Here is a 72,089-nt window from a genome sequence, read left to right as displayed (position 1 = left end):
AGTAGAGTAGCATAAAGTAAAGCGGTAGTAGTGTTATCAACCTCGGCCAGAGATCCTTTCTCGACTCCCTGCGAGAAAGCAATCCCAGAGCCATACTATCCAGTTATCATCACAATCAAATCCTCATCACCATCCAGTTCTCATCACAAGTATCCAGTTCTAGTTGTATCGATCGGGATACAACTCCAAGTGTCCGTTACCGTAGGACAGGGTATCCATAGATTAGTTCTTCCCTGCAGGGGTGCACCAACTTACCCACCACGCTCGATTGACTCCGGCCGGACACACTTTCCAGGGTCATGCCCGGCCTCGGCCAAACAATACGCCGCAACCCGACCTAGGCTTAAATAGAGAGGTCAAGCACGCCGGACTAAACCTATGCCCCCAGGGGTCATGGGACATCGCCCCGGGAACTCCTGCACGTTGCGAACGCGGCCGGTGAGCAGACCTAGCTACCTCCCTAAAAAGGCAGGAGCTTACCAGTCCAACCCGGCGCGCGCCGCTCCGTCGCTGACGTCTATTAAGCTTCGGCTGATGCATACGACGCAGAACGCCCATACTATGCCCACGTGATGGTTAGTGCTATCAGGCCAGAGGCCCCTCGGATCAAATATCCAAATCGTAGTGGATTAGGAACGCGCGGTAACAAGCAGAGACTCACGAAAGAGGTGACCCCGTTGCCCCCGTCTCGAGGACTTGCGGCAAGGGCTAAGAATGCCCGGCCACGCCTCGTAATTATCTCACGGGCACCTTCCAGGTCAACCCGTCTCCACATCACTTTCCAAGTAACAGTTGTAAAGTCCAAGTATCCGTGTGTCCAAACATCAAGAGGAAAACCCAAGGAATCACCCTCGGTGGGTTCCACTCAATGTAATCATCAAGGTGAACGTAGAGGAATCACCCTCGAGGTTCACACTTGAGGGGTTGCACGACAGAGTCGTATCGGAAGTGGTTAAAGAGGAAATCACCCTCGATGACCACGACCGAATAGCTACACTACAGGGTTAACATCAGAAGTGTTGTAGAGGTCTCACCCTCGGCACTCGATAGTATCCCAGTAGTGTCGAGCAACTAAGGGGAAAGTGATGTGCGGTGCAGGGGCCTGGTCTTCGATCCCGTTGATCGGGTCTTCAATGATGAAGCAGGGGCAACAAGGACAAGGTGGGGGTCACTGATGGATCACTAACCAACCTATACTAAGCAGATTAGGATAAGCAGGTAAGGTACAATAACAGGTACAAAAGCAGGCTATGCATCAGAATAGGAGCATACAATAACAGTAGCAAAATCTAATGCAAGCATGAGAGAATGGAATGGGCGATATCGGGATGATCAAAGGGGGGGCTTGCCTGGTTGATCTGGCAAGAAGGGGTCGTTGTCGACGACGTAGTCAGTCACCGGGGCATCAGCGGCCTCGGGGTCTACCGGAGAGAAGAGGGGGAAGAAACAGTAAATACATAGCAAACAGAGGTAACACTAAGCATGACATGACGATACGTAGCGCTAAGCGTGCTCTAACGCGGTCCTAGACGTTAAAGGTGAAGGGGGAAATCAACCGGGAAGGTGTTCCCGGTTCCGGACCTGTGTCAGACAAATGACTGGAGGGGGAAAGTTCCATGTTCAGCATGCTAGGGGCATGTGACAGATGAACGGACCGCGTATTCGGATTCGTTGGATTTTTCTGAGCAACTTTCATATAGAAAACATTTTCATCCGAGTTACGGTTTATTTTCTATGAATTTTTAAAGTTTAAACAATATTCTGGAATTATTTATATTTAACAGAAAAGAAATATGACGTCAGCATGACGTAAGCATAACGTCAGCGGTCGGCTGACCAGTTGACCAGTCAACTGGGGCCCACCAGTCAGTGACTGGAGCTGCCCAGTCAGTCGTTGACCTGGTCAACTGGGACCGCCGGGCCCAGCTGCCAGTGACCCAGGGGGTTGCCACATAGGTGCCACATCAGCGCCGGCCGCCGGAGTTACTCTGGCGAGCCCGTAACGCAGCGGTGAGCTCCGGCGAGCTCGGAAACGCGCTGTGGTGGCTCGTTTTGCGCGCGGTTGGGTGCATTGGAACGGGCGTTCAACTCCGCATCGTTTGGTGGCGGTGGCACGACTTGAAGTGGCCCGTGGAGACGGTAGCGACGAGCAAAGGCGGCGGCCGGAAAACAGGCGATGTCGAGGACGTGGCTAAGGAGCAACGGGAGGGGAGCGAGTGGCACATTCGAATCCTACGGTTACGGCGGGCACGACTGCGAGCTCAGCCGAGCTCGACAACGCCTGTGGCGATAGCAGCAGCCACGGTGGCGGAGCTCCGTTCGGGCAAAAATGGCGCGGAGGCTACGGTGATGGATCCGTGCGGGGGAGCGAGGGGAGAGACGTGGTGGCTCACCGGGAGCTGTAGGGGGGTGGCAGGGGGCTCGAGGGAGGTCGGGCCGGTGCTGGGGGCGACGAATCACCGACGAGTGGTGGCGGGGACCGTTGGGGAAGACAGGACGATGGCGACGCTGATGGGGCTTCCCCGCCTCGTTCCGGTGAGGTAGTCGAAGGAGGCGTCGACGGCGAGTCTCCTGGACCTTCTGGCGAGGCGCGGGGTAGGCGGTGGCCGCGACTACGGCACAGCCATGGCGACGGCGGCGCTCGGTTGAGGTGGGGAGGGGATCTGGAGAGTGAGGGAGAGAGCGGAGAGGGCGAGTAGGGGAGTGGGTGGAGGTAGGTGGGGAGGAGGTCGAGGCGTCGAGGGGAGGGGCCCTTATCCACCCGCGGCGTTGCCGGCGAGGTGGTCGGGCGGCGACGCGCCCCTGTAGCGGTGCGCACCGGGGGAACAGGAGGGAGGGGAGAGCGATGCGGGGAGCTGGGCCGGCTGGTTGAGGTGGGCCGAGGCCCATAGGGGGGCGCGGTGGCCAGCTGGCCAGTCGGCCCAGTTGAGGGGGGGGGGCTTTTCCTTTTCTTTGTTTTTTTTGTTTTTTCTTTTCCAGCAGCTTTTGCATTTTCTTTTTGCCACAATTGACTTTGCAAAATTATGCCACTGGCCAAAACAATCTCAAAGAATTATTAGGCGCTGCCAAAAAAAAGATTGTGAGGCTTTAGAAATAGTTTGCCATTTTCATAAATTAAAAAGGCATTTAATTTATTTCTTAGGTCACTGCTTTAAGTAGCTTAGGCCACTTAAACCTTTTGCAAAAATGTTGGTTCACCACCAATATTAGTTGTGGATTATTTGGCACATGATGAACATTTTTGTGTTCATGTCTGAGCATTTTGAATTTCAGACAAAATTTGAATTTGAATTCAACCGGAATGTGAAAGAACATGAGACAATAATGATCAGGCACATGTTTAGCAAAAAGATTAACTTAACCCCAGGGGTTACTGTAGCATCATTACACCGGGGTGTTACAGTAGGGCTATGGCGTGTTGACCTTCCGAGGCCGGGCATTACCCAAAAAAGTGTGTCCGGCCAGAGTAATCAAGTGTGTTGGAAAACGTGGTGCACCCCTGCAGGGAAGTTATCTAGTCGAATACCGTGTCCACGGTAACGGACATTTAGACTTGTATCCTGATCTATTATAACTAGAACTGGTTACTTGAGACATGTGATGGATATGTGGCTCCGGGATTGCTTTCTCGCAGGGAATCGAGGAAGTATCTCTAGGCGTTAATGCTACAACATGTTTGTTAAATATAAACTGCTATTCTTTACTCTTCTACATGCTACAAGATGCTTGGAGCTGCTTGAAGATGCTAGTCTTCGATAGGCTAGGCCTTCCACTCTATTCTGGCATTCTGCAGTTCAGTCCACAGATACATGATACGTCCATTTTGCATCATGCTTTTATATCGATATTTATTGCATTATGGGCTGTTATTTCATATTATGTCACAATACTTATGGCTATTCTCTCTTATTTTACAAGGTTTACTTAAGGAGGGAGAATGCCGGCGGCTGGAATTCTGGGCTGGAAAAGGAGCAAATATTAGAGACCTATTCCGCACAACTCCAAAAGTCCTGAAACTCCACAGAATACCTTATAATAAATAATGAAAAATTCTCGCCAAAGATGAAGACCAGGGGGCCCACACCCTTTCCACGAGGGTGGGGGCGGCCCCCCATAGGGTGTGCCCCCTACCTCGTGGGCCCCCTAGTGGCTCTCCGATGACCATCTTCTCCTATATGAAGTCTTTCATCGAGAAAAAAAATAATAAGCAACCTTTCGGGACGAAACTCCGCCGCCACGAGGCGGAACCTTGGCGGGACCAATCTAGGGCTCCGACAGAGCTGTTCTACCGGGGAAACTTCCCTCCCGGAGGGGGAAATCATCGCCATCGTCATCACCAACGCTCCTCTCATCGGGAGAGGGCAATATCCATCAACATATTCATCAGCACCATCTCATCTCAAAACCCTAGTTCATCTCTTGTATCCAATTATTGTCTCCAAGTCCGGGATTGGTGCTAGTAGGTTGCTAGTAGTGTTAATTACTCCTTGTAGTTGATGCTAGTTGGTTTAATTGGTGGAAGATCATATGTTTAGATCCTTTATGCATATTATTACCCCTCTGATTATGAATATGAATATGCTTTGCGAGTAGTTACGTTTGTTCCTGAGGACAAGGGAGAAGTCTTGCTATTAGTAGTCATGTGAATTTGGTATTCGTTCGATATTTTGATGAGATGTATGTTGTCTAGCCTCTAGTGGTGTTATGTGAACGTCGACTACATAACACTTCACCATTATATGGGCCTAGAGGAAGGTATTGGGAAGTAATAAGTAGATGATGGGTTGCTAGAGTGACAGAAGCTTAAACCCTAGTTTATGCGTTGCTTCGTAAGGGGCTCATTTGGATCCATATGTTTCATGCTATGGTTAGGTTTACCTTAATACTTTTGTTGTAGTTGCGGATGCTTGCAATAGAGGTTAATCATAAGTGGGATGCTTGTTCAAGTAAGAACAGCACCCAAGCACCAGTCCACTCACATGTCAAATTATCGAAGTACCGAACGCGAATCATATGAACGTGATGAAAACTAGCTTGACGATATTCCCATGTGTCCTCGGGGGTGCTTTTCCTTATATAAGAGTTTGTCCAGGCTTGCCCTTTGCTCCAAAAAGGATTGGGCCACCTTGCTGCACTTTATTTACTGTTATTACTTGTTGCTCCTTACAAATTATTTTATCACAAAACTATCTGTTACCACTTATTTCAGTACTTGCAGAGAATACCTTGCTGAAAACCGCTTATCATTTCCTTCTACTCCTCGTTGGGTTCGACACTCTTACTTATCGAAAGGACTACGATAGATCCCCTATACTTGTGGGTCATCAAGACTCTTTTCTGGCGCCGTTGCCGGGGAGTGAAGCGCCTTTGGTAGGTGGAATTTGGTAAGGAAAAATTTATATAGTGTGCTGAAATTTACTGTCACTTGTTACTATGGAAAGTAATCCTCTGAGGGACTTGTTCGGGGTATCTTCACCCCAACCAGTATAGCAAAGAGTTGCTCCTCAACCTACTGAACCTATTGAAAATGAAATTCCTTATGAGTATCCTTCGGGTATAATAGAAAAACTGCTAGCTAATCCTTTTACAGGAGATGGAACAAAGCATCCTGATGAACACCTAATATATGTGGATGAAGTTTGTGGATTATTTAAGCTTGTAGGTATACCCGATGATGTTGCTAAGAAGAAGGTCTTCCCTTTATCTTTGAAGGGAGACGCATTGGTATGGTATAGCCTATGTGATGATACGAGATCATGAAACTATAGAAGATTGAAATTGGAATTTCATCAAAAGTATTACCCTATGCATCTTGTTCATCGTGATCGCAATTATATATATAATTTTTGGCCTCACGAAGGATAAAGCATCACTCAAGCTTCGGGGAGGCTTAAATCAATGTTATATTCATGCCCCAATCATGAGCTTCCAAGATAAACAATTCTTCAAAAAATTTATGCTCGGCTTTCTCAAAATAATCGCACCATGCTCGATACTTCTTGTGCTGGCTCTTTTATGATGAAGACTATTGGATTTAGATGGGATTTATTGGATAGAATTAAATGCAACTCTGAAGATTGGGACCTCGACAATGGTAAGGAGTCAGGTATGACACCTAAGTTTGATTGTGTTAAATCTTTTATGTATACCAATATTTTCCGTAAGTTTAGCACCAAATATGGACTTGATTCTGAGATAGTAGCTTCTTTATGTGAATCTTTTGCTACTTATGTTGATCTCCCTAAGGAGAAGTGTTTAAATATCATCCTCCCATAGAAGTAAAAGTAGCTGCACCTATTAAAGTTGAAGAAAAGACTATTACTTATAATGATCCTATTGTTCCTACTTCTTATGTTGAGAAACCACCTTTCCCTGTTAGAATAAAGGATCATGCTAAAGCTTCAACTGTGGTTCGTAAAAGCAATATTAGAACTTATACACCTCCTGAACAAGTTAAAGTTGAACCTAATGTTGCTATTGTTAAAGAGCTCTTGTCTGATAATATTGATGGGCATGTTATTCAGTTCTGCGGTGAAACTACTAGAATTGCTAAACCTTGTGCTAAAGATAAACATAGACCTGTGGTAGGCATGCCTGTTATTTCTGTTAAAATAGGAGAACATTGTTATCATGGCTTATGTGATATGGGTACTAGTGCTAGTGTTATACCTTATGACTTGTATAAAGAAATCAAGCATGAAATTGCACCTACTGAGTTAGAAGATATTGATGTTAGAATTAAACTTGCTAATAGAGATACTATTTCAGCAGTGGGAATTGTTAGAGATGTTGAAGTCTTGTGCGGGAAAACTAAATATCCTGCTGATTTTCTTGTTCTTAGTTCCCCACAATATAGCTTTTGTCGCATTATATTTGGTAGACCCTTCTTGAACATTGTTAATGCTAAGATAGACTGCGAAAAGAATGTTGTTACTATTGGCTTGGATGATATGACACATGAATTTAATTTCTCTAAATTTAGTAAACAACACCGTGAAGAAGAATTGCCTAGTAAGGATGAAATTATTGGTCTTGCTTCTATTTCCGTACCTCCTAGTGATCCTTTAGAACAATATTTGCTAGACTATGACAATGATATGTTTATGAATGAAAGAAGAGAAATAGATGAAGTATTCTTTAAACAGGAACCTATTCTGAAACACAATTTGCCTGTTGAAATCCTAGGGGATCCCCTCCACCTAAGGGTGATCCCGTGTTTGAGCTTAAACCGTTGCCTGATAATCTTAAATATGCTTATCTTGATGAAAAGAAGATATATCCTATTATTATTAGTGCTAACCTTTTAGAGCATGAAGAAGAAAGATTATTGAAAACTCTGAAGAAGCACCGTGCTGCTATTGGATATACTCTTGATGATCTTAAGGGCATTAGCCCCACTCTATGTCAACATAAAATAAATTTGGAAGAAGATGCCAAACCAGTTCGTGATCCTCAATGACGTCTGAATCCTAAAATGAAAGAAGTGGTAAGAAAAGAAATACTAAAGCTTCTGGATGCAGGTATAATTTATCCCGTTGCTGATAGTCAGTGGGTAAGTCCTGTTCATTGTGTCCTTAAGAAGGGAGGTATTACTGTTGTTCCTAATGATAAAGATGAATTGATTCCACAAAGAATTATTATAGGTTATAGGATGGTAATTGATTTCCGCAAATTAAATAAGGCTACTAAGAAAGATCATTACCCATTACCTTTTATCGATCAAATGCTAGAAAGATTATGCAAACATACACATTACTGCTTTCTAGATGGTTATTCTGGTTTCTCTCAAATACCTGTGTTGGCTAAAGATCAATCAAAGACTACTTTTACATGCCCTTTTGGTACTTTTGCTTATAGACGTACGCCTTTTGGTTTATGTAATGCACCTGCTACCTTTCAAAGATGCATGATGGCTATATTCTCTGACTTTTATGAAAAGATTTGTGAGGTTTTCATGGACGACTTTTCCGTCTATGGATCTTCTTTTGATGATTGCTTGAGCAATCTTGATCGAGTTTTGCAGAGATGTGAAGACTTGTCTTGAATTGGGAAAAGTGCCACTTTATGGTTAATGAGGGTATTGTCTTGGGGCATAAAGTTTCTGAAAGAGGTATTGAAGTTGATAAAGCCAAGGTTGATGATATTGAAAAGATGCCATGTCCCAAGGACATCAAAGGTATAAGAAGTTTCCTTGGTCACGTCGGATTTTATAGGAGGTTCATTAAGGACTTCTCAAAAATTTCTCGGCCTCTGACTAATTTATTACAAAAAGATATACCATTTGTCTTTGATGATGATTATGTAGAAGCATTTGAAATACTTAAGAAAGCATTAGTCTCTGCACCTATTGTTCAGCCACCTGATTGGAATTTACCCTTTGAAATTATGTGTGATGCTAGCGATTATGCTGTAGGTGCTGTTCTAGGGCAAAGAGTTGATAAGAAATTAAATGTTACCCATTATGCTAGTAAGACTCTAGACAATGCTCAAAGAAATTATGCTACTACTGAAAAGAACTTTTAGCAGTTGTATTTGCTTGTGATAAGTTCAGACCTTATATTGTTGATTCTAAAGTAACTATCCACACTGATCATGCTGCTATTAAATATCTTATGGATAAGAAAGCTGCTAAACCTAGACTTATTAGATGGGTTCTCTTGCTACAAGAATTTGATTTGCATATTGTTGATAGAAAAGGAGCCGAGAACCCCGTTGCAGACAACTTATCTAGGTTAGAGAATGTTCTTGATGACCCACTACCTATTGATGATAGCTTTCCTGATGAACAATTAAATGTCATAAGTACTTCTCGTAGTACCCCTTGCTATGCTGATTATGCTAATTACATAGTTGCTAAATTTATACCACCTAGCTTCACATACCAACCAAACAAAAAGTTCTTCTAAGATTTGAGACATTACTTTTGGGATGACCCACATCTTTATAAGAAGGAGTAGACAGTGTTATTAGACGTTGTGTACCTGAGCATGAACAGGAACAGATGCTACGCAAGTGCCACTCCGAAACTTATGGAGGACACCACACGGGAGATAGAACTGCACATAAGGTATTGCAATCCGGTTTTTATTGGCCTACTCTCTTCAAGGATGCCCGTAAGTTTGTCCTATCTTGTGACGAATGTCAAAGAATTGGCAATATTAGTAGACGTCAAGAAATGCCTATGAATTATTCACTTGTTATTGAACCATTTGATGTTTGGGGCTTTGATTATATGGGACCTTTTCCTGCCTCTAATGGATATACACATATTTTAGTTGTTGTTGATTACGTTACTAAGTGGGTAGAAGCTATTCCAACTAGTAGTGCTGATCATAACACTTCTATTAAAATGCTTAAAGAAGTTATTTTTCCGAGGTTTGGAGTCCCTAGATATTTAACGACTGATGGTGGTTCACATTTTATTCATGGTGCTTTCCGTAAAATGCTTGCTAAATATGACGTCAATCATAGAATTGCATCTCCGTATCACCCACAGTCTAGTGGTCAAGTAGAATTGAGTAATAGAGAACTCAAATTAATTTTGCAAAAGACTGTCGATAGGTCTAGAAAGAATTGGTCCAAGAAACTTGATGATGCATTATGGGCCTATAGAACTGCATATAAAAATCCTATGGGTATGTCTCCGTATAAAATGGTATATGGAAAAGCATGTCACTTACCTCTCGAACTAGAACATAAGGCATATTGGGCTATTAAAGAGCTCAACTATGATTTTAAACTTGCCGGTGAAAAGGGGTTATTTGATATTAGCTCACCTGATGAATGGAGAACCCAAGCTTATGAAAATGCCAAGTTCTTTAAAGAAAAGGTTAAAAGATGGCATGACAAAAGGATACAAAAGCGTGAGTTTAATGTAGGTTATTATGTATTGCTATACAACTCTCGTTTAAGATTTTTTGCAGGAAAACTTCTCTCTAAATGGGAAGGCCCCTATGTTATCGAGGAGGTCTATCGTTCCGGTGCCATAAAAATCAACAACTTTGAAGGCACAAATCCCAAGGTGGTAAACGGTCAGAGAATTAAACATTATATCTCAGGTAATCCCATAAACATTGAAACAAATATTATTGAAACTGTAACACCGGAGGAATACATAAGGGACACTTTCCAGAATGTTTCAGACTCCGAAAAGGAATAGGTATGTGGTACGGTAAGTAAACCAACTCCAAAACAATTTTTAAGGCAATATTTATCCGTTTTGGAATATTTAGAAAAATAGAAAATTAAGTAGCAGTCTGGGAAGGACACGAGGGCCCCACGAGGGTGGAGGGCGCGCCCTACCCCCCTGGGTGCGCCCCCTACCTCGTGAGCACCTCATGTGCCTTCCGGGCTCCGTTTTCTTGCACGATATGTATTTTGGTTGGTAAAAATTCACTATATATTCTCCCTAAGGTTTTGACTCATGTATCACGCAAATATTCTCTATTTTTGTTTCGAGCTGTTTTTTTGACAGATCTAGATTATCATGACGTCCCCAAGTGCTTCCAAGGACAAGTTCTTCGAGAAGGTCATCAGCCTTTACCTCGCGGACGTGCTGCGACACCCTCAAACCATTGAGATGTGTGATGGGTTGTTGCACATCCGCGATGCTGAGGGACCAAAGGGAAGCGGAAGCGTGGAGACGAGGCTCGAAGCAATGGAGCAACAAATTTTCAAGTGCCAGGGGATGGTGGAGCATGGAATCAACGCTAGCCACACGATGCTCGCGGAGTTCACTGACAACTACAAGCCGGATGCCAAGAACACGGAGGAGGCCATCTTCAAGCTACATGAGAAGATCGAGCATCTCCAAGCCCAAATCTATGACCTGCAAAACCAAAACTGTGAGTATGAATATAGATTCAAAAGAATGAGTTTGGCTACAGATTCGAGGATTCTGGAGACTCGACCATCCTTCTATGATGGTGAACCTATCCCTTAGAAGATGGATGACAAGCCCACATCATCAAGAACACCTCCACCTTCTTCACCAACCAAGGAGATATAATCACATGGGTATGGGCACTCCCCTTGGAAACTGCGAAGCTTGGGGGAGGTGCCCCGGTATCGTATCACAATCACAACTCCTATCTTTACCATTTTCCTTAGTTCGATCCTATTAGTAGTATTTTGATCTAGTAGAATAAAGTTTATGGCATGATCTAGTTTTGAGTTTTGCCTTATGATCTCTCTATGTAATCGAGTCTGTGAGCTATATAATAAAGATTAGTGTTGAGTCAAGGGCTTGATTTTCTTGCTATGATCTTGGGTGAATAAAAGAAAAGAGAAAAAGAATAAGAAGAAACAAAAGTTCATATTGATCTTATTGATAGTAATGACTTCACATAGAAAGAGTGTGATGATTAAAAGTTGTCGGGAGTTGGCAGACACAGCTTTGGTCATCGTTGCAATTAATAGGAAGTAATAAGGAAAGAGAGGTTTCACGTATAAATATACTATTATTGACATCTTTTATGGTTGGGAGCACTCATCAAAATATGACATGATAAAGAGTTGATGTTGGACAAGGAAGACAACATAATGGGTTATGTTTTCTTATATCTGAGATAAAGTATGTTGTCATGGATAATCCAACATGTTGAGCTTGCCTTTCCCCCTCATGCTAGCCAAATTCTCAGCACCAAGTAGAGATACTACTTGTGCTTCCAAATACCCTTGAACCAGTTTTTCCATGAGAGTCCACCATATCTACCTATGGATTGAGTAAGATCCTTCAAGTAAGTTGTCATCGGTGCAAGCAATAAAAATTGCTCTAAATATGTATGATTAGTGTGGGAGAAATAAGCTTTATACGATCTTGTGATGTGGAAGTAATAAAAGCGACGAACTGCATAATAAAGGTTCATATCACAAGGGGCAATATAAAGTGACGTTCTTTTGCATTAAGATTTTGTGCAGCCTCTGCTTCCCTCTGCGAAGGGCCTATCTTTTATTATTATCTTCTACCTTATGCAAGTGTCATGGTGATCTTCACCTCTCCCTTTTTCATTTTATCCTTTGGCAAGCCCAGCATGTTGGAAAGAACTTGATATATATATCTAATTGGATGTAGCGGGGCATGAGTTATTATTGTTGACATTACCCTTGAGGTAAAAGGTTGTGGGGCAAAACTATAAGCCCCTATCTTTCTCTGTGTCCGATTAAAACTCCGTAACCACAAGTATTGCGCGAGTGTTAGCAATTATGAAGGATTAGATGATAGTTGAGTATGTGGACTTGCTTTTTAGCTCTGACATGGACTCTTTCTGATGTTATGATAAATTGCAATTGCTTCAATGACTGAGGTTATAGTTTGTTGGTTCTCAATAAGGTTTCTGATTCATACTTTTGCATTGTGAATAGATCATCACTTGAACATAAGTAATCATATGACAATATCTATGTACGTTGCTGTTATGAGAATAATCATGATGCCTTCATGACCGTATTTTATTTTTATCGACGCCTCTACCTCTAAACATGGGGACATATTTATTGTTATTGGCTTTCGCTTGAGGACAAGCGAGGTCTAAGCTTGGAGGAGTTGATACGTCCATTTTGCATCATGCTTTTATATCGATATTTATTGCATTATGGGCTATTATTTCACATTATGTCACAATACTTATGGCTATTCTCTCTTATTTTACAAGGTTTACATAAGGAGGGAGAATGCCGGCAGCTGGAATTCTGGGCTGGAAAAGGAGCAAATATTAGAGACCTATTCTGCACAACTCCAAAAGTCCTGAAACTCCACGGAATACCTTATAATAAATAATGAAAAATCCTCGCCAAAGATGAGGACCAGGGGGCCCACACCCTTTCCACAAGGGTGGGGGGTGCGCCCCCTAGGGCGCGCCCCCTACCTCGTGGGCCCCCTGGTGGCTCTCCGATGACTATCTTCTCCTATATGAAGTCCTTCATTGAGAAAAAAATAATAGGCAACCTTTCCGGACGAAACTCTGCCGCCACGAGGCAGAACCTTGGCGGAACCAATCTAAGGCTCCGGCAGAGCTGTTATGCCGGGGAAACATCCCTCCCGAAGGGGGAAATCATCGCCATCGCATCAACAATGCTCCTCTCATCGGGAGAGGGCAATATCCATCAACATCTTGATCAGCACCATCTCATCTCAAAACCCTAGTTCATCTCTTGTATCCAATTCTTGTCTCCAAGTCCGGGATTGGTGCTAGTAGGTTGCTAGTAGTGTTAATTACTCCTTGTAGTTGATGCTAGTTGGTTTAATTGGTGGAAGATCATATGTTTAGTTCCTTTATGCATATTATTACCCCTCTGATTATGAATATGAATATGCTTTGTGAGTAGTTACGTTTGTTCCTGAGGACAAGGGAGAAGTCTTGCTATTAGTAGTCATGTGAATTTGGTATTCTTTCGATATTTTGATGAGATGTATGTTGTCTAGCCTCTAGTGGTGTTATGTGAACGTCGACTACATAACACTTCACCATTATATGGGCCTAGAGGAAGGCATTGGGAAGTAATAAGTAGATGATGGGTTGCTAGAGTGACAGAAGCTTAAACCCTAGTTTATGCGTTGCTTCGTAAGGGGCTGATTTGGATCCATATGTTTCATGCCATGGTTAGGTTTACCTTAATACTTTTGTTGTAGTTGCGGATGCTTGCAATAGAGGTTAGTCATAAGTGGGATGCTTGTTCAAGTAAGGACAGCACCCAAGCACCGGTCCACCCACATGTCAAATTATCAAAGTACCGAACGTGAATCATATGAACGCGATGAAAACTAGCTTGACGATATTCCCATGTGTCCTCGGGAGCGCTTTTCCTTATATAAGAGTTTGTCCAGGCTTGTCCTTTGCTAAAAAAAGGATTGGGCCACCTTTCTGCACTTTATTTACTTTTGTTACTTGTTGCTCGTTACAAATTATCTTATCACAAAACTATCTGTTACCACTTATTTCAGTACTTGCAGAGAATACCTTGCTAAAAATCGATTATCATTTCCTTCTGCTCCTCATCGGGTTCGACAGTCTTACTTATCGAAAGGACTACGATGGTTCCCCTATACTTGTGGGTCATCAATACAACCCTTCCATTTGATACCAATGAATACTTAGTATAGATCTGATGCTTGCGAGTACTTTGGATGAGTACTCGCGGTTGCTTGCTACCCCTTTCCCCCTTTCTTTCTTCTTTCCGGTTGTTGCAACCAGATGGTGGATCCCAGGAGCCAGATGCCACCCCGACGACTACTACTACCCGGAGGATGCCTACTTCTACATGGAGGTTATACGTCTCCAACGTATCTATAATTTTTGATTGCTCCATGCTATATTATCTACTGTTTTGGGCATTATTGGGCTTTATTATCCACTTTTATATTACTTTCGGGACTAACCTATTAACCGGAGGCCCAGCTCAGATTTGTTGTTTTATGCCTATTTCAGTGTTTTGAAGAAAAGGAATATCAGACGGAGTCGAAACGGAACGAAATCAACTAGAGAAGTTATTTTTGGAACGAAAGCCACCCGATGGACTTGGACCCCACGTCAAGGAAGGAAGGAGGAGCTCACGAGGGGAGGGGCGCGCCCACCCCCTGGGGTGCGCCCCCTGCCTCGTGGGGCCCTCGTGGCTCCCCTAACATGCTTCTGCTGCCTATATAACTCCATATACCCTAAAACTTCCAGAACGCACAATAGATCGGGAGTTTCGCCGCCAGAAGCCTCCGTAGCCACCAAAAACCAATCTAGACCCATTCCGGCACCCTGCTGGAGGGGGAATCCTTCTCCGATGGCCATCTTCATCATCCCGGTGCTCTCCATGACGAGGAGGGAGTAGTTCTCCCTCGGGGCTGAGGGTATGTACCAGTAGCTATGTGTTTGATCTCTCTCTCTCTCTCTCTCTCTCTCTCTCTCTCTCTCTCGTGTTCTTGATTTGCCACGATCTTGATGTATCGCGAGCTTTGCTATTATAGTTGGATCCTATGTTTCTCCTCCCCCTCTTCTCTCTTGTAATGAGTTGAGTTTCCCCTTTGAAGTAATCTTATCGGATTGAGTCTTTAAAGATTTGAGAACACTTGATGTATGTCTTGCCGTGGATATCTGTGGTGACAATGGGATATCACGCGATTCACTTGATGTATGTTTTGGTGATCAACTTGCGGGTTCCTCCCATGAACCTATGCATAGGGGTTGGCACACGTTTTCATCGTGATTCTCCGGTAGAACTTTGGGGCACTCTTTGAGGTCCTTTGTGTTGGTTGAATAGATGAATCTAAGATTGTGTGATGCATATCATATAATCATACCCACGGATACTTGAGGTGACATTGGAGTATCTAGGTGACATTAGGGTTTTGGTTGATTTGTGTCTTAAGGTGTTATTCTAGTACGAACTCTAGGGCTGTTTGTGAAACTTATAGGAATAGCCCAACGAATTGATTAGAAAGAATAACATTGAGGTGGTTTCGTACCCTGCCATAATCTCTTTGTCCGTTCTCTGCTATTAGTGACTTTGGAGTGACTCTTTGTTGCATGTTGAGGGATAGTTATGTGATCCAATTATGTTAGTATTGTTGAGAGGACTTGCACTAGTGAAAGTATGAACCCTAGGCCTTGTTTCCTAGCATTGCAATACCGTTTACGCTCACTTTTATCACTTGTTACCTTGCTGTTTTTATAATTTCAGATTACAAATACCTTTATCTACTATCCACATACCACTTGTATCACCATCTCTTCGCCGAACTAGTGCACCTATACAATTTACCATTGTATTGGGTGTGTTGGGGACACAAGAGACTCTTTGTTATTTGGTTGCAGGGTTGCTTGAGAGAGACAATCTTCATCCTACGCCTCCCACGGATTGATAAACCTGAGGTCATCCACTTGAGGAAAATTTGCTACTGTCCTACAAACCTCTGCACTTGGAGACCCAACAACGTCTACAAGAAGAAGGTTGTGTAGTAGACGTCAAGCTCTTTTCTGGCGCCGTTGCCGGGGAGGTGAGTGCTTGAAGGTATATCTTTAGATCTTGCAATCGAGTCTTTTAGTTTCTTGTTTTATCACTAGTTTAGTTTATAAAAGAAAACTATAAAAAATGGAATTGAGTTTGTCTCATTTGCTTCACCTTTTTAATATCTTTCGTGAGTATGATGGAAAGGATAATTGTGCTCAAGTGCTAGAAGAAGAAATCTATAAAATGTTTGGCACTAAATATTTGAATGATGACCATGATTGCAATGTTGTTAGTATGAATTCCTTGAATATCCATGATGCTAATGATATGCAAAGCCACAAGCTTGGGGAAGCTATGTTTGATGAAGATGATATTTTTTGTCCCTCAAGTTTTGATGAGCAAATTTATTATGATGAAAGCATGCCTCCTATTTATGATGATTATATTGATAAAAGTGGAATTGGAGAGGTCATGAATTTATTTAGTAATGATTCCACTATCTCGGAAGAGGTTCCAATTGATTATGAGAACAAAGTTGCTATATATGATGATTATTGTGATGACTTGTATGCTATTAAGAATAATGATATCCATGAAACTTTTCATCATGATTTTAGTTTTCAATTGGATTATGCCTCACATGATAATTATTTTGTTGAGTTTGCTCCCACTATTATTCATGAGAAGAATTTTGCTTGTGTGGAGAGTAATAAAATTTCTATGCTTGTAGATCATGAAAAGAATGCTTTAGGTGCTGGTTATATTGTTGAATTCATTCATGATGCTAATGAAAATTATTATGAGGGAGGAACATATGCTTGTAGGAATTGCAATAATATCAAGTTTCCTCTCTATGTGCTTAAAATTTTGAAGTTATGCTTGTTTTACCTTCCTATGCAAGTTGATTATTGTTACCATAAGTTGTTTGCTCACAAAATCCCTATGCATAGGAAGTGGGTTAGACTTAAATGTGCTAGTCATATTCTTCATGATGCTCTCTTTATGTTTCAATTCCTATCCTTTATGTGAGCATCATTGAAATTATCATGCCTAGCTAGGGGCGTTAAACGATAGCGCTTGTTGGGAGGCAACCCAATTTTATTTTTGTTCCTTGCTTTTTGTTCCTGTTTAGTAATAAATAATTCATCTAGACTCTGTTTAGATGTGGTTTTATGCTTTTAATTAGTGTTTGTGCCAAGTAGAACCTTTGGGAAGACTTGGGGGAAGTCTTGTTGACCATGCTGTAAAAAACAGAAACTTTAGCGCTCACGAGAATTGCTGTCATTTTTATTTGGAGAGTGATATTTAGTTAATTATTTTTGAAGATGATTAATAGATAAATTCCTCAGGTCCAGCAATTTATTTGAGAATTTTATGAGTTCCATAAGTATACGTTTGATTCAGATTACTACGGACTGTTCTGTTTTTGACAGATTCTGTTTTTCATGTGTTGTTTACCTATTTTGATGAATCTATGGCTAGTAAAAGAGTTTAAAACCATATAGAAGTTGGAATAAAGTATGTTTAACACCAATATAAATAAAGAATGATTTCATTACAGTACCTTGAAGTGGTGATTTATTTTCTTATACTAACGGAGCTTACGAGTTTTCTGTTAAGTTTTGTGTTGTGAAGTTTTCAAGTTTTGGGTAAGGATTCGATGGACTATGGAATAAGGAGTTGCAAGAGCCTAAGCTTGGGGATTCCCGAGGCACCCCAAGGTAATATTCAAGGATAACCAAGAGCCTAAGCTTGGGGATGCCCCAGAAGGCATCCCCTCTTTCGTCTTCGTTCATCGGTAACTTTACTTGGGCTATATTTTTATTCGCCACATGATATGTGTTTTTCTTGGAGCGTCAATTTATTTTGTTAGGATTTGATTTCTGTTATTTAGAATAATATTTTGCATCTTTTATTTCAATAAAAGTGGCATTGATAGCCTTTACTATGCCTATGTTACAAGTATACATGTTGCTGTTTGAAAACACAAAGTTTACCGCTGTTGCAATAATTCCCTAGAAAAGTAAGAATGTGATAAAATGTTGAAACCTTTTGCATATTAAGCTCTGATAAATTTACTACAGTGGGAATTTTCTTTCATAATTTTTGGAGCTAGGGAAGTATGGATGTTGCAGCATTCTTTACAGACTATCCTGTTTAGGCAGATTGCTGTTATGTTTGCATTGTTTGCATATGTTTGCTTCTTTAATGATTCTATTTGAGGATAGGACTGTTAAATATGCGGAGGCATTTAGTATGCAATGTTGAATAATAATTTTAGTGATTTGCTACAGTAGAGTGTAATAAGGTGTTGGCAATGGTTTATACTAACTTATTTCACGAGTCCTTGTTGAGTTTTGTGTGGATGAAGCTTTTGAGATTTAGGGAGACCTTGATATGATAGGAATTAAGGAGACACAAAAGCTCAAGCTTGGGGATGCACAAGGCACCCCAAGATAATATTTCAAGAAGTCTCAAGCATCTAAGCTTGGGGATGCCCTGGTTGGCATCCCACCTTTCTTCTTCAACAACTATCGGTTAGTATCGGTTGATCCTAAGTTTTTGCTTCTTCACATGATGTTTTCTATTCTTAGAATGTCATTTTATTTTGCTTTGCTTGCTGTTTGAATAAATCACCAAGATCTGAAATTATTAAATGTTAGAGAGTCTTCACATAGTTGCATAATTATTCGACTACTCATTGATCTTCACTTATATCTTTCGGAGTAGTTTGTCATTTGCTCTAGTGCTTCACTTATATCTTTTAGAGCATGGCCGTAGTTTTATTTTTAAGAAATAGATGAACTCTCATGCTTCACTTAGATTATTTTGAGAGTCTTAAATAGCATGGTAATTTGCTTAAAATCCTAATATGCTAGGTATTCAGGAATAATAAAATTCTCTTATGAGTGTGTTGAATACTATGAGAAGTTTGATACTTGATAATTGTTTTGAGATATGGAGATGGTGATATTAAAGTCGTGCTAGTTGAGTAGTTTTGAATTTGAGAAATACTTGTGTTGAAGTTTGTGATTCCCGTAGCATGCACGTATGGTGAACCGTTATGTGATGAAGTCAGAGCATGATTTATTTATTGATTGTATTCCTTATGAGTGGCGGTCGGGGACGAGCAATGGTCTTTTCCTACCAATCTATCCCCCTAGGAGCATGCGCGTAATACTTTGTTTCGATAACTAATAGATTTTTGCAATAAATATGTGAGTTCTTTATGACTAATGTTGAGTCCATGGATTATACGCACTCTCACCCTTCCACCTTTGCTAGCCTCTCTAGTACCATGCAACTTTCGCCGGTACCATAAACCCACCATATACCTTCCTCAAAACAGCCACCATACCTACCTATTATGGCATTTCCATAGCCATTCCGAGATATATTGCCATGCAACTTTCCACCGTTCCGTTTATTATGACACACTCCATCATTGTCATATTGCTTTAGCATGATCATGTAGTTGACATAGTATTTGTGGCAAAGCCACCATTCATAATTCCTTCATACATGTCACTCTTGGTTCATTGCATATCCCGGTACACAGCCGGAGGCATTCATATAGAGTCATATCTTGTTCTAAGTATCGAGTTGTAATTCTTGAGTTGTAAGTAAATAAAAGTGTGATGATCATCATTATTAGAGCATTGTCACAGTGAGGAAAGGATGATGGAGACTATGATTCCCCCACAAGTCGGGATGAGACTCCGGACGAAAATAAAAAAATAATAAAGGCCATAAAAAGAGAAGGCCCCAAAAAAAGAAAAGAGAAAGGCCATAAAAAAGAAAGGCCAAATAAAAAATGAGAGAAAAATAGAGAAGGGGCAATGCTACTATCCTTTTACCACACTTGTGCTTCAAGGTAGCACCATGATCTTCATGATAGAGAGTCTCCTATGTTGTCACTTTCATATACTAGTGGGAATTTTTCATTATAGAACTTGGGTTGTATATTCCAATGATGGGCTTCCTCAAAATGCCCTAGGTCTTCGTGAGCAAGCGAGTTGGATGCACACCCACTTAGTTTCCTTTGTTGAGCTTTCATACACTTATAGCTCTAGTGCATCCGTTGCATGGCAATCCCTACTCACTCACATGGATATCTATTGATGGGCATCTCCATAGCCGTTGATACGCCTAGTTGATGTGAGACTATCTTCTCCTTTTTGTCTTCTCCACAACCACCATTCTATTCCACCTATAGTGCTATATCCATGGCTCACGCTCATATATTGCGTGAAGATTGAAAAAGTTTGAGAACATCAAAAGTATGAAACAATTGCTTGGCTTGTCATCGGGGTTGTGCATGATTTAAATATGTTGTGTGGTGAAGATGGAGCATAGCCAGACTATATGATTTTGTAGGGATAACTTTCTTTGGCCATGTTATTTTGAAGAGACATGATTGCTTAGTTAGTATGCTTGAAGTATTATTGTTTTTATGTCAATATTAAACTTTTGTCTTGAATCTTTCGGATCTGAATATTCATATGACAAGTAAGAAGAATTACATTGAAATTATGCCAACTAGAATTCCACATCAAAAATTATCTTTTTTATCATTTACCTACTCGAGGACGAGCAGGAATTAAGCTTGGGGATGCTTGATACGTCTCCAACGTATCTACAATTTTTGATTGCTCCATGCTATATTATCTACTGTTTTGGGCATTATTATCCACTTTTATATTACTTTCGGGACTAACCTATTAACCGGAGGCCCAGCCCAGATTTGCTGTTTTATGCCTATTTCAGTGTTTCGAAGAAAAGGAATATCAGATGGAGTCGAAACGGAACGAAATCAACTAGAGAAGTTATTTTTGGAACGAAAGCCACTCGATGGACTTGGACCCCACGTCAAGGAAAGAAGGAGGAGCTCACGAGGGTAGGGGGTGCGCCCACCCCCCTGGGGCGCGCCCCCTGCCTCGTGGGGCCCTCGTGGATCCCTTGACGTGCTTCTTCTGCCTATATAACTCCATATACCCTAAAACTTCCAGAACGCACAATAGATCGGGAGTTCCGCCGCCAGAAGCCTCCGTAGCCACCAAAAACCAATCTAGACCCGTTCCGGCACCCTGCCGGAGGGGGAATCCTTCTCCGGTGGCCATCTTCATCATCCCGGTGCTCTCCATGACGAGGAGGGAGTAGTTCTCCCTTGGGGCTGAGAGTATGTACCAGTAGCTATGTGTTTGATCTCTCTCTCTCGTGTTCTTGATTTGGCACGATCTTGATGTATCGCGAGCTTTGCTATTATAGTTGGATCCTATGTTTCTCCTCCCCCTCTTCTCTCTTGTAATGAATTGAGTTTCCCCTTTAAAGTAATCTTATCGGATCGAGTCTTTAAAGATTTGAGAACACTTGATGTATGTCTTGCCGTGGATATCTGTGGTGACAATGGGATATCACGTGATTCAATTGATGTATGTTTTGGTGATCAACTTGCGGGTTCCTCCCATGAACCTATGCATAGGGGTTGGCACACATTTTTGTCGTGATTCTCCGGTAGAACTTTGGGGAACTCTTTGAGGTCCTTTGTGTTGGTTGAATAGATGAATCTGAGATTGTGTGATGCATATCGTATAATCATACCCACAGATACTTGAGGTGACATTGGAGTATCTAGGTGACATTAGGGTTTTGGTTGATTTGTGTCTTAAGGTGTTATTCTAGTACGAACTCTAGGGCTGTTTGTGACACTTATAGGAATAACCCAACGGATTGATTGGAAAGAATAACTTTGAGGTGGTTTCGTACCCTACCATAATCTCTTCGTTCGTTCTCCTCTATTAGTGACTTTGGAGTGACTCTTTGTTGCATGTTGAGGGATAGTTATGTGATCCAATTATGTTAGTATTGTTGAGAGGACTTGCACTAGTGAAAGTATGAACCCTAGGCCTTGTTTCCTAGCATTGCAATACCGTTTACGCTCACTTTTATCACTTGTTACCTTGCTGTTTTTATAATTTCAGATTACAAATACCTTTTTCTACTATCCATATACCACTTGTATCACCATCTCTTCGCCGAACTAGTGCACCTATACAATTTACCATTGTATTGGTTGTGTTGGGGACACAAGAGACTCTTTGTTATTTGGTTGCAGGGTTGCTTGAGAGACACCATCTTCATCCTACGCCTCCCACGGATTGATAAACCTTACGTCATCCACTTGAGGGAAATTTGCTACTGTCCTACAAACCTCTGCACTTGGAGGCCCAACAATGTCTACAAGAAGAAGGTTGTGTAGTAGACATAAGGAGGCCACCGAAGATCAGGAGTAGTTATGAGGTCCCAGGCAGGAGGCCTTGCCTCTTCGGTCGTTGTTGCTTTTGTGCTAGTCTTCTTAAGGCATCCTTTTTTAACTTATGTCTGTACTCAGATATTGTTGCTTCTGCTAACTCTTGTGTATCGAGCTATGTATTCGAGCCCTCGAGGCCCCTGGCTTGTAATATAAAGCTTGTATTATTTTTATTTTGTGTCTAGAGTTGTGTTGTGATATCTTCCCGCGAGTCCCTGATCTTGATTGTACACATTTGCGTGTATGCTTAGTGTACAATTGAATCAGGGGCGTCACAAGTTGGTATCAGAGCCGACTGCGTGTAGGATCCCCCTTTCCAACTCCTTGTCCGAAGTTGAGTCTAGTCTTTGAAAACTATTTTACTAACATGGTTGTGTGGCTTACGGGCCCACGTTGCCATTGGGTGGTATTAGGATCTTTTACTCCTCGTCTATACTCTGGGACTCTGATCTCTCTTCTATTCGGGTTAAATGATTTTGCTAACTCTAACCTTAGGATCTCGTGATCACATCCACCCAGAGAGTTGTATTATGCCTTTCTTGAGTTGACGGCCAGGATCTGCTACAGATTGTTCACAGGCTGCAAGATCCTTTTATCGAGGGCACCCTGCGTCGTCCCATGCAGAGTCCTCGCTCTAGTGGTTTTCTCCGACGTGGATGTAGCCTTTTCTATGTCTCGTTGTTGTATCCCTCCATCACGTGCCAGCGTGCCACCTAGTATATCTAGGATTCCCTTGTCCGAACTCATACTAACAACGTGTAAATGGCTTTGTATATGTATATGTATGTCTTTAATGACTACTGATTTGTACATATTGTGCCTTTGCACATGTTCAAGTTACAACATGAATGACTCCATACACCTGCTCCACCCCTAGTTAAACTGCTCCCTGATGTTTTTGGCAGGATGGCTGACGATCCTCCACCTCCATCCTATATTGCCACAATGATGCAGCAACTTGAGCTGAATCGTCAGTTTATGACTGGGGTAATGGCCCAGTTTCCGAACCATAATGCTCATCAATAGCCTGCCCCAATAACACTGCCAGAATTTGTGCGCCTCAACCCGTCCATTTTCCGCAACTCCACCAATCCTATGAATGCTGATGATTGGCTTCGTGACATCCTGTTTGAGATGGAGTCAACTAATGTTGCCCATGCTAGTTATGTCACCTTTGCGACATGCCACTTGAAGGGTCCAGCTGCTCAATGGTGGGAAAGCCACAGGGGTATGCTGCCTGCAGAGACGGTAACCACTTGGCAAGAATTTCAGTCAGCCTTTCATGCACTACACATTCCTCAAGTTCTGATAGACCGAAAGAAGGAGTTTCGCAAACTCTCACAAGACACAATGACTTTGGATGAATATCAGAGGAAATTCCTTGAATTATCTCGCTATGCTATGGATGACGTCTGCACTGACGCTCGCAAGCAGGAGAAATTCCATGAAGGACCGCGTCCCGATATAAAGCTCACACTTGTTGCTCATGATTGCGCAAACTTTGCGACGCTTGTCAACCAAGCTTAACAAGCTGAAACTGGTCTGACTGATTACCAGGAGTCACTCAAGCGCACTTGAGATGTTGGCCCATCCTCGAGTCAGCCTACTCAGAAATGTCGAGTCTAGATCCCACATAATGTTCATCACCAACCTGCTCCAACACCAAGACCGTCTGTTGGGGAACGTAGTAATTAAAAAAATTATACGATCACGCAAGATCTAACTAGGAAATGCATAGAAACGAGAGGGGAGGGTGTGTCCAAGTACCCGCGTAGACCGAAAGCGGAAGCTTTAGTAACGTTGTTGATGTAGTCAAACGTCTTCACGATCCAACCGATCTAAGTACTGAACGTACGGCACCTCCGTGTTCAGCACACGTTCAGCATGATGATGTCCCTCGAGCTCTTGATCCAGTTGAGGATGAGGGAGAGTTCCGTCAGCATGACGGTGTGGCGATGATGATGATGAAGTTACCGGCGCAAGGCTTCACCTAAGCACTACGATGATATGACCGAGGTGTTGAACTATGGAGGGGGTGCCGCACACAGTTAAGAGATTGTCTGATGTGCCTTTGGGGTGCCCCCCGCCTCCGTACATAAAGGGGGGAGGAGGAGGTGGCCGGCCAAGGGGGGCGCGCCATGTGGGGGATTCCTACTTGGACTCCTGTCCAAGTAGGATTTGGCCCCCCTCCTTCCTTCCACCTGAGAGGAAAAGAGGAAGGGAGAGAGAGGGAGAAGGAAAGAGGGGGCGCCCCCTCCCCTAGTCCAATTCGGTTTGGGCAAGGGGGGGGGCATGCCCCTCCTCACGTGGCCTTTCTCTTCTCCTCCAATGTGGCCCAATAGGCCCAATACTTCCCCCGGGGGGTTCGGAACTCCGGTAAAATACCCGAATCACTCGGAACCATTCCGATGTCAGAATATAACCTTCCAATATATGAATCTTTACCTCTCGACCATTTAGAGACTCCTCGTCATGTCCGTGATCTCATCCAGGACTCCGAACAAACTTCGGTCATCAAATCACATAACTCATAATACAAATTATCATCGAACGTTAAGCGTGCAGACCCTACGCGTTCGAGAACTATGTAGACATGACCGAGACACATCTCAAGTCAATAACCAATAGGGGAACCTAGATGCTCATATTGGCTCCTACATATTCTACGAAGATCTTTATCGGTCAAACCGCATAACAACATACGCTATTCCCTTTGTCATCGGTATGTTACTTGCCCAAGATTCGATCGTCGGTATCCTCATACCTAGTTCAATCTCATTACCAGCAAGTCTCTCTACTTGTTCCTAATGCATCATCCCGTAACAACTAAATCATTAGTCACATTGCTTGCAAGGCTTATAGTGATGTGCATTACCGAGAGGGCCTAGAGATACCTCTCTGATACTCGGAGTGACAAACTCCAATCTTGATCTATGCCAACTCAACAAACACCATCAGAGACACCTATAGAGCATCTTTATAATCACCCAGTTACGTTGTGACGTTAGATAGCACACAAAGTGTTATTCCGGTATTCGGGAGTTGCATAATCTCATAGTTAGAGGAACATGTATAAGTCATGAAGAAAGCAATAGCAATAAAACTAAATGATCATAATGCTAAGCTAATGGATGGGTCTTGTCCATCACATAATTCTCTAATGATGTGATCCCATTCATCAAATGATAACACATGTCTATGGTCAGGAAACTTAACCATCTTTGATTAACGAGCCAGTCAAGTAGAGGCATACTAGGGACACTCTGTTTGTCTATGTATTCACACATGTACTAAGTTTTCGGTTAATACAATTCTAGCATGAACAATAAACATTTATCATGATATAAGGAAATATAAATAACAACTTTATTATTGCCTCTAGGGCATATTTCCTTCAGTCTCCCACTTGCACTAGAGTCAATAATCTAGATTACGTAGTAATGTTTCTAGCACCCATGGAGTCTTGGTGCTGATCATGTTTTGCTCGTGAGAGAGGCTTAGTCAATGGGTCTACAACATTCAGATCCGTATGTATTTTGCAAATCTTTATGTCTCCCTCCTTGACTTGATCGCGAATGGAATTGAAGCGTCTCTTGATGTGTTTGGTTCTCTTGTGAAATCTGGATTCCTTCGCCAAGACAATTGCTCCAGTATTGTCACAAAAGATTTTCATTGGACCCGATGCACTAGGTATTACACCTAGATCGGATATGAACTCCTTCATCCTGACTCCTTCATTTGCTGCTTCCGAAGCAGCTATGTACTCCGCTTCACACGTAGATCCCGCCACGATGCTCTGCTTGGAACTGCACCAACTGGCAGCTCCACCATTCAATATAAATAGGTATCCGATTTGTGACTTAGAGTCATCCGGATCAGTGTAAAAGCTTGCATCAACGTAACCATTTACGACGAGCTCTTTGTCACCTCCATAAACGAGAAACATATCCTTAGTGCTTTTCAGGTATTTCAGGATGTTCTTGACCGTTTTCCAGTGATCCACTCCTGGATTACTTTGGTAGCTCCCTGCTGAACTTATAGCAAGGCACACATCAGGTCTGGTACACAGCATTGCATACATGATAGAACCTATGGCTGAGGCATAGAAATGACTTACATTTTCTCTCTATCTTCCGAAGTGGTCGGACATTGAGTCTGACTCAACTTCACACCTTGTAACACAAGCAAGAACCCTTTCTTTGACTGATCCATTTTGAACTTCTTCAAAACTTTATCAATGTATGTGCTTTGTGAAAGTCCAATTAAGCGTCTTGATCTATCTCTATAGATCTTGATGCCTAATATATAAGCAGCTTCACCGAGGTCTTTCATTGAAAAATTCTTATTCAAGTATCCTTTTATGATAGCCAGAAATTCTGTATTATTTCCAATCGACAATATCTCATCCACATATAATATTAGAAATGCAACAGAGCTCCCACTCACTTTCTTATAAATACAGGCTTCTCCAAAAGTCTGTATAAAACCATATGCTTTGATCACACTATCAAAGTGTATATTCCAACTCCGAGAGGCTTGCACCAGTCCATAAATGGATCGCTGGAGCTTGCACACTTTGTTAGCACCTTTTGGATCGACAAAACCTTCTGGTTGCATCATATACAACTCTTCTTTAAGATATCCATTAAGGAATGCAGTTTTGACATCCATTTGCCAAATTTCATAATCCTAAAATGCGGCAATTGCTAACATGATTCGGACAGACTTAAGCATTGCTACGGGTGAGAAGGTCTCATCGTAGTCAACTCCTTAAACTTGTCGAAAACCTTTTGCAACAAGTCAAGCTTTGTAGACAGTAACGTTTCTGTCAGCGTCGGTCTTCTTCTTGAAGATCTATTTATTCTCTATTGCTTGCCGATCATCGGGCAAGTCAACCAAAGTCCACACTTTATTCTCATACATGGATCCCATCTCAGATTTCGTGGCCTCAAGCCATTTTGCGGAATCTGCGCTCATCATCGCTTCCTCATAGTTCGTAGGTTCGCCATGGTCAAGTAACATGACCTCCAGAACAGGATTACCGTACCACTCTGGTGCGGATCATACTCTGGTTGACCTACAAGGTTTGGTAGTAACTTGATCAGAAGTTTCATGATCATCTTCATTAGCTTCCTCACTAATTGGTGTAGGAATCACTAGAACTGATTTCTGTGATGAACTACTTTCCAATTCAGGAGAAGGCACAATTACCTCATCAGGTTCTACTTTCCTCCCACTCACTTTTTTCGAGAGGAACTCCTTCTCTAGAAAGGATCCATTCTTAACAATGAATATCTTGCCTTTGGATCTGTGATAGAAGGTGTACCCAACAGTCTCCTTTGGGTATCCTATGAAGGCACATTTCTTCGATTTGGGTTCGAGATTATCAGGTTGAAGCTTTTTCACATAAGCATCGTAGCCCCAAACTTTAAGAAACGACAACTTAGGTTTCTTGCCAAACCACAGTTCATATGGTGTCATCTCAACGGATTTAGATGGTGCCCTATTTAATGTGAATGCAGCCGTCTCTAAAGCATAACCCCAAAACGATAGCGGTAAATCAGTAAGAGACATCATAGATCGCACCATATCTAATAAAATACGGTTACAACGTTCGGACACACCATTACACTGTGGTGTTCTAGGTGGCATGAGTTGCGAAACTATTTCACATTGTTTCATATGTAGACCAAACTCATAACTCAAATATTCACCTCCACGATCAGATCGTAGAAGCTTTATTTTCTTGTTACAATGACTTTCCACTTCACTCTAATTTTTTTTGAACTTTTCAACTGTTTCAGACTTATGTTCCATTAAGTAGATATACCCATATATGCTCAAATCATCTGTGAAGGTTAGAAAATAACAATACCCGCCGCGAGTCTCAACACTCATCGGACCGCATACATAAGTATGTATTATTTCCAATAAGTCAGTTGCTCGCTCCATTGTTCCGGAGAACGGAGTCTTAGTCATCTTGCCCATGAGGCATGGTTCGCAAGCATCAAGTGATTCATAATCAAGTGATTCCAAAAGCCCATCAGTATGGAGTTTCTTAATGCGCTTTACACCAATCTGACCTAAATGGCAGTGCCGGAATAAGTTGCAGTATCATTATTAACTTTGCATCTTTTGGCTTCAATATTATGAATATGTGTATCACTACAATCAAGATTCAACAAAAATAGACCACTCATCAAGGGTGGATGACCATAAAAGATATTACTTATATAAATAGGACAACCATTATTCTCTGATTTAAATGAATAACCGTCTCGCATTAAACTAGATCCAGGTATAATGTTCATGCTCAACGCTGGCACCAAATAACAATTATTTAGGTCTAAAACTAATCCCGACGATAGATGTAGAGGTAGCATGCCGACGATGATCACATCGACTTTGGAACCATTTCCCACGCATATCGTCACCTCATCCTTAGCCAATCTTCGTTTAATCCGTAGCCCCAGTTTCGAGTTGCAAATATGAGCAACAGAACTAGTATCAAATACCCAGGCGCTACTACGAGCATTAGTAAGGTACACATCAATAACATGTATATCAAATATACCTTTCACTTTGCCATCCTTCTTATCCGCCAAATACCTGGGGCAGTTCCGCTTCTAGTGACCAATCCCTTTGGAGTAGAAGCACTCAGTCTCAGGCTTGGGTCCAGACTTGGGCTTCTTCCCTTGAGCAGCAACTTGCTTGCTGTTCTTCTTGAAGTTCCCCTTCTTTCCTTTGCCCTTTTTCTTGAAACTAATGGTCTTGTTAACCATCAACACTTGATGCTCCTTCTTGATTTCTACCTCCGCAGCCTTTAGCATCGCGAAGAGCTCAGGAATTGTATTTTCCATCCCTTGCATATTATAGTTCATCATGAAACCATTATAGCTTGGTGGCAGTGATTGAAGAACTCTGTCAATGACACTATCATTAGGAAGATTAACTCCCAGTTGAGTCAAGTGGTTGTGGTACCCAGACATTTTGAGTATGTGTTTACTGACAGAACTATTCTCCTCCATTTTGTAGCTGTAGAACTTGTTGGAGACTTCATATCTTTCAACTCGGGCATTTGCTTGAAATATTAACTTCAACTCCTGGAACATCTCATATGCTCCATGACGTTCAAAATGTCTTTGAAGTGCCGATTCTAAGCCGTAAAGCATGGCACACTGAACTATCGAGTAGTCATCAGCTTTGCTCTGCCAGACGTTCATAACGTCTGGAGTTGCTCCTGCAGTGGGTCTTGCAGCTAGTGGTGCTTCCAGGACGTAATTCTTATATGCAGCAATGAGTATAATCCTCAAGTTACGGACCCAGGCCGTGTAGTTGCTACCATCATCTTTCAACTTAGCTTTCTCTAGGAACGCATAAAAATTCAAGGGAACGGTAGCACGGGCCATTGATCTACAATAACATAGACATGCAAATACTATCAGGTACTAAGTTCATGATAAATTAAAGTTCAATTAATCATATTACTTAAGAACTCCCACTTAGATAGACATCCTCTAGTCATCTAAATGATCACGTGATCCATATCAACTAAACCATGTCCGATCATCACGTGAGATGGAGTAGTTTTCAATGGTGAACATCACTATGTTGATCATATCTACTATATGATTCACGTTCGACCTTTCAGTCTTAGTGTTCCGAGGCCATATCTGCATATGCTAGGCTCGTCAAGTTTAACCCGAGTATTCTGGACTTGCAAAAACTGGCTTGCACCCGTTGTATGTGAACCTAGAGCTTATCACACCCGATCATCACTTGGTGTGTCGGCACGACGAATTGTAGCAATGATGCATACTCAGGGAGAACACTTGTACCTTGAAATTTAGTGAGGGATCATCTTATAATGCTATCGCTGTACTAAGAAAAATAAGATGCATAAAGGATAAACATCACATAAAATCAAATTATGTGTCATGATATATCCATCATCATCTTGTGCCTTTGATCTCCATCTCCAAAGCACCGTCATGATCTCCATCGTCACCAGCTTGACACCTTGATCTCCATCGTAGCATCATTGTCATTTCGCCAACTATAGCTTCTACGACTATCGCTACCTCTTTGTGATAAAGTAAATCAATTACATGGCGATTTCATTTCATACAATAAAGCGACAACCATAAGGCTCCTGCCAGTTGTTGATAACTTTCACAAAACATGATCATCTCATACAACAATTAATATCTCATCACGTCTTGACCATATCACGTCACAACTTGCCCTGCAAAAACAAGTTAGACGTCCTCTACTTTGTTGTTGCAAGTTTTACGTGGCTGCTACGGGCTTCTAGCAAGAACCATTCTTACCTATGCATCTAAACCACAATGATTTTTCATCAAGTGTGTTGTTTTAACCGTCAACAAGGACCGGCCGTAGTCAAACTCGATTTAACTAAAGTTGTAGAAACATACACCCGCCAGCCACCTGTGTGTGAAGCACGTCGGTAGAACCAGTCTCATGAACACGGTCATGTAATGTCGATCTGGGACGCTTCATCCAACAATGCCACCGAATCAAAGTAAGACGTTGGTGATAAGCAGTATGATTATTATCGCCCACAACTCTTTGTGTTCTACTCGTGCATATAACATCTATGCATAGACCTGGCTCGGATGCCACTATTGGGGAATGTAGTAATTAAAAAAAATCCTACGATCACGCAAGATCGAACTAGGAGATGTATAGCAACGAGAGGCGAGAGTGTGTCCATGTACCCTCGTAGACCGAAAACGGAAGCGTTTAGTAACGCGGTTTATGTAGCCAAACGTCTTCACGATCCAACCGATCCAAGTACCGAATGTACGGCACCTCCGTATTCAGCACACGTTTAGCATGATGACGTCCCTCGAGCTCTTGATCTAGTTCAGGACGAGGGAGATTTCCGTCAGCATGACGGTGTGGCGATGGTGATGATGAAGTTGAAGGAAATATGCCCTAGAGGCAATAATAAAGTTATTATTTATTTCCTTATATCATGATAAATGTTTATTATTCATACTAGAATTGTATTAACCGGAAACATGATACATGTGTGAATACATAGATAAACATAGTGTCACTAGTATGCCTCTACTTGACTAGCTCGTTGATCAAAGATGGTTATGTTTCCTAACCATAGACATGAGTTGTCATTTGATTAAACGGGATCACATCATTAGGAGAATGATGTGATTGACTTGACCCATTTTGTTAGCTTAGCACTTGATCGTTTAGTTTGTTGCTATTGCTTTCTTCATGACTTATACATGTTCCTATGACTATGAGATTATGCAACTCCCGTTTACCGGAGGAACACTTTGTGTGCTACCAAACATCACAACATAACTGGGTGATTATAAAGGTGCTCTTCAGGTGTCTCCAAAGGTACTTGTTGAGTTGGCGTATTTCAAGATTAGGATTTGTCACTCCGATTGTCGGAGAGGTATCTCTGGGCCCACTCAGTAATGCACATCACTATAAGCCTGGCAAGCATTGTAACTAATGAGTTAGTTGCGGGATGATGTATTACAGAACGAGTAAAGAGACTTGCCAGTAATGAGATTGAACTAGGTATTGAGATACCGACGATTGAATCTCGGGCAAGTAACATACCGATGACAAAGGGAACAACGTATATTGTTATGCGGTTCGACCGATAGAAGATCTTCGTAGAATATGTAGGAGCCAATATGGGCATCCAGGTTCCGATATTGGTTATTGACCAGAGAAGTGTCTCGGTCATGTGTACATAGTTCTCGAACCCGTAGGGTCCGCACGCTTAATGTTCGTTGACGATATAGTATTTATGAGTTATGTATGTTGGTAACCAAATGTTGTTCGGAGTTCCGGATAAGATCATGGACATGACGAGGAACTCCGGAATGGTCCGGAGATAAAGATTGATATATGGGATAATAGTGTTTGGTCTCCGGAAGGGTTTCGGAATCCACCGGAAGGGGTTCCGGATTTTTCCCGAAATGTTTGGGTATAAGAACACTTTATTTGGGCCAAAGGGGAAAGCCCACAAGGTTTTTGGAAAGCGCAAAAGGAATTTTTGTGGAGTCCAGGGGCCAGACGCCAGGGTCCCTGGCGTCTGGGTCCAGACACCGGGAACCCTGGCGTCTGGCCCTGGAGTTCGAGAAGGACTCTTGCCTTTCGGGTGAAACCGACTTTGTGGAGGCTTTTACTCCAAGTTTCAACCCCAAGGTTCAACATATAAATAGAGGGGTAGGGCTAGCACCCAAGACACGTCAAGAAACACCAAGCCGTGTGCCGGCTACCCCGTCCCCTCTAGTTTATCCTCTGTCATAGTTTTCATAGTGCTTAGGCGAAGCCCTACGGAGGTTGTTCTTCACCAACACCGTCACCATGCCGTCGTGCTGTCGGAACTCATCTACTACTTCGCCCCTCTTGCTGGATCAAGAAGGCGAGGACGTCATCGAGCTGAACATGTGCTGAACGCGGAGGTGGTGTACGTTCGGTACTTGATCGGGACGGATCGTGAAGGTGTACGACTACATCAACCGTGTTGATAAACGCTTCCGGTTATGGTCTATGAGGGTACGTAGACAACACTCTCCCCTCTCGTTGCTATGCATCACCATCATCCTGCGTGTGCGTAGGATTTTTTTTGAAATTACTACGTTCCCCAATAGTGGTATCAGAGCCAGGTTTTATGCGTAGATGTTATATGCACGAGTAGAACACAAGTGAGTTGTGGACGATACAAGTCATACTTCTTACCAGCATGTCATACTTTGGTTCAACGATATTGTTGGATGAAGCGGCCCAGACCGACATTACGCGTACGCTGACGCGAGACTGGTTCTACCGACGTGCTTTGCACATAGGTGGATGGCGGTGTCAGTTTCTCCAACTTTAGTTGAACCGAGTGTGGCTACGCCCGGTCCCTGAGAAGGTTAAAACAACACTAACTAGACGAACTATCGTTGTTGTTTTGATGCGTAGGTAAGAACGGTTCTTGCTCAGCCCATAGCATCCACGTAAAACTTGCAACAACAAAGTAGAGGATGTCTAACTTGTTTTTTGCAGGGCATGTTGTGATGTGATATGGTCAAGACATGATGCTATATTTATTGTATGAGATGATCATGTTTTGTAGTGGAGTTATCGGCAACTGGCAGGAGCCATATGGTTGTCGCTTTATTGTATGCAATGCAATCGCCCTGTAATTGCTTTACTTTAGCACTAAGCGGTAGCGGTAGTCGTAGAAGCAATAGTTGGTGAGACAACAATGATGCTACGATGGAGATCAAGGTGTCGCACCGGTGACGATGTTGATCATGACGGTGCTTCAGAGATGGAGATCACAAGCACAAGATGATGATGGCCATATCATATCACTTATATTGATTGCATGTGATGTTTATCCTTTATGCATCTTATTTTGCTTTGATTGACGGTAGCATTATAAGATGATCTCTCACTAAATTTTAGGATAAAAGTGTTCTCCCTGAGTATGCACCGTTGCCAAAGTTTGTCGTGCCGAGACACCACGTGATGATCGGGTGTGATAAGCTCTACGTCCATCTACAACGGGTGCAAGCCAGTTTTGCACACGCAAAATACTCGGGTTGAACTTGACGAGCCTAGCATATGCAGATATGGCCTCAGAACACTGAGACCGAAAGGTCGAGCATGAATCATATAGTAGATATGATCAACATAATGATGTTCACCATTGAAAACTACTCCATTTCACGTGATGATTGGTTATGGTTTAGTTGATATGGATCATGTGATCACTTAGATGATTAGAGGGATGTCTATCTAAGTGGGAGTTCTTAAGTAATATGATTAATTGAACTTAAATTTATCATGAACTTAGTACCTGATAGTATTTTGCTTATCTATGTTGTTGTAGATAGATGGCCCGTGCTGTTGTTCCATTGAATTTTAATGCGTTCCTTGAGAAAGCAAAGTTGAAAGATGATTGTAGCAATTACATGGACTGGGTCCGTAACTTGAGGATTATACTCATTGCTGCACGGAAGAATTACGTCCTGGAAGCACCGCTGGGTGCCAGGCCTGCTGCAGATGCTGCTGATAATGTTAAGAACGTCTGGCAGAGTAAAGCTGATGACTACTCGATAGTTCAGTGTGCCATGCTTTACAACTTAGAACCGGGACTTCAACAACGTTTTGAACGTCATGGAGCATATGAGATGTTCCAGGAGTTGAAGTTAATATTTCAAGCAAATGCCCGGATTGAGAGATATGAAGTCTCCAATAAGTTATATAGCTACAAGATGGAGGATAATAGTTCTGTCAGTGAGCATATAATCAAAATGTCTGGGTATCATAATCACTTGACTCAATTGGGAGTTAATCTTCCTTTTGATAGTGTCATTGACAGAGTTCTTCAATTGCTGCCACCAAGCTACAAAAGATTCGTAATGAACTATAATATGCAAGGGATGAATAAGACAATTCCCGAGCTCTTCGCAATGCTAAAGGCTGCGGAGGTAGAAATCAAAAAGGAGCATCAAGTGTTGATGGTTAACAAAACCACCAGTTTTAAGAAAAAGGGTAAAGGGAAGAAGAAGGTGAACTTCAAGAAGAACGACAAATAAGTTGCTGCTCAGGAGAAGAAACCCAAGTCTGGACCTAAGCGTGAGACTGAGTGCTTCTACTGCAAATAGACTGGTCACTTGAAGCGGAACTGCCCCAAGTATTTGGCGGATAAGAAGGATGATAAGGTGAACAAAGGTATATGTGATATACATGTTATTGATGTGTACCTTACCAGAGCTCTCAGTAGCACCTGGGTATTTGATACTGGTTCTGTTGCTAATATTTGCAACTCAAAACAGGGACTACGGATTAAGCGAAGACTGGCTAAGGACGAGGTGACGATGCGCGTGGGAAATGGTTCCAAAGTCGATGTGATCGACGTCGGCATGCTACCTCTACATCTACCTTCGGGATTAGTTTTAGACCTAAATAATTGTTATTTGGTGCTAGCGTTAAACATGAACATTATATCTGGATCTTGTTTGATGCGAGCCGGTTATTCATTTAAATCTAAGAATAATGGTTGTTCTATTTATATGAGTAATATCTTTTATGGTCATGCACCCTTGAAGAGTGGTCTATTTTTTTTAATCTCGATAGTAGTGATACACATATTCATAATGTTGAAGCCAAAAGATGCAGAGTTGATAATGATAGTGCAACTTATTTGTGGCACTGCCGTTTGGGTCATATTGGTCTAAAGCGCAGGAAGAAACTCCATACTAATGGACTTTTGGAATCACTTGATTATGAATCACTTGGTACTTGCGAACCGTTCCTTATGGGCAAGATGACTAAAACGCCGTTCTCCGGAACTATGGAGCGAGCAACAGATTTGTTGGAAATCATACATACTGATGTATGTGGTCCGATGAATATTGAGGCTCGTGGCGGGTATCGTTATTTTCTCACCTTCATAGATGATTTGAGCAGATATGGGTATATCTACTTAATGAAAGATAAGTCTGAAACATTTGAAAAGTTCAAAGAATTTTAGAGTGAAGTGGAAAATCATCATAACAAGAAAATAAAGTTTCTACGATCTGATCGTGGAGGAGAATATTTGAGTTACGAGTTTGGTCTACATTTGAAACAATGCGGAATAGTTTCACAACTCATGCCACTTGGAACACCACAGTGTAATGGTGTGTCCGAACGTTGTAATCGTACTTTACTAGATATTGTGCGATTTATGATGTCTCTTACTGATTTACCGCTATCGTTTTGGGGTTATGCTTTAGAGACGACTACATTCACATTAAATAGGGCACCATCGAAATCCGGTGAGACGACGCCTTATGAACTATGATTTGGCAAGAAACCGAAGTTGTCCTTTCTTAAAGTTTGGGGCTGCGATGCTTATGTGAAAAAACTTCAACCTGATAAGCTCGAACCCAAATCGGAGAAATGTGTCTTCATAGGATACCCAAAGGAAACTATTGGGTACACCTTCTATTACAGGTCCAAAGGAAAGACATTTGTTGCTAAGAATGGACACTTTATAGAGAAGGAGTTTCTCTCGAAAGAAGTGAGTGGGAGGAAAGTAGAACTTGATGAGGTAACTGTACCTGCTCCCTTGTTAGAAAGTAGTTCATCAAAGAAATCGGTTCCTGTGACATCTACACCAATTAGTGAGGAAGCTAATGATGATGATCATGAAACTTTAGATCAAGTTACTACCGAACCTCGTAGGTCAACCAGAGTAAGATCTGCACCAGAGTGGTACGGTAATCCTGTTCTGGAGGTCATGTTACTTGACCATGACGAACCTACGAACTATGAGGAAGCGATGATGAGCCCAAATTCCACAAAATGGCTTGAGGCCATGAAATCTGAGATGGGATCCATGTATGAGAACAAAGTGTGGACTTTGGTTGACTTGCCCGATGATTGGCAAGCAATTGAGAATAAATGGATCTTCAAGAAGAAGACTGACGCTGACGGTAATGTTACTGTCTATAAAGCTCGACTTGTTGCGAAAGGTTTTAGACGAGTTCAAGGAGTTGACTACGATGAGACCTTCTCACCTGTAGCGATGCTTAAGTCCGTCCGAATCATGTTATCTTTTGCCGCATTTTATGATTATGAAATTTGGCAAATGGATGTAAAGACTGCATTCCTGAATGGATTTCTGGAAGAAGAGTTGTATATGATGCGACCTGAAGGTTTTATCGATCCAAAGGGTACCAACAAAGTTTGCAAGCTCCAGCGATCCATTTATGGACTGGTGCAAGCATCTCGGAGTTGGAATAAACGTTTTGATAGTGTGATCAAAGCATATGGTTTTATAAATACTTTTGGAGAAACCTGTATTTACAAGAAAGTGAGTGGGAGCCCTGTAGCATTTCCAATATTATATGTGGATGACATATTATTGATTGGAAATGATATAGAATTTCTGGATAGCATAAAAGGATACTTGAATAAGAGTTTTTCAACGAAAGACCTCGGTGAAGCTGCTTACATATTGGGCATCAAGATCTATAGAGATAGATCAAGACGCTTAATTGGACTTTCATAAAGCACATATCTTGATAAAGTTTTGAACAAGTTCAAAATGGATCAGGCAGAGAAAGGGTTCTTGCCTATGTTACAAAGTAAGTAAGACTCAATGCCCGACCACTACAGAGGTTAGAGAGAAAATGAAAGATGTTCCCTATGCTTTAGCCATAGACTCTATCATGTATGCAATGCTGTGTACCAGACCTGATATGTGCCTTGCTATTAGTTTAGTAGGGAGGTACCAAAGTAATCCAGGAGTGGATCACTGGACAGTGGTCAAGAACATCTTGAAACACCTGAAAAGGACTAAGGATATGTTTCTCGTTTATGAACGTGTGCTGAACGCGGAGGTGCCGTACGTTCGGTACTTGATCGGGGCGGATCGTGAAGGTGTACGACTACATCAACCGCGTTGATAAACGCTTCCGCTTACGGTCTATGAGGGTACGTAGACAACACTCTCCCCTCTCGTTGCTATGCATCACCATGATCCTGCGTGTGCATAGGATTTTTTTTGAAATTACGACGTTCCCCAACAGAAGTTACCGGCGCAAGGCTTCATCTAAGCACTACGACGATATAACCGAGGTGTTGAACTGTGGAGGGGGGCGCCGCACACGGCTAAGAGATTGTTTGTCGTGCCTTTGGGGTGCCCCCCGCCTCTGTATATAAAGGGGGGAGGAGGAGGTGGTTGGCCAAGGGGGGCGCGCCATGGGGGGAGTCCTACTTGGACTCCTAGTCCAAGTAGGATTCGGCCCCCCTCCTTCCTTCCACCGGAGAGGAAAAGGGGAAGGGAGAGAGAGGGAGAAGGAAAGAGGGGGGCCGCCCCCTCCCCAAGTCCAATTCGGTTTGGGATAGGGGGGGGGCGCCCCTCCTCACGTGGCCTTTCTCTTCTCCTCCAATATGGCCCAATAGGCCCAATACTTCCCCGCGGGGGGGGGGGGGTTCCGATAACCCCTCGGAACTCCGGTAAAATATCCGAATCACTCGGAACCATTCCGATGTTCGAATATAACCTTCCAATATATGAATCTCTACCTCTCGACCATTTTGAGACTCCTCTTCATGTCCGTGATCTCATACGGGACTCCGAACAAACTTCAGCCGTCAAATCACATAACTCATAATACAAATCATCATTGAACGTTAAGCGTGCGGACCCTACGTGTTTGAGAACTATGTAGACATGACCGAGACACATCTCAGGTCAATAAACAATAGCGGAACCTGGATGCTCATATTGGCTCTTATATATTCTATGAAGATCTTTATCGGTCAAACCGCATAACAACATACGTTATTCCCTTTGTCATCGGTATGTTACTTGCCCAAGATTCGATTGTCGGTATCCTCATACCTAGTTCAATCTTGTTACCGGTAAGTCTCTTTACTAGTTCCGTAATGCATCATCCTGTAACTAACTCATTAGTCACATTGCTTGCAAGTCTTATAGTGATGTGCATTACCGAGAGGGCACAGAGATACCTCTCCGATACTCAGAGTGACAAATCCCAATCTTGATCTATGCCAACTCAACAAACACCTTCGGAGACACCTGTAGAGCATCTTTATAATCACCCAGTTATGTTGTGACGTTTGATAGCACACAAAGTGTTTCTTCGATATTCGGGAGTTGCATAATCTCATAGTCAGAGGAACATGTATAAGTCATGAAGAAAGCAATAGCAATAAAACTAAATGATCATAATGCTAAGATAACAGATGGGTCTTGTCCATCACATCATTCTCTAATGATGTGATCCCGTTCATCAAATGACAACACATGTGTATGGTCAGGAAACTTTACCATCTTTGATTAACGAGCTAATCAAGTAGAGGCATACTAGGGACACTCTGTTTGTTTATGTATTCACACATGTACTAAGTTTCCGGTTAATACAATTCTAGCATGAATAATAAATATTTATCATGATATAAGGAAATATAAATAACAACTTTATTATTGCCTCTAGGGCATATTTCCTTCACTGTCTTATGATGCACCTCGTCTGCCTTCGCCGCCGAGACAGCTAACGGTCAAGGGTGGACAACCCAATGTAATGGCTCCTCCTCATAATGATGTTTTATGCCGCAAGTGTGGACAGCCAGGGCACCATGCTGCCAGCTGCCGCCCGACTCTGAATATAAAGGTACGAGCTCGTCAACCCAGAAACCCAAATTCCAGGCTGCATGCACTCAGTCATGGTCATGTTAATCATGTAAAGGTTGAAGAAGCTCGACGGGACCCCAAGATTGTGATGGGTACCCTCCTAGTGAATTCAGTCCCAGGTTCTATTCTTTTTGATTTGGGAGCATCACATTCTTTCATTTCTAAAGCATTTGCATGCAAGCAAGAATTATCATTCAAAAATATGTACCCTCCACTGGTGGTTAGCTCTAGGTGGGATACCTCGATGATAGCCCACAACAACCACATTGAAATTGGAGGGTTAGTATTCACTGCTTCACTTATGGCCCTCAAGGTTTCTACCATAGATGTCATTCTGGGCATGAATTGTTTTGGTCCTCACCAAACCCTGATCGACTGTCCAGCTGAGACAGTCCAACTCACTCATCCTTCTGGCCAAACAGTACAATACTTAGTCCGAGCAGCTCAAGATGCTGAGAATCGGATATATGTTCTGAATGCATTGAATGCCTCACCTCTTGAGGGAATAGAGAACATTCCAGTCATTTGTGATTTCTAAGATGTCTTTCCAGAAGAACTTCCAGGAATACCCCCTACTAGAGCTGTTGAATTCATCATAGACTTGAAGCCGGGCACTACTCCTATTGCCAAGCGGCCATACAAGATGCCGCCGCATGAACTCCTTGAGCTTAAGGAGGAAATCGACAAATCTCTTATCAAGGGTTTCATTCGCCCTAGTTCATCTGCTTGGGGAGCACCTTCTCTCTTAGTCAAGAAGAAGGATGGAACTAACCATTTGTCCAAGATTACCGACCTATCAACCAGGCAACAATTCAGAACAGTATCCGCTTCCTAGAATCAACGATCTGTATGGTCAACTTGCTGGTTCCTCAGTATTCTCTAAACTTGATTTGAGGTTGGGTTACCACCAGATCTGGGTTCGTGAAGAAGATATTCCCAAGACTGCTTCCGTGACTCGCTATGGTTCATACGAGTACATCGTCATGTCTTCCGGATTGACCAATACTCCAGCAACATTCTCTCGTCTTATGAACTATATATTCGTGGAATACCTTGACAAGTTTGTCATGGTTTATCTAGATGATATCCTTGTATATTCCAAGAACAAAGAAGAACATGCTGAACACCTTTGACTTGTTCTGGAAAAGCTTCGAGAGCATCAACTATATGCCAAGTATTCCAAGTGTGAATTCTGGCTTCCTGAAGTAACCTACCTTGGCCATGTCATCTCCAAGGATGGTATTGCTGTCAACCCAGAATGAGTTCAGGCTATTCTCGATTGGACTCCTCCGAAGAATGTCAAACAAGTAAAAAGTTTTCTCAGACTCGCCAGCTATTACCGTCAATTTGTTGAGAACTTCTCCAAGATCGCCAAGCCCCCGACTGGTCTGCTTCACAAGGGCGTCAAGTTTGAGTGGACAGAAAAGTGTCAGGAAAGTTTCCATGCACTCAAGGATAAGCTGACTTCCGCTCCAGTGCTTTCTCCTCCCGATACTAAGAAGGATTTCATCATTACTGCGACGCTTCATGACAAGGATTAGGCTGTGTCCTAATGCAAGAGCGTAGAGTGATTGCTTATGCCTCTCGTCAGTTGCGCCCTCACGAAGAGAACTGCCCAGTTCACGACCTCGAGCTTTCTTCTGTTATACATGCACTGAAATAGTGGCGACATTACCTTCTCCGTAATCGTTGTGAGATCTTCACCGACCACCAAAGTCTGAAGTATTTGTTTACTCAGCCAGATTTGAACCTCTGTCAGTAGAGATGGACGGATACCGTAGCAGACTTTGACTTGAGTATTTCCTATACACTAGGAAACACTAATGTAATGGTTGATGCTTTGAGCTGCAAGTCATATTGCAACCATCTCGAGGTTCGCAAAGTTCAGTCCTTGCTTGTTGAACAATTCAGAAAGCTGAACCTCCATATTGTTCCTCCGGGTGCACTCGCTCCCCCTCCTAAGGAGTTCCGCAAGATGAACCTCCGTGTTGTACCTCAGGGTTCCCTCAATACCCTGGTTGTCGAACCAGATCTCGTGGAGAGCATCAAGAGACTGCAGAAGTATGACCCACAAGTTGAGAAGATTAAGCGCTACCTCGTAGAAGGAAGGCCCTCATTCTTCACTGTTGAAGATGATGACACCTTGTTCTTTAAAGGTCGCCTAGTGGTTCCTTCAAAAGACAACCTGGATATGGTTCAGGAAGTTACGAAAGAAGCTCATGACACTCCATTATCTATTCATCCCGGTAGTACCAAGATGTACCAAGACATTCGTCAGAGATTCTGGTGGTCTAATATGAAGCAAGACATTGCCCGTTATGTTGCTGAATGTGACGTTTGCCATCATATCAAAGCAGAACATCAAATGCCTGCTAGAACTCTGCAACCTATCTCTATTCCTGAATGGAAATGGGACCATGTTGAAATGGACTTCGTCACTGGATTTCCCAAATCTCAGAAAGGTAATGATGCTATACTTGTTGTCATTGACCTGCTTTCCAAAGTTGCACACTTTCTAGCCGTCAAAGAAACCATAACTGTTAGCCAGCTGACAACCCTCTAGATGTCCAGAATTGTTTCACTTCATGGTATTCCGCCGGTTATCAGCTTAGACCGTGGCAGCTTATTCACTTCAAGATTCTGGGCAAGTTTCCAAGAAGCTATGGGAACTCATCCGTCTTTCAGTACAACATTTCACCTCAGTCGCAGGGACAAGTTCAACACGTCAATCAAGTTCTCGAAGACATGCTTCGAGCTTGTGTTATTTCCTTCGACAAGAAATGGGAGGAATCTCTCTCGTATGCTGAGTTCTCCTACAACAATAGCTATCAAGCTAGTTGTAACGCCCCGGACACACCTGCCGGTGGTCGTTACTCCTGGCAGGATCTAGACTGGCCCCACAGATCAATACTAGTCTTTTCTGCGCACTTTGTCCTCACTCGTGTGCACCCGGGAGCAACTTCCCGGTCGGTCACCCATCCTGAAACTACTCCAAGCTGAGCACCCTTAACTTTGGAGTTCTATCCGTATGGGCTCCCGGAAAAGAAGGAATTCCTTATTTATATGAGTAGTCTATCATCCCTAATAAGCAGGCTATCACATACACCCCTACTCAGAGGAACTGACGTCCTCGTCAGGCCACAGGAACGTTCCCTCTTGGCACATACGTCTGTGCTTCTAGTCCGGTACATGTGCCATGCCGTGTGCCACGACGTGTCACAAATGTCATGAACAACATGACCGCACACCTGTCCGCAAACATCCGTGTAACCGCAAGGGTCGGCTCTGATACCAACTTGTAACGCCCCGGACACACCTGCCGGTGGTCGTTACTCCTGGCAGGATCTAGACTGCCCCCACAGATCAATACTAGTCTTTTCTGCGCACTTTGTCCTCACTCGTGTGCACCCGGGAGCAACTTCCCGGTCGGTCACCCATCCTGAAACTACTCCAAGTTGAGCATGCTTAACTTTGGAGTTCTATCCGAATGGGCTCCCGGAAAAGAAGGAATTCCTTATTTATATGAGTAGTCTATTATCCCTAATAAGCCAGGCTATCACACTAGTCTGAAGATGCCCCCCTTCAAAGTGTTATATGGACGAAAGTGTCGGACTCCTCTGAACTAGTCAGAAACTAGGGAACGTCCACTTTTCGGTCTAGATATTATCCAATGCGCCGAAGAACAAGTCTGCATTATTCACGAGAATCTCAAGACTGCTCAATCGCGTCAGAAAAGTCAGTATGACCGTCATCACAAAGACATGGTTATCAACCTGGCAAAAAGGCTTATCTTCGAGTCACACCAATGAAGAGTTCACACCACTTCGGGATCAAGGGCAAGCTAGCTCCTCGCTATATTGGTCCTTTCACTATTCTCGAAAGGCGTGGAAAAGTGGCATATCAACTGGAGCTGCTGTCGAACCTTTCTCAAGTTCATGATGTGTTCCACGTGTCACAGCTCCGCCGCTGCTTCAAGGACCCAATCCAAGCAGTGGATCATGAAGTGCTTTAATTGCAACAAGACCTCTCCTATAAAGAGCATCCGGTCTGCATAATCGACCAAGCCGAACGCCGCACACGTCAAAAGGCAATCAAGTTCCTCAAGGTACAGTGGTCGCATCACTCTAAAGACGAAGCCACTTGGAAACACGAGGATCGCTTGTGTGAAGAATACCCCACTTTGTTTCCTTCTACCTCCTAAATCTCGGGACGAGATTTCTTATAGTGGAGGAGATCTGTAACGCCCGGATAATTAAGCTACAGTAATCCCAAGTTAATGGTGCCATGTCATCACATTACTGTTGCTAATCCTCATTTTATACAAGTCACAATTCAAATTCAAAACCAAGTTTAAAGTCAAAATTTAAATTTTGTCAAACATGAAAACTAAAATGTTCAAGTTGTTGCAAATATCTTTGAATAATATTAGTGGCGAGCCAACATTTTTATAAAATGTTTAACGACTATAAAATAAAGAAAACAAATATAGCAGAAACAAATGAAAAAGGAAAAAGGCAAAATAGAAAATAAAACACCCCCTGTTCCCTGGGCTTTAGCCCACTAGAGCCGGCCCACTCCTCCTCCCCGGTCACCCCCTCCTCTCTCTATTCACCCGACCAAGCGGGTCCCACTTGTCCCTGCCGCACCCGGCTCGGCACTCCATGCTGCTACGTCGCCGGTGAGGGGATAAGCCTCCCCCGGCGCCTCGAGTCCTCCCCCCTGCTCCACGCCCCTACTCTCTCCCCACTCGCCCTCTCTCCCTCTCCATCTCGCTCGCGCCCGAGCGATACCATGCCCTCACCGGCATTCAACGCGGGGCCACAGCCACCGCCTCGCATCACCGCCGTCGTACTCTTCCTCGTTCCCATAAACGAGCGTGAGCCGGGAGCCACCACAGCGAGCCCGGTGAGCTCGTCTGCTTCCCTAGATCGCCGGCCACCGCCGCCGTCGATTCACCATCAGTGATGCTACTAAGCTCTCGAAGGCTTTTCTTAGCCGTTCGGTGAGCTCCTCTACTTCCTACTCCTCCCCGGTTCCTCTCTCGCGCGCCCTAGCTAGCTACCACCGACGAGCCCGAGCGCGCCGCCGCCTGCGCTCATCGCCGGCATGTTTCCGATGATCAAATGGTCACAGACTCGCAAACACTGGCCTCACCGCATCACATATGCCTCGCCTAGCCCATTAGCTCGACCAATAGCGCACTACATCGACTCCTTCACCGTAGCCCATAGCCACTGCACCGTAGACCTTGATGCGGGCATCGTTTCCGGCCAGGTCCGGCGATGCCACCACCACCACTCGACGCGTCGTCAAGTGGCCGTTTGAACGTGACAGGCCCCGACCAATTTAGTGGCCTATAGACGAAATCCTCCGTGCGCCCGTGCCTCCACCGCATTGTGGCGTCGCCGACTGTCAGTGTCAAAACCGGCGGATCTCGGGTAGGGTGTCCCGAACTGTGCGTCTAAGGTCGATGGTAACAGGAGACAGGGGACACAATGTTTACCCAGGTTCGGGCCCTCTCTATGGAGGTAATACCCTACTTCCTGCTTGATTGATCTTGATGAATATGAGTATTACAAGAGTTGATCTACCACGAGATCGTAATGGCTAAACCCTAGAAGTCTAGCTTGTGTGATTGTCATAATAATCTATCGACTAGCCTGGCCTTGGCTTATATAATGCACCAGAGGCCTAGGATAACAAGAGTCCTAGCCGAATACGTTGGTGGAGAGGAGTCCTTGTCTTGATCATCAAGTCTTGTGGAATACTCCTTGTATGCGGCATGGGCTGCCCGAAGTGGCCCATGAGTGAACCACCATGGGGTCCTCGGCTGATCCACCTGGTCGGGAGACGATGTGGTGAGTACCCCCTAGTCTAGGACACCGTCAGTAGCCCCCTAAACTGGTCTTCAAGTTGGGGACGCTCCTCGATCCTTCCAAACTGTTCTTCATCTTCGGTCGTCGGTCTTGAACACTGGTTCAGCAAATCTTCTCGTCTTCGATCTTGAGGATCGCTGAAGTGAATCCGAAGGGTTTACACATCGGGTATCCGAGGAGCGACTTTAAGTTCTCGTCCTTTATCAATGCCTTAGGATTATTTTTTACGCCACACCTCGAGTTTCAAGTTGTTCCAGTGCGACGGTGTCCTCTTGCATCTGAGCTCCAATGCCGGACTGCATTCGAGATATCTTTTGCAGCCAAGCACCAACGCTGGACTATATCCGAGCTCCAACGCTGAACTATATCCGAGGTGTCATAGATCACCTTGGCTTGAAAAAGTTTGAGGGAGGTTATCTGAGTTTAACGCTGAAAAGTTCTCTATGGAACGAGCCATTCGAATCCGGGCTTTATGCCGGACCACTTCCGAGCTCCAACGATGGTCAGCGTCCGAGGTGTCGTAAACTACCTCGGTCTTTTAAAAGATTGAACGAATTCAGCCGAGCTTAATGCCAGAAATGCCCTCTATGGAGCCAGCCACTGGTGCTCGAGCTTTATGCCGGACTGCTTCCGAGGTGGTACACCACCCCGACCGCAGGCTGATTTTTGTGAATATTTTTGGTTGGTGCAATTTACTCTCTGCCGAGATATATAACCAGTATATGTATATCAAGTAGCCCTCAAGGTGTGTGTCGGTCTAAACCCGAGGTGCACCTGAAGGAAAACATAAAACTTATGATCCTGGTAGCCCCTGAGACTCAAGTCGATTTGTGAATCGACCTAAGGATCAACTCCTAGCTCGGCAACATACGTAGGAATAGAAACGCAGTGTAATATATTAGAGATAATAGTGATCGGCGAACTGGCCCTTGAGAGAGGGTTTTGAGAAGTTGCCGCAATATATTAGCTTGACGCCAGATAGGTCCAGATGGTACCTATTATTGTCCGAAGACGCGTTTGCCCATAGTTCGGTCAGGCCGAACACTAAGCATTTTGAATTTTCTACACTGAACAGGCAACGCAGTAGCCCCCGAGACACTGGTCGGGTGGCAGCACCAGACTAGGGGATCGATGTGCCCCTTTAATATTTATAAATAATGAGCGCGAAGCCCAGTAGCCCCCGAGCCTTAATGTGGGCACGGGTGGCCGAATTAAGGATCGATATCCGTGTGATATTTTTGTTGTGTTTAACACAAACTTCTCAAAAAGAGAATAAAGATCTCTTAAAGGAGCTAGAGCCAGCGAAAGCTGGGCTCGCCAAGGTTGGCCCCAAGGGGCTTAATAGATAGGAAATCGATGCCACTTGGGATTTAGGAGAGCTTTATGTAAGTTGCTCGGTTGGTATTTAAAAGATGAGCTGCAATAAATCGACTTTACTCTCAATTTATGATCCTATGTATCCAAGTATTTTACATCATGAATGCTCGGATCCGCATTGTACAAAACTTTGTTGACCGACCATCGGCTTCCACCTCCTCGGCCAGCAGCCGGGGAGTGTTTGTCCTTCTTTATAAAGCCTTCATGAGAGCAAAGATTTATGAAAAACAAGGCAATCCAGTCATACAGTTTGATAAACAAAGGTACGCGGAGAGATACGTTATATTAAGAAACATCTTCCAAGGAAAATAGTCCCGCTATCGGTTCCTTTCTTTGGGTCATCATGCTTTATCATGATCATGAAACCTCACCTCCAATCAACGTGGGAGGAAAATATTGAGGATTTAGTTCGGGTAAAGTTCCCCAACTCTATGGTATTAATGAACCAAAATTTTCACTTCCGTCGTTGCCGACCAATGTGATCCTTTAAGATCGCTAGCTTTTGGCTTCACCCAGTCCGAGGTACAAACTCGGATGACCCGGTAGTAACAATCACAGAGGTGCTCCCTTTACCGCCTAGCCAAACAATCGAGAACGTAGGGGTAAGCACAGGAGCCAGCAACCCAGCTTGGCAAAAATCTTAAGTCAAATTGATGCATATTTATGGCTTTATAACGACGATTATAGAAGGCAACCCTTGTATACTAAATACAAATGACGATGATATGTTTATTTTGACTCCGTTGCGACCGTTTATTAGTTGAAAGTGGCCCATCGTCGGCTTCTACCCCTTTGCAGATACTACGCAGGGTGTCTCCGCAATAACAAGACAACCCTTAGCCGACGTCTCGGTGCCCGAAGGCGGTTGTGTTAGCGGAAACGAGGCAATCAGGTATGCGGGCTTTATAACTTTCACTTAGTCATAGGAGCTTTAAACGGGGGAAGCTGGCTACGAGCCCCCGGTTAGTGTTTGGCGACAGCCGAGGTCAAGCCGTAAACACTTCGGCCAATGTTATGAACGACCCGTCATTTAACATAGTCATCGGATCGCTGACCAGTTTACGCTTATTGTGACAGTCAGTTCTTGGCTTTCTCCACTGAGGTGCTTAACCATGCGAGCTAGAAGCACAATCGCAGTGGTTCTCCCTTTGCACACCTAGCTGAACAAAGCGGAATGTAGGAGGCAAGCATAGGAGCCGGGCAACCCAACTATTTAACCAAAGACACAACTTGAAACCGATGCATATATAGCAATATCCGAGAATGTTTTTGCCGAATCTCTAAAGGTGTTCGGCGTTGCAATGCAAGACTTATGCCGGAAACACACAAATAGTTTAAAAGTGCCATAAGCTTGGAAAACCAAAAAACGTCAGTAAAAACTTGACGTCCGAACAAGATCAAGTGTTCGATGCCAATCCGAAGATTGGAAAAAAAATTGTGCTTCTGTCGTGCTTTAACATGCCATATCCGGTCTCGAGACTTCACGCGGGTCCGCCTACAGCTTCAAGCTCCTTATCCCAAAGGCGGAGTACTTCTTCGAGGTTAGTTTAGGAAAAGACTTTGCAACGACCAAGAACAAAACACATTTACTATAAAACAACTCAGATAAATTTTAAGAGCCCCCAAGTGACTTGGGTAAGAGAATTTTATGTATAATGATTGTATGTACCGAAGTACTTATATCATATCTGTGTTCACCCAAAGTTTAAACGCGTCTTAACCGACCGTGGGCTTCTCCCTCTTCGTTCAAGGGCCGAAAAGTGTAATGTACTCCACCTGTCGAGAATATCGACGATGTTTCCGATAACCAGGCAATCAGGCCATAAGGCTGTAACAGACAAAGCACGCTCAGGGAACTTATGCTATATTACTGATGAAGTGTAAGAAGCATCTTCGAATAAAATAGTACCCCCACCGATAACTTTCTTCGGTTGCTCATTGTTACTATGAGACTTGTGCAACAAATTTTTTGTACTCATGAGTTCCGTTGTGTGCCGACCATGATTGAAAACAATAAGAGCGCTAGCTTTCGGCTTCACCCAGTCTCAGGTACTAACTCGGATGACTCGGTAGTAAAAATCACAGAGGTGCTCCCTTTACCGCCTAGACGAACAATCGGGAACGTAGGGGTAAGCACAGGAGCCAGGAAACCCAGCTTGCGAAACACTTAAGTCAACATGGTGCATATTGTGGCGTAATACACGAACAAGGAACTAAGCCATATGAGGGAGTCCTGGATTAGGGGGTCTCCGGACAGCCGGACTATATCCTTAGGCCGGACTGTTGGACTATGAAGATACGAGATTGAAGTCTTCGCCCCGTGTCCGGATGGGACTCTCCTTGGCGTGGAAGGCAAGCTGGGCAATATAGATATGTATATCTCCTCCTTTGTAACCGACCTTGTGTAACCCTAGCCCCCTCCGGTGTCTATATAAACCAGAGGGTTTTACTCCGTAGGACAACATACAATCATACCATAGGCTAGCTTCTAGGGTTTAGACTCTCCGATCTTGTGGTAGATCAACTCTTGTACTACTCATATTATCAAGAATAAATCGAGCAGGACGTAGGGTTTTACCTCCATCAAGAGGGCCCGAACCTGGGTAAAACATCGTGTCCCCGGCCTCCTGTTACCGCCCGCCTTAGACGCACAGTTCGAGACCCCCTACCCGAGATCCGCCGGTTTTGACACCGACATTGGTGCTTTCATTGAGAGTTCCTCTGTGTCGTCATCATTAGGCTTGATGGCTCCTTCAATCATCGATAGCGATGCAGTCCAGGGTGAGACTTTTCTCCCCGGACAGATCTTTGTATTTGGCGGCTTCGCACTGCGGGACAACTCGCTTGGCCATCTAGAGCAGATCGGGAGTTATGCCCCTGGCCACCAGGTCAGGTTTGGAAGCTTAAACTACACGGCCGATATCCGCGGAGACTCGATCTTCGACGGAGTCGAGCCCCTGCCTAGTGCACCACACGGTCACGATGAGCATGATTTAGCTCTACCATTAGACAGTGTTCAGGAGATCGCACCGGCAACCGCTCCGACCCTCAATTCGGAACCAGTTGCGCCATCCATGGACGGGTGGATAGACCCTGCCACGGAGGCCGTATTTTCAGCGGCGATCGAGCCGAGTATTGACCTTACCCTTCACGGGAGCCGTGACGCCGAACTGCCGGATCCTTCCCCAGCCACGGACTCCGAACCGCCTATGCCCGTGCCTATCAAATCCGACTGGGCACTGATCATGGAGTTTACTTCCGCGGATATCTTTCAGCACTCGCCCTTCGGCGACATACTGAACTCATTAAGGTCTCTCTCCTTGTCAGGAGAGTCCTGGCCGAACTATGTCCGGCAGGATTGGGATGCAGATGACGAAGAAATTCGCCGCCCACCCACCACCCACTTAGTAGCCACCGTCGACGATTTGACAGACATGCTCGACTTCGACTTCGAAGACATCGACGGTATGGACGATGATGCAGGAGACGAACAGGAACCACTGCCCACAGGGCACTGGACGCCCACTTCATCATATGACGTATACATGGTGGACACACCCAAAGAAAACGACGACGAGGAACGGAAGGACACAGTGAAGGGTTGTTCCCTCCAGAAGCAGTCAAAATGGCGGCGTAAGCGCCGCTCCAAATCCCGCCTCGACAGAAACAACGATCATATAGACCCAGTGTTAGAGCAGGGTGAACCATTGCCCGACCATGGCAACACGGAGAATAAAACCGAACAACCCGACTCCGTCGAAGATAACAGTCCGGACGACATCACACCGGACAGGCACCCGGAGCAACAGAATGCCCATCAAAGGCTTGTTGCCACTGCAAGGAGTCTGAAAAAGCAGAAGCAAAGGCTCAGGGCTGCACAAGACACACTCAGAATCAGATGGATTGAAGTACTCAACACTAAAGCAAAGTACGGCAGTAATCGCCACACCAAGAGCTACCCGAAGTGAAAGTTGCTACATGAATTCGATGAGGAGGCCTTAGATCCCCCGCAATTAAAAAACAAAGCGGCCATCCGGTCGGATAGACGACCTCATGACCAACATAGAGCGGCAAACGACGCCGCACATAAGCCAGTACACGATCCACGCGAGGGCTCGCATCAAAAGGACGACGCAACCAGATCCATATATGGGCCACGCAAGCGCGCTCCAGCAGGCAATGCAACACAACAAACATCCGAACAACACGGTACACCCAAATACAGGGGTGCCGCACACCCCCTATGTTTCACCGATGAGGTGCTGGACCATGAATTTCCAGAAGGATTCAAACCCGTAAACATAGAGGCGTACGACGGAACGACATACCCTGGGGTTTGGATTGAGGACTACATCCTCCATATCCACATGGCTCGACGAGACGATCTCCACGCCGTCAAGTACTTACCCCTCAAGCTCAAAGGGCCAGCTCGGCACTGGCTTAAAAGCCTCCCTGAAAACTCCATTGGAAGCTGGAAAGAGCTCGAGGACGCCTTTTGGGCAAATTTTCAAGGGACCTATGTCCGACCACCGGATGCAGACGATTTAAGTCATATAACTCAACATCCCGGAGAGTCCGCCCAAAAGCTTTGGAACAGGTTCCTCACTAAAAAGAACCAAATAGTCAACTGTCCGGACGCTGAAGCCTTAGCAGCTTTCAAGCACAGCGTTCGAGACGAATGGCTTGCCAGACACCTCGGCCAAGAAAAGCCGAGAACAATGGCAGCATTAACAAGCCTCATGACCCGCTTTTGCGCGGGTAAGGACAACTGGTTAGCCCGATGCAGCACCAGCGACCCAAGTACATCCGAAGTCAGGGACAGAAACGGGAAATCACGACGCAGCAAAAACAAGCGCCGGAATAAAGAAGACAACCCGAAGAGCACAATGGTAAACGCCGGATTTAGAAGCTCACGGCCAGGTTAACAAAAGCTGCCCTCCAAAGGCAACATAGATGAACTGTCTAGCCTAAACAAGATTCTGGATAACATATGTCAGATCCACAGCACCCCGATAAGCCGGCAAATCATACCCATAGAGAATGTTGGGTTTTCAAGCAGTCCAGCAAGCTCAACACCGAACATAAGGGGCAGGATACACCAAGTGAAGACAAGGAGGAGCCTCGCAAGCAAAGCACTAGGGAACAGAAGAAATTCCCACCAGAAGTCAAAACAGTCAACGTGTTACATGTGATAAAGGGGAGAAACAAAGCGGCACTCCTAGAGACACATGCCCCAGGGCCTATCACCGCGCAGTTCTGCCACTGGTCGTCCCAACCGATCACCTTTGACCATCGGGATTACTCGGCAAGTATCCGGCGTGCAGGATGGGTTGCCTTGGTATTAGACCCAATAATTGACGGATACCACTTCACACGAGTCCTGATGGACGGCGACAGCAGTTTAAACCTGATATATCAGGACACAGTCCGCAACATGGGGATAGACCCAGCAAAAATTAGCCATAGAAATACTACCTTTAAAGGAGTAACGCCAGGCCCAGAAGCCCATTGCACGGGCTCCCTACTACTAGAGGTTATATTCGGCTTTCTCGGTAACTTCCGCAGCGAAAAGTTAACCTTCCACATCGCTCCATTCCAAAGTGGCTATCAAGCACTACTCGGACGTGAAGCTTTCGCTCGCTTTAACGCAATACCGCATTACGCTTCTCTCAAGCTTAAGATGCCCGGTCCATGCGGCATCATTACAGTAAATGGAAATATTGAGCGCTCCTTGCGCGCGGAAGACCGTGCGGCTGCCTTGGCAGCCGCACACTAAACGGCCTCACCAACTAAATCATCTGACAGGTCGTTAAGACCACAGACGCGGTTAGACGAGTCCCGCGCAGCTATATGTAATTGATACAGGTTTGATGGCTATACCCCTATTACAATACAAGGGGCTCAATGCGCGCAAACAAGTGGCACTTAGGCTCAACTTTACTCATCTTCAACTGTATATAGTTTCTTTAGTATAACCTACCTTTTTGCACGACAACTTTTCAACTAAGTTCCTCTCTTTTACAGATGACCATCGTGCTACACCCATCCAAGATACGACACAACGGAGACATAGGCGCAGACGTGCAGCAGGGACCCGTTCCAAGGATTCTTTTTAGATTAAGACCCTGTGTAAACCTTTTTTACTGTCTCTTGTTGATACACATCCCTCGATTCTCAGTACAATTGAGAAGGATGCTAACGTATTGGCATGTGGCCACGTCAGAATATTGCACGTACCTGGACACCAGGGGTTTATTACAAAGGGCACTGCTTCAGCCCGGTTTCCACCATAAAGACCGAATACCTTAGGGACTGTTCGGCGTCGCGAGTTTGGCCTTATATGCATCAACTCCGAATCATGTCTTTGGTCAAATGTTGGGTTTGCCCGGCTCCTGTGTTTTGCTGCCTTACGTTCCGCTCTATCGGCTAAGGCGGCACCAGGAGAACTACTGCGATTGTGCCCTGGTTCATCCGGACGAGCCCCTCAGTAGAGAAAGCCGAAAACTGACTGTCATGATATAGCGTGAGACTGGTCAACCACTCGATGACCTAGCGGAATCTTCGGGATTCCTCCGCTTTAACGAAGGCCGTTTCCCCGTCAGGCATGTACGCACCCCGAATTCGGATGAGTGCGGAGCCACCAGAGGCTATATAGTAGCCCCACTGTCAAACTCATCTGGCTAAGTGAAAGTGTTAAAGCATTATAGTCCGGTTGCCTAGTTCGCTGCGCTATCACCTCCTTAATGGACCAAGATGTTCAAAAGTGTGAACATGCATCTTCTGCGAACACCCCTGTCACAGCCCCAGATCAGCCCTTGCTTGTCTTTGCATCATCATCTTGCATCATGATTAAATCCCATTAAAATTTGAAATGGGGATTGCCTAAACCCTAGCATTAAAGGAATTAACTAGGTTCAAACTTAAAACTTTTCAATGAACCCAAAATGCCTTCATAAATGTTCACCATCTTTGGTCCTGGCTAAACCTTCTGCCAAAAATGGTTTCATATTTTTTGAGGCTATTCTGGATTTTTGAATTAAATCATAAGTATTTGAATTTGGACATTTAAATTCTATAAAATATTTTAAATGTCCAAATAATCTTGAAAGCATTTGAGGGCTATTGGAAATAGTTTCAAAAGTGCCCACAATTATTTTCAGGATTTTACAAAATGAATTAGTATTTTTACTAATTCAAAACAGAAAAGAAAAGAATAGAAAACAAAAACAGAAAGAAAGAGAGGACACTGTACCTGGCGCTCACCTGGCCTGGCCCAGCACGGCCCAACCCAGCTGGCCGATGCCAGTCATCTCCCTCCTCTCGCCAGAAGGACGAGGGCGTGTGCTCGCCACACGCGCGCCACCTCCACCCTGCTCTGGCCACCTCCTGCTTCCCCGACCCCTTCTAGCGACGCCACGGAGATGGCCCGAAGCCCCTGTCCCCTCTCCCTCACTCGCTGCTCTCTCTTCCCTCCCCTGGCTCTCTCCCTCTAGCTCAACTGAGCGAAACTGTCGCCACTGCTCGCCGTTTCCGTGTCCACAGCCACCCCCTTGCTCCCCTGGCGCGTCCGAGAGCTCCGCCTTGTTCCCCTCTTCCTCCTCACCGAGCCACATGGTGCCTGAAGCCCCTGGACACCGCCAACACCACCGTTCCCCTCGTCGGTCGCCGTGGATCCTCGCCGTCGATTCGGGAGCTACCGGGCGTCCCCGACCTTGCTCTTGCGCTCCCTGCACTTGTTGTGAGCCAATACGCCGAACCCCTCTCTTCCCATGATCTATTTCCCTCTCTAGCCGCCGTTCCCATCGAGCCCGAGAGCTCAGCTCCACCGGCGATGTCGCCACCACGGCCTGAGCTCGACCCAGCCGTGACCTTGCACCGCATCATGCTCCTGGCGCCTCCAGGAGGGTGCCTGGCCACTCCGTTGGCTCGCCCGAGCACTGCAGCCCAGTGCCCGTGCTACCCCGTACTCCGGCCGCCGCAGCCGAGCTCGTCGGCGTCAGCTCCGTCCATCCCAGCTGCCGCTGCTTGCTGGAATGGATGCACGCGTGTGCCAGCAATCCGTAGCCGCAAACGGCGCGCCAAACCGTCGACCGTGGACAAATCCCGAGCCCTCCGCCGTCTCGAGCTTCGCCGGCGACGAGCCACGGGTCAACTTCAGTGAGTTGACCCGGGGGTTTGACCCCGTCTGACCACCCTGGGTCACTGACGCGTGGGGCCAGCCCGGCTAATTCACCCAGGTTAGTGTTAATTTATTTAGTTAGTTTAATTAGCCTCTGACATGTGTGCCCAAGCCCCTAATTAGTTAACTCGAGATTAATTAGAGCTACCTAATTTAGTTAACTAAAGTAGACACTGACATGCGGGCCCCGCCCTGCTAACAGCCTGGTTAGGGTTAGTTTAACACTAACTAACTCAGTTAGTGGACTCAGTCACTGACCAGTGGGTCCCACTGGTCAGGTTTTACCCGGACCAGCCCCTGTTGACCCGCTGACATCACACCGATGTCATGCTGACGCAGTAATAGGCTTTTCTGGATTTATTCTTATTCAGGAAATTTCAGAAAATACCCAAAACTTGTAAAATTCATAGAAATTCAACCGTAACTCGGAATGAAATAAATTATATATGAAAAATTATCAGAAAAATTCAAGGAATGTGTTTATGGCATTTTCATGCATGTTTCAACAATGTTTGTCCTCTGTTTTGGACAAAACAAATAAATGGCATTTAACTAATCATATATGGAGTTTGAATTTGAATCTTGTATTCAAACCAACTTCATTTAATTGTGTTGCTAGTTGCATTAGCTCAATCAACAACATATTGCCATGTCATTATCATGCATCATGTTGTGCATTGCATTGATTGTGTTCCTTCTCTATTGTCGGTGATTGTCCCCTCTCGGTAGACGCTGCTCTGACGCTGTGATCGTTGACACTGATGAAGACTCAATGTTATCGTCAGAAGTACCAGGCAAGCACAACCCCCTTGTTCATTCCGATACAAGCCCACTCTCTCGCTCCTGCTCTCTTTTACCGCATTAGGACAACAACGATTCATCGGTTACTTGTTGCGGTAGTTGAACCCCTTATCCTCTGCATGACCTGTCATTGCCACAGTAAATAGATGAAACCCACTAGCATGAGTAGGAGTTGTTTGAGCCCTGATGTGCCTACTCATTCATGCTTGTTTGTCATGCCTGCTACTGCTTAGAGTTGAGTCAGGTCTGATTCATCAGGGGTGAATTGGAACAGTGATGAACATGTCCTACTGTGTGTGAACACGATTTGGTAAAGGTAGCGGTGAGAGGCCATGTAGGGGTACATGGTGGGTTGTCTCATTGCAGCCGTCCTCAGGAACTGAGTTCTGTGTCTGTGATCCATGAACAGCTACTACCACTCATTGGGATCCTTAATTGACCCTCTCGGCTTCTTAATCACCCTAGTACTCTGTCCAGGAGTTGCAACTAGTTTCTGGTGTTTGTAGGTTATGTGTTGGCGGCCGTGCGTAGCGCTGACCCTAGGGGTGGGCTATGTTGCGGTAGATACACTGTGGCACGGTGTACCGGGCGCCCGTTTGGTGTCTCGGGAACCCTATTCACATCGTTCGGGGCCGTATGTGGAAACCTCGGCCGGACTCCCTGCGGATGGAACCTGGATAGGCGATAAACCTGGACTAGAGACTTAAGTGTTTAGGTAGGCCGTGGCCGACACCCTCGCCAGGCTTCCGCTTGAAGGTTGCCGAGATACATGACGTGTATATGGTGGTAAGTGGTGGGAGCGTGTGTAAAGAAGTACACCCCTGCAGGGTTATCATTATCTATTCGAATAGCCGGATTCCTCGGATATGGAAACTTGGACCCCTTGCATAGTTCATAGACAAGTGAAAGTGGATACTCTAAAACTCGCAAGATAAGTGTGAGTGCTATGGATGGCCTTCTCGTAGGGAGACGGGAGCGGATCCATAGTGGTGTATTGAATGGTGAATATGTGGACTCGTGTGCGCCACCTCAAAAGAGTTGCTTGCAGTCGTAGTTTAGGTTAGCCACTAAGTCAAAGCTGGCTTGCTGCAGTTAAACTCCACCACCCCCCCTTGTTGATACCGATGCATATGTAGCTAGTTCTGATGTAAGTCTTGCTGGGTACATTTGTACTCACGTTTGCCTATTTTATGTTTTGCAGAGAGACGTCAGTCTCGCTAGTAGTTCCGCATGGACTTCGACGTTTAGCTTGATACCTCAGCTACAATCTTGTGCCCTTGGCAGGATCTGGTAGAGAGTCAGGCTTCTCAGCCTTCTTCATTTGTAGTTGTCTGTACTCAGACTAGTTAAGCTTCCGCATGTGCTTGTTGCTTGTATGCTCTATATGTTGGGTCATGAGACCCATGTTTGTAATATCTCGCTCCTCGGAGCCTAATGAATAAATACTTTGAGTCGTAGAGTTATGTTGTGATGCCATGTTGTAGTTACACATATCGAGCATATTGTGTGTATGATTGAAATGCTTGGTATGTGTGGGATCCGACAATCTAGTTGTTTATCCTTGGCAGCCTCTCTTATGGGGAAATGTAGTCCAGTGCTTCCTTGAGCCATAGTAGTCCGCTACAGCCCGGTTCACCGGAGTCCTGCTAGCCCAGCACTACTGCTCAGATCACTTAACTGGCCGGCATGTGTTTCACTTTGTTCCTGTGTCTGTCCCTTCGGGGAAATGTCACGCAGTGACATCCGGAGTCCTGTTAGCCCAGTGCTACAGCCCGGATTCACACGCTGCTGACCGACATGCTTGATGTGATTCATGTATGCCTGTCCCCATAGGTTAGTGCCGCTTGGGTTCACGACTAGCCATGTCGGCCCGGGTTCTCTGTCATATGGATGCTAGCGACATTATCATATAAGTGAGCCAAAAGGCGCAAACGGTCCCGGGCCATGGTAATGCGACACCCGTGGGAATACCGTGCGTGAGGCCACAAAGTGATATGAGGTGTTACCGGCTAGATTGATGTGACTTGGAATCAGGGTCCTGACAGCATTGGTATCAGAGCCTGACTGCCTGTAGGATTACCAAGCCAAGCCGGTCGAAGTCGTGTCTAGAAATGCTTTAGTTATGTAAGGGAATTGATTGTGGAAGGGAACGTAAGGCTCTGTTTACTCCTTTACCCTATCCCTTCTGATCTTAGTCAACCTCTTCTTTTCTACGGGGATTAAGAACTAGGCCTTCTCATCTATCTATCAGGATGACGTGTTACTAATCCATAGACTTATAGAATTGATAGTTTCAAGCCTTAGTTCCGTTCCTACTACCTCCGTATGTTGTCAGTTGATCTCGGAACCTTGATATTGTTGTTGAGTGGCTATGCCACCATTTTTGCAGGTTGTCTCAAATCTTTTTGAGCATTTACAGCCGTTATGCTGTCCGAGTCATTCCAAGTTTCTAAATAGTCTAATGCATTGCAAACCCCTTCCTCCTGTTCCTGATGTCCATTTGGGCCAGATTAATCACACTACCTGTCAGTTGAGGTACTCTATTGCCTCGACATATATGTTGGAGCTATTTTTATGGCCTAGGTGTTTTAGGGAGTCACCTAGTGATCTAGCCATGTTTTTATCCCCAGTGTGTGATTCTGGCCATTATTCTTGAAAGCATCCCGTGATGCCATGTAGTAGTAGGTACTCTATTCATGGGTTCTTGAACCCGAGATTCACCCTACTTAACTCATGTTGATAGTGTTGCTAGTTCCTTTAGGATATTAGTAACCTTTGCGATAGTCCTCGAGGTTCATGGTACATCCTTCTTCCAATTATCATGAGCCATTCTTGGCAGGAGTTCTTTTGAACCAAAAGGTCACGATAGAGTGCTCCTGATGAGTTCTCCATTCTATGTTGTGACTCTGCCAACCCTACCTTTCTGCATGGGTTATCCGAAAGAAATATGTTGAACTCGTTCGACATACTAATCTATGCATCCACAACTCAGAAAATTATATGTTCCTTTGAGTTGTCCCTCTTTAGTTGTATTCTGAACCTCGTCCATCAATTGTTGGTCAAGAGTAGTTGTGCATTGGTGTTATCGATGCCTATTATTCATGTGGTCCGTCAAGCCATTCTATTCCAGAATGACTAGGAGAAACAAACTCCAGTACCTCATCCATATCCAGGATTGGTTCAAAGCAGTTGTGTTCCGCAGATCAAATGTTAATCCAGCTTTTGTTCTGTTCTACCTTGGAGTATTACCCTATTTATGTCAAGAATATTATAGGAATTGCACCACGATTATGAATTCTTGATGCAGTGATACTTCTCACCATCATCATTCATTCATCGGTCCTCGTGTTGTTGTAACCGGAATGCCGACAAGTGAATTGTGATGTGTGAAATCAATACTCCGAGCAACTCGTTGCTTGGTAGTAAATGGACAATATCCTCATTCTTAGCGTGTTGGTTATTAAATCATCATCCTAAGATTGACCGTGCTACCTAGTCCTTATTTCTGGCGCACTCCTCGATCAATGAGTTAGGATTGTGTCAATCCCCCACTCTTTTGATCATATCATCTTGCCCTGAAAAGCAAGGTTGTTCTCGAGCTTAGTAACATATCGGTGGTTCGTGATTTTCCGAATGTCTTCTCAGAAGTGTTACCAGGTTGTCACCTGACTGCTATGTTGAGTTCGTGATCAAGTTGGTTTCTTGTAAACCACCCCTTCTCCAAGAATCTGTGTTGGATACCCCTGAGCTAGTTGGTTAAGCTAAACAACAACTTGGAGAGTTGGAAAATAAAAAGCTTTGCCGAATTTGGCTCTTTCTGAAGGGATATCTTTGTGTTTGTGTGTGTGTTGAAGAAAGATGATATCTTCACCAATTGGTCCTCGTGATCAGTTGTTGGATCTATTGTCTTGTCAAAACTTTGACTTGAGTATGGGCTATCGTCAAGCCAAATCAGAACCAACAATGTTCGTAATGCTGTCTTACTCGTGGTTGATCCCTCGAGCATACACCATTACATCTTTTGGTCTGACCAATGCTATCACCGTGTTCACATGATGGTGGAAGTCCAGTGATATGGAAATTCCGATGAGTTCTTGTTGAGCCCATCACCAGCATTTTGTCTCCCCCATGATTCATGTTGAACATCAACCTAGTGTTGAAAACTTTGTAAGCAATGCCTTCGTGTTCCGTTCATGAAGCTTATGCTTGGATGAAAGTAGTGACTTCCTCTAAGTTCACGTGCATTAGGTGCAAGTTGCTGCCGTGAATTCGAGAAAGTTAGTTTCGCTTCCTCTGGAATCATCCCAAGTCAGTCATGCACGTTCAAAGTATACCATGGCTTGAGAGTTTAGCTACCTCCATTCCATCGGTATTTCCTAGCACACTAAGCCACTGATTGAATTGTTCAAGGTAAAGAAGCTCCTTCTTAAGAGCTAACCCGGGCTTACAGAAGGACTTCGATATCCTCAATTATGGTTCCCCACCTGAACTCGGTAGTGTTTTATTATAAGACTACTATGTGGTCGTGCTTGTCTGGGACAACGTGTTCACATGCTTGTAGCAGAACCGACTCATGTTTTGGAGCTTACTACCGTAGTTCATTCCCCCGGGATTCTCGCAACGTCATCTCGTCGATTTGTGTTGCAAGCTCTCATTTTTCTTTTCCAAACCGATGAGTCTGGATTATCCTGACACCAACCAGATCTGAATCCCAGGCAGATATGATGGTTGGAACGTTTCTCAAGGACTATAATATTGGTCTCTCTGTACCCGGTAGAGTGGCCAACACACCCAACCGGAAGACTTATTATTGTAGTATCTTGATTGAGAAAGTTGGCCACCTCCCCATAAGGATCTCGTAGAATTTATTCCAATAGTTGTTCCTTATGGATTGTTGTGCTTCCGAAGTCCGACCTTTACTTGATGGCCATCTTGATGCTTTTAAGCACTGACCGTGGTACCTAGTACATCAAGGAGAACATTAGAAGCGGAGTGCTAAATGTCTCTCGGTCGATCATCCAGATTTCGTTCCCTTGGCCTCGCTAAGGTGAAATCTGAGAAAGGGGTGTCTTTCTATGCATCTGCATCGTCTATCACTATTCGTCATGGTGGTATGTTGTGTTGCCAGGATCCTTGACACGGATATTGGTAAAACCTTGATGAATATGGAGATGCTCAAGTTCTTGAGAGCACGCGCTAGCACCAGGTTTTATTGTTGGCGTTAACTGGGATTTGCTCCCTCTTTCCTCGTTTATGTTATAACCTTTTCAAACAGTGGACTCACTCTAGACTGTTGAGCTCTCCCCAGTTACTAGAATCATTCCTAGCATTTGCATTTTGTTCCCAGCTTGCACCGCCATTGTGTCATCCTACTACGGACTACCCTTCTCAGTAATTACTGATCAGGATCAACTTCAAAGTGGTCCTACCACGGGTTCCATCCATCTCCGATGATAAGAAAAAGTCATCCATTGCGTTGTCTTCAACAAGGTAGTCCACATCATCCACTTCAGTTTGAGTATGCCACTCTTTCGAACTCCATCAAATGATCATTTGTAAATTGCCTTAGGCTGGTAAGCAGAGTTACAATGATCTCCGTATCAAAAGTAATTCTTTTTGCCACTTAAGGGAAAAGTTCTACGAGTCACCTCCCCCAAGGTGCCCCGTTATGGAATCATGGCAATTATTCCCTCGCCACCTTGACACCATCCACCATCTTTCTAAGCGTGGAATTGTTGCCCATCAAATCAAACCCTGTCGTTGTTCTTCCATCCCTCTTGATGTGTTTTGTGTCTCAACTCGAGATGTTTCAACATCTCATTCCACGAGTTGATCTTGAGTGCTCGATCTTCGAGGAGATCGTTTCCTATAGAGTTTCTCTCTGTCGCCATCGTGTTGGATGAAGATCTCGAAAGCAAGGACGTCAATATCAATTGGAGCAATGAACCAACATCTTCGGGAAGGGCAATTGGATCGACAAGTTCGTGTTAGCTAGTGTCCCCTCTGTCTTCTTACCTCACGTATTGAATCCCGGGACGAGATTCTTGTTTAGTGGGGGTGAGCTGTCACAGCCCCAGATCAGCCCTTGCTTGTCTTTGCATCATCATCTTGCATCATGATTAAATCCCATTAAAATTTGAAATGGGGATTGCCTAAACCCTAGCATTAAAGGAATTAACTAGGTTCAAACTTAAAACTTTTCAATGAACCCAAAATGCCTTCATAAATGTTCACCATCTTTGGTCCTGGCTAAACCTTCTGCCACAAATGGTTTCATATTTTTGGAGGCTATTCTGGATTTTTGAATTAAATCATAAGTATTTGAATTTGGACATTCAAATTCTATAAAATATTTTAAATGTCCAAATAATCTTGAAAGCATTTGAGGGCTATTGGAAATAGTTTCAAAAGTGCCCACAATTATTTTCAGGATTTTACAAAATGAATTAGTATTTTTACTAATTCAAAACAGAAAAGAAAAGAATAGAAAACAAAAACAGAAAGAAAGAGAGGGCACTGTACCTAGCGCTCACCTGGCCTGGCCCAGCACGGCCCAGCCCAGCTGGCCGATGCCAGTCATCTCCCTGCTCTCGCCAGAAGGACGAGGGCGTGTGCTCGCCACGCGCGCGCCACCTCCACCCTGCTCTGGCCACCTCCTGCTTCCCCGACCCCTTCTAGCGACGCCACGGAGATGGCCCGAAGCCCCTGTCCCCTCTCCTCACTCGCCGCTCTCTCTCCCCTCCCCTGGCTCTCTCCCTCTAGCTCAACCGAGCGAAACCGTCGCCGCCGCTCCCCGTTGCCGTGTCCACAGCCACCCCCTTGCTCCCCTGGTGCGTCCGAGAGCTCATCCTCGTTCCCCTCTTCCTCCTCACCGAGCCACATGGTGCCTAAAGCCCCTGGACGCCGCCAACACCGCCGTTCCCCTCGTCGGTCACCGTGGATCCTCGCCGTCGATTCGGGAACTACCGGTCGTCCCCGACCTCGCTCTTATGCTCCCTGCACTCGCTGTGAGCCAATACGCCGAACCCCTCTCTTCCCGTGATCTATTTCCCTCTCTAGCCGCCATTCCCATCGAGCCCGAGAGCTCAGCTCCGCCGACGATGTCGCCACCGCGGCCTGAGCTCGACCCAGCCGTGACCTTGCACCGCATCATGCTCCTGGCGCCTCCAGGAGGCTGCCTAGCCACTCCGTTGGCTCGCCCGAGCACTGCAGCCCAGCGCCCGTGCTACCCCGTACTTCGGCCGCCGTAGCCGAGCTCGTCGGCGTCAGCTCCGTCCATCCCAGCTACCGCTGCTTGATGGAATGGATGCGCGCGTGTGCCAGCAATCCGTAGCCGCAAACGGCGCGCCAAACCGTCGACCGTGGGCAAATCCCGAGCCCTCCGCCGTCTCGAGCTTCGCCGGCGACAAGCCGCGGGTCAACTCCGGCGAGTTGACCCGGGGGTTTGACCCCGTCTGACCACCCTGGGTCACTGACGCGTGGGGCCAGCCCTGCTAATTAACCCATGTTAGTGTTAATTTATTTAGTTAGTTTAATTAGCCTCTGACATGTGGGCCCAAGCCCCTAATTAGTTAACTCGAGATTAATTAGAGCTAACTAATTTAGTTAACTAAACTAGACACTGACATGCGGGCCCCGCCCTGCTAACAGCCTGGTTAGGGTTAGTTTAACACTAACTAACTCAGTTAGTGGACTGAGTCACTGACCAGTGGGTCCCACTGGTCAAGTTTGACCCGGGCCAGCCCCTGTTGACCCGCTGACATCACACCGACGTCATGCTGACGCAGTAATAGGCTTTTCTTATTCAGGAAATTTCAGAAAATACCCAAAACTTGTAAAATTCATAGAAATTCAACCGTAACTCGGAATGAAATAAATTATATATGAAAAATTATCAGAAAAATTTCAAGGAATCTGTTTATGGCATTTTCATGCATGTTTGAACAATGTTTGTCCTCTGTTTTGGAAAAAACAAATAAATGGCATTTAACTAATCATATATGGAGTTTGAATTTGAATCTTGTATTCAAACCAACTTCATTTAATTGTGTTGCTAGTTGCATTATCTCAATCAACAACATATTGCCATGTCATTATCATGCATCATGTTGTGCATTGCATTGATTGTGTTCCTTCTCTATTGCCGGTGATTGTCCCCTCTCGGTAGACGCTGCTCCGACGCTGTGATCGTTGACACTGATGAAGACTCAATGTTATCTTAAGAAGTGCCAGGCAAGCACAACCCCCTTGTTCATTCCTATACAAGCCCACTCTCTCGCTCCTGCTCTCTTTTACTGCATTAGGACAACAACGATTCATCTGTTACTTGTTGCGGTAGTTGAACCCCTTATCCTCTGCATGACCTGTCATTGCCACAGTAAATAGATGAAACCCACTAGCATGAGTAGGAGTTGTTTGAGCCCTGATGTGCCTACTCATTCATGCTTGTTTGTCATGCCTGCTACTGCTTAGAGTTGAGTCAGGTCTGATTCATCGGGGGTGAATTGGAACAGTGATGAACATGTCCTACTGTGTGTGAGCTAAGTGTGTGAACACGATTTGGTAAAGGTAGCGGTGAGAGGCCATGTAGGAGTACATGGTGGGTTGTCTCATTGCAGCCGTCCTCAGGAACTGAGTTCTGTGTCTGTGATCCATGAACAGCTACTACCACTCATTGGGATCCTTAATTGACCCTCTCGGCTTCTTAATCACCCTAGTACTCTGTCCAGGAGTTGCAACTAGTTTCTGGTGTTTGTAGGTTATGTGTTGGCGGCCGTGCGTAGCGCTGACCCTAGGGGTGGGCTATGTTGCGGTAGATACACTGTGGCACGGTGTACCGGGCGCCCGTTTGGTGTCTCGGGAACCCTGTTCACATCGTTCGGGGCCGTATGTGGAAACCTCGGCCGGACTCCCTGCGGATGGAACCTGGATAGGCGATAAACCTGGACTAGAGACTTAAGTGTTTAGGTAGGCCGTGGCCGACACCCTCGCCAGGCTTCCGCTTGAAGGTTGCCGAGATACATGACGGGTATATGGTGGTAAGTGGTGGGAGCGTGTGTGAAGAAGTACACCCCTGTAGGGTTATCATTATCTATTCGAATAGCCGGATTCCTCGGATATGGAAACTTGGACCCCTTGCATTGTTCATAGACAAGTGAAAGTGGATACTCTAAAACTCGCAAGATAAGTGTGAGTGCTATGGATGGCCTTCTCGTAGGGAGACGGGAGCGGATCCATAGTGGTGTATTGAATGGTGAATATGTGGACTGGTGTGCGCCACCTCAAAAGAGTTGCTTGCAGTCGTAGTTCAGGTTAGCCACTGAGTCAAAGCTGGCTTGCTGCAGTTAAACTCCACCCCCCCTTGTTGATACCGATGCATATGTAGCTAGTTCTGATGTAAGTCTTGCTGGGTACAGTTGTACTCACGTTTGCCTATTTTATGTTTTGCAGAGAGACGCCAGTCTCGCTAGTAGTTCCGCGTGGACTTCGATGTTTAGCTTGATACCTCAGCTACGATCTTGTGCCCTTGGCAGGATCTGGTAGATAGTCAGGCTTCTCAGCCTTCTTCATTTGTAGTTGTCTGTACTCAGACAAGTTAAGCTTCCGCATGTGCTTGTTGCTTGTATGCTCTGTATGTTGGGTCATGAGACCCATGTTTGTAATATCTCGCTCCTCGGAGCCTAATGAATAAATACTTTGAGTCGTACAGTTATGTTGTGATGCCATGTTGTATTTACACATATCGAGCATATTGTGTGTATGATTGAAATGCTTTGTATGTGTGGGATCCGACAATCTAGTTGTTTATCCTTGGCAGCCTCTCTTATGGGGAAATGTAGTCTAGTGCTCCCTTGAGCCATAGTAGTCCGCTACAGCCCGGTTCACCGAAGTCCCGCTAGCCCAGCACTACTGCTCATATCACTTGACTGGCCAGCATGTGTTTCACTTCGTTCCTGTGTCTGTCCCTTCGGGGAAATGTCACGCGGTGACATCCGGAGTCCTGTTAGCCCAGTGCTACAGCCCGGATTCACACGCTGCTGCCCAACATGCTCGATGTGATTCATGTATGCCTGTCCCCATAGGTTAGTGCCGCTTGGGTTCACGACTAGCCATGTCGGCCCAGGTTCTCTGTCATATGGATGCTAGCTACATTATCATATACGTGAGCCAAAAGTCGCAAACGGTCCCGGGCCATGGTAAGGCGACACCCGTGGGAATACCGTGCGTGAGGCCGCAAAGTGATATGAGGTGTTACCGGCTAGATCGATGTGACTTGGAATCGGGGTCCTGACAACCCCCGCATTATATGCGTGGGGGCTGAAGCCGACGACTGCAATCTTTCAGGTTATATACATATATACATAAACGGCCGCACAGGAGGCATCATAGCACTTTTGGGCAAAAGTATAAATACAACCTTGATAAATTCAATAAAACATTGTTTTTACAATGGGAGTACATGCCATTCAAACATAATATTCTTCGAGCACTGAGCCTCTATCAAACAAGAGCCTTCAAGAACTTCTTCAAAGTAGTGCTCGGCAGCCACTCGGCCTATGGCCGAACCCTGTGCCGCAACAGTGGTGGCATCCATCTCCGCCCAGTATGTTTTGACACGGACAAGGGCCATCCGTGAGCCTTCTATGTACGCCGACCTCTTTACAGCATCGATGCGTGGCACAACGCCAAGGAATTGTTGCACTAAGCTAAATTAGCTATTCGGCCTTGGCCTTCCTGGCCACAAATGATCCACAATGGACCTCATGGCCAGTCCGGATAATCTATGGAGCTCGGCCAAACCGGTCAATCGCTCATTCAGCAACAGCGGATGGACTGGAGCGTGAAACTGTGACCAGAATAGCTTCTCCACTTCAGGACCTTTCTGATCCTTGAAGTACTCGGTCGCATCTGCAACACTTGCAGCCAAATCTATGTACTCATCCGCAGAACTCCATAGCCGGTCCAGAGCAGCATATTTCGGATCTCCGAACTTAGTCCGCAACAAGAAGGGCTTCCCAGAAATGATATCCGCAGCTTGATTCAGCTCCTCCTTCGTCGCTTAAATTTTGGAGCGGACTTCCTTGGTAGCCACCCGGGCCTTATCCAGGTCCGTCGCCTTCACCCGGTTTTCTTCTTCAAGAAGACGGTAATGGTCAGCAGCCTCTTTTAACTCCACGACCATCTTGGAAATTTTTTCTTTGCTCGGGCAATGTGCGGCCTGTTCGGCCCTTAACTCTTCAGCCGCCTTTAAAGCGTCTGCATTACTCCTCCTTGCTTGCTCCTTGGCTCGGGCAAGCTCCGCCTGAAGGGTCTCCACAGTGGCAGCTCCATCTGCAGTCACAGCATATTAAAGATACTGGCATCATGCTGCTCTTACTATGTGACATTCACCAAAAAATCAACTACCCTGTGCCTCGTCAAGCCGCTTGTTAACAAGCACGATGTCGGCCTCTGCCGCATCCGGTTGCCGCTTTAGTTCGGCAAATCCATCAGTCTGGCTAGCCACCGGAGCCTCAACCACCTGCGCATACAGGCGGTCTGGTTATTACCTGGGACTATGATCCCCTATTTGCCGCCGTTTCCGATGACAACCAGAGTCTCAGGGGATACTATCTACATAGGGCACACCTAAAAATGTGCGGTACTGTCAAAAATGTACATCATTTCACGTACCTCAAAACCCGTTAGTAGACTCATAAAGGCTTCATGCAACCCGCTTTCGGCAGACGAAATCCTTTCAATCACTGTACCCATCAATGTACGGTGCTCTTCTGAGATAGTCGCTCGCTCTAGCAGATCCCTCAGTATGTCCGACCGCATACCAGATGGTGCCGGACTCTTTTGATTGCTCTCTTCAAGAGCCAGATACTGGGGACTTCGGGTGGCCATAGGATTACCTTCTAGCCTTGCCGGATCAGGAGAAACCCTCCGCAACGACACCTCGGGGTCGCCCGCCTCATGAGGTGGTGTGGCAGGCGGAGGCGTTTCGCTCTCCATCATCTCTGGAAGAAGATCCCCCGAAGACGAGCTCTACTGAGAAGGGCTAAGATCCGAACTGCAAGATAAATGCTTCGGTTATTTTTCTCAGAAGTAAGGTAGGATATCTTCACTTTTAAGTACTTTTTGATTACTTACAGCTCGTTAGAGGGCTGATCCCCGCGCGGACATTGTGCGGCAAGAACACCCTCCGAGGCAGGACCCTCCGACGGAGATTTCTTCTCCCTTTTGGAAACCTTGGTTTTCGGATCTTCAGAGGTAGTCCTCTTCCTTCCCCGGGGCGAGAGAATGTCAGATTCTTCCCCTTGGTTATCCTCCCTCGCGGAGGCGCTCATTCCCTTGGTTGGAATAGGTAGCGATGGAGGCCCGCTTTCGCCCTCTTTATTCCCCCCTTCATCTTCCTTTGAGGGCACCAGACAAGGTGCAGGACCGGATTATCCAAGCCTTCAGGAAGGGGGGCCGAACACCGGATCATCTTCGCCTTTGTTATCCAGTCCTGGTGAAAGAGCGATTCTTCAGAATGATGTCATGATAAATAAAGGACGGTGTGTTCGACCATGGGGTTACTTACTTGGGCAATGGTGTGGTTGCTGCTCAGGCCCACGTCCTCGGTAGTGTCCGGACACTCTATTTGGGGTCCAAAGAACGATTTGTACATCTTGTTGTGCGTCATGCCGAGGAAATTCTGAATAGTGCGTGGTCCTTCCGGGTTGAATTCCCACATGCGGAGGGGCCGGCGTTTGCAAGGCTGGACCCGACGAACCAGCATAACTTGCATTACCATAAACAGACTAAAATCTCCCTCGAAGAGATCTCGGATACGGCTCTGCAGTATTGGCACGTACTTGGCTGGACCCCAGCTCAGCCCCTGCTGATCCATGACATCAGTTGTGGTGGAGGGCCCGAGCGAAAGGTGGGGGCAGCTACCCACCTGGCACTTCGGGGAGCTGTGACGTAAAACCACTCCTGTTGCCACAATCCAGACACCTATGGAAAGGAACCCTTTGGCCATGGAGCATTAGCAATTTTGCTTATTAGAGCACCTCCACACGCTGCGTACTGCCCTTCGACTATCTTCGGCTTCACATTGAAGGTCTTGGGCCACAGGCCGAAGTGAGGGGTAATGCGGAGGAAGGCCTCACAAACAACAATAAATGACGAGATGTGAAGAAGGGAATCCGGGGCTAGATCGTGAAAATCCAGCCCATAATAGAACATAAGACCCCTAACAAAGGGATCCAGAGCGAGGCCTAGTCCTCGAAGGAAGTGGGAGACGAACACAATGCTCTCGTTGGGTTCGGGAGTAGGGACGACCTGCCCTCGGGCGGGCAGCCTATGCGAAATTTTAGCGGTCAGATATCTGGCCTCCCTCAACTTCTTGATATCCTCCTCCGTGACGGAGGAAGGCATCCACCAGCCTTGAAGGCTGGATCCGGACATGATTGAAGGTCCGAAGCACCTGACCTGGGCTTTGGGTGTTAGAACTCGAGGCGGGGGAAGGATTCGATTGAGCACGGGAGGGAAAAAAAGTAAAATCCTTATCCCTTTATAAAGAGGGTGAATATCAAGCGTCCTCCCCGTGGCCGTTTGGGAGTTGCCTAAGATCTAGGAGTCCTAGGCATGGTTGGGTTACCCACGTCTGTATTAATGAGAATCTCGTAATAAAGGGAACACAATCTCTGCTTTGACAAGACGTGTCAAGAAACCGCCTCGCGTTATGTGCGGGGCTGGTTAAAGAAAAACGGTTCAAATAATTGTTGGGCCGTGGCATGATGTCATGCTACCAAAAAGTGTCAACAGATTAGATTTGTGGAAATATTATTCTCTCTACGGTGGTATGTGGAACTTATTTTGCAGGGTCGGACACTATCCTTGTATTCAAACTCTTCCGTGGTGTATTCGGAGGAGGAACCCGCCTTGCAATGCCAAAGACAACAATGCGCGCCGGACTCATCGTCATTGAAGCCTGGTTAAGGGGCTACTGAGGGAGTCCTGGATTAGGGGGTCTCCAGACAGCCGGACTATATCCTTTGGCTGGACTGTTGGACTATGAAGATACGAGATTAAAGACTTCGCCCCGTGTCTGGATGGGACTCTCCTTGGCGTGGAAGGCAAGCTGGGCAATACGTATATGTATATCTCCTCCTGTGTAACTGACCTTGTGTAACCCTAGCCCCCTCCGGTGTCTATATAAACTGGAGGGTTTTAGTCCATAGGACAACATACAATCATACCATAGGCTAGCTTCTAGGGTTTAGCCTCTCTGATCTCGTGGTAGATCAACTCTTGTACTACTCATATTATCAAGAATAAATCGAGCAGGACGTAGGGTTTTACCTCCATCAAGAGGGCCCGAACCTGGGTAAAACATCGTGTCCCCTGCCTCCTGTTACCATCCACCTTAGACGCACAGTTCGGGACACCCTACCCGAGACCCACCGGTTTTGACACCGACACCATACAAGTATAATCATATGCAAGAGGAAAGACTTCATGAAGGAAGCCCCTAAATAAACGAGGTATTTGAATTTGTGTGTCACAAACAAAGTTTTGACAAGGAATTTTGTCACAAACAACTCTTTGCCAAAAAGTATAATGCTTGGTCGAACCGAACAAAATTTAAAACTGAAAGTTTTTGAGCATGAAAGCGACTTAGCTGGTTAATGTGCTCGGTGTTGATGATGCGATTCGGGCTTGTGGCGGGACGAAGACGCCTATTGATCTCTGATATATCCGACAAGGTTCGCAATCCTCGGCATGGCCGAGGTCCCAGCCTCCAAGCCCGAGGTGTCCGGGCAAGGAGTTCGGCACTTCGAGGTAGTGACACGGCTCGGCCAATGCAGGCCGGCAGAGTGACACCAAAGTCCCCGGCGTGGGTTAATGAAGTGATGACGAAGCCACCGGTCCAGCCGAGGTGACAGCGCTGCCCAATCCGGATCATTTACCTATGCACAGAAGATAGTGCAAGCAGGAGATAGGAGTAATAAAAATGGTTGCATGATTAATAATTCATGCAAAGTGAGTAATAAAAGAAATATGGCCTATGCGCCAAACACCCGATGAGGTAGGACCCTCTTGATGATGTCGAAGTCCCCGTGGCAACGGAACATGTCGGTATGGCAATTGAACCAACAAGATGATCATGCGAGCCGATTTATGCCAATTGGGACGATGACGTTGGCTTGCCGAAGTGACCGCGTGACGCAGTCGAAGTCGATCACCTACACACATAAAATAGTGCGGTCCAAAACGAACAATATAAATATATATATATAAGTCCTTGCCTAATTGATTTTCACAAAAATAATTTATTTAAAGATATGTGGCCTGGCGCCGAAGTCAATGTCGATGCAGGGCGTCGACATGATGCGGTAAAGGCGTGGCAAAGACGAATTCATAGGTCGGTCCAAGCTCCGGATGCTACATTCGCCGAACTATGTACTGAAACTGACCGAACCACCACGCGACTGTCGTTAATGCGACCACCATTTGATAGACCTGTGTACAGACGATGGAATAAACCAGAGTAATAATTCCTTGGAAAAGATAAACCCAAACAAACAAAAAATTCTAGGATTAATAGCACCCGGTTTATTTGTTGTAGCAGTCCGAAGAAAGGTTACTCCTAAAATTGGGACTCGATTCGCACACCCATTACCTGATGGGTGATGAAGCAACGGCATGGCGATGCTGGCAAAGATTGTCTCGCCGAGGCAAAACCCTGGTCCAGCTAACGTAACGAAGCTAGTCGGCTGGTGACGCCAAAGTCTCTGGAGTAGGTTGACGAAGAAATAGCGGAGCCCCCGGTCCAACCGAGGTGTCGAAGTAGGTCGGCGTGATGAACATCGGCTTGAAGAAGCAACAGTGCAGCCATGCCGATGCAGGTCATAGCTCGTGACATGGTCAATGCCGGCTTGATGAAGTGACCATGTGGTGATGCCGGTGTGCTCGCTCCGTGTAGTCCGTGGGGCGGCGATATTGGTGATGATTTATCCTTCACGATGCCGAACTCTTGTTCGGCTCGCAGAGATGATGATCCGAAGAAGTTGAGCTCGGCTCAACAAAGCGACGACATGTCTAGCGCAGGTCGACACCCATAGAGCAACTTTGTCGGGCTGGTTTGACACCGGCGCGATGGTGAAGATCATATTGGAGAAGACTTTAAATTTAGCGGGATGTGTTTGGGGACAAAACACAATACCCCATACCAAACTTCCTTCAAAAAGGATGTCCGAAATCCCGTTCATAAAAAAGATGAACTCGGGTCGGATTCGTTCTCACTCGGAAAACAGATCTGAAAAGTGATGCACTAATCTGAAGGTTCCTGGAGTCTGGACGGTCGGATCGAGCTAAAATTTTGAGGGGTGGTAGATATGGGAATTCCACAGCAGATGAACGGTTGGA

Source organism: Triticum aestivum, chromosome 4A, assembly GCF_018294505.1.
Source record: "Triticum aestivum cultivar Chinese Spring chromosome 4A, IWGSC CS RefSeq v2.1, whole genome shotgun sequence".
Lineage (NCBI taxonomy): Eukaryota > Viridiplantae > Streptophyta > Magnoliopsida > Poales > Poaceae > Triticum > Triticum aestivum.
Note: the sequence above shows the minus strand (reverse complement) of the source record.